The 72089-nt window shown below is 43.2% G+C and overlaps 5 protein-coding genes across 7 annotated transcripts; 4 read left to right on the top strand and 1 right to left on the bottom strand.

The window, feature by feature from the left end:
- Nucleotides 1-12710: 12710 nt before the first annotated feature.
- Nucleotides 12711-15695, top strand: LOC306925124 (SWI/SNF-related matrix-associated actin-dependent regulator of chromatin subfamily A member 5-like; the record flags this gene model as incomplete). The annotated part of the gene is made up of 1 exon (XM_079503806.1): nt 12711-15695. The coding sequence occupies one exon, from the start codon at nt 12711-12713 to the stop codon at nt 15693-15695; it is 2985 nt and encodes a 994-aa protein (XP_079359932.1).
- Nucleotides 15696-25625: 9930 nt separating this feature from the next.
- Nucleotides 25626-26300, top strand: LOC306925122 (ras-related protein Rab-5A-like; the record flags this gene model as incomplete). Its single annotated transcript, XM_079503800.1, has 1 exon — nt 25626-26300. One exon carries the CDS (start codon nt 25626-25628, stop codon nt 26298-26300), a length of 675 nt encoding a protein of 224 aa, XP_079359926.1.
- A 9991-nt stretch (nt 26301-36291) lies between these two features.
- stx12l (syntaxin 12, like) lies at nt 36292-47316 on the top strand. Its single transcript, XM_079503552.1, has 10 exons — nt 36292-36381; nt 38694-38838; nt 39917-39986; nt 40358-40457; nt 40992-41129; nt 41865-41908; nt 43248-43359; nt 45036-45108; nt 46280-46362; nt 47049-47316. Exons 2-10 carry the CDS (start codon nt 38739-38741, stop codon nt 47139-47141), a joined length of 813 nt encoding a protein of 270 aa, XP_079359678.1. The 5' UTR covers nt 36292-36381; nt 38694-38738; the 3' UTR covers nt 47142-47316.
- Nucleotides 47317-56365: 9049 nt separating this feature from the next.
- Nucleotides 56366-58413, bottom strand: popdc3 (popeye domain cAMP effector 3; the record flags this gene model as incomplete). The annotated part of the gene is made up of 3 exons (XM_079503799.1): nt 57870-58413; nt 57377-57485; nt 56366-56665 (listed from the first exon to the last, which is right to left on the bottom strand). The coding sequence occupies exons 1-3, from the start codon at nt 58382-58384 to the stop codon at nt 56366-56368; spliced, it is 924 nt and encodes a 307-aa protein (XP_079359925.1). The 5' UTR covers nt 58385-58413.
- A 1230-nt stretch (nt 58414-59643) lies between these two features.
- popdc1 (popeye domain cAMP effector 1) lies at nt 59644-71692 on the top strand. Of its 3 annotated transcripts, XM_079503361.1 has the most exons (9): nt 59644-59767; nt 60419-60737; nt 62532-62656; nt 64968-65155; nt 65503-65611; nt 65969-66136; nt 67944-68085; nt 70158-70205; nt 71493-71692. In XM_079503361.1, the coding sequence occupies exons 2-8, from the start codon at nt 60482-60484 to the stop codon at nt 70184-70186; spliced, it is 1017 nt and encodes a 338-aa protein (XP_079359487.1). In that variant the 5' UTR covers nt 59644-59767; nt 60419-60481; the 3' UTR covers nt 70187-70205; nt 71493-71692. The 3 variants fall into 3 exon arrangements, with proteins under 3 accessions (XP_079359487.1, XP_079359486.1, XP_079359485.1); XM_079503360.1 differs by lacking the exon at nt 70158-70205 and having other exon boundaries at nt 60460-60737; XM_079503359.1 differs by lacking the exon at nt 70158-70205.
- Nucleotides 71693-72089: the final 397 nt, after the last annotated feature.

Raw genomic sequence — 72089 nt, 5'->3', positions numbered from 1 at the left:
CTGTAGAATCCCCAGCGAAAGTGACAAACATGTTTATCACCTTCCATAAGTGTCTAATACTCCCCAGAGATGACAATTCATAAGACAGGATTTAATGTCAGACAAGGAACTGACAAGTTCCTCAATATTTGTCAACTCTTGGTGACCCTCTGTTCTGACCCGTTGTATGAACCTCTGTAACAAACTGTCCCCTTCTGTCTTCTTGTATGCTGACCAAGCACTTATGTACACCTGCACGAGGGTACATAAAGGGACACACATCTGTGTCCGGCCGCTCTTGCACTTCGGGGGGATTTTTGGTTTGCCACGTTGTTTTGTACTTTGTCCACGGACACTTCATTAAAACCTTCGGTTTTGTACTTCAGACTGAGAATCTTTCTTTCTTGTCAGTTCTCAGTTCTTATTACTTGATTTATTCCTTAGTGATTTTTCCACCACAAAAGCAAGACCCTTCTGGGCAGACCAAAATAACTGATCCTTGCCACAGGTCTCAACATACGTACAGGAGGAATGGGGCATTCTTGAGGGAGTGTCTCCTGAAATAAAATTAAAGAAAAATAAATAAGTAATAATAAAATCGATTAGTCTGATTAATCTTTGTTTTTTTTTGTGATTTTGCTTGACCAATGTTATGAATTAATCATAACCCAATGCATAAATCGCCTTCTCGGACCTTCTGACCTCGTCAGAACACACACATTCGCACAGGGACATGTGCAGGTGCTAACCTTTTAGTTTTCACCTTTAGGTTTCCAACACCTACACATTACCGTTATCTATAAGTAAACTGCTGACTAGATTGTTATCATGATGTCTGCAAACATACGTGGTGCTATACTGTTGGCGTTGTTTGCGTTTCTCTGTAAGTTTGTGGCTCTGTAGGCACGTTGAACAGGAAGTGTCTGAAGGAAGCCGCTTCACCACGGAGAGGCCTCTCTCTCTCCTATCTGCAAGGGGAGCCGCTCTTCTGCCACCACAAACACATGTAAACTCATATCTACATATCTATGAACTTGTTATGACGACCTGTTCTTGATCTGTTTGTGCACCTTGTGTGAGTTCCACATAAGTTCTCAGTAACTCCATGTGACTGCCACGGGAGGCATTCTTTCTCTGAACGTATAAATACTTCACTGGTTGTAATATACTTCAGAGCATATTGAACCCAGACACTTGTTTGGACATCCAGTCTGTTCCCGGTGTACCGCTCGTTCAATGCTGCTCCATCTAACTAATGATGGTGAGTGATGTTTCAGTTGAGTTGTGTGTATGCAGAAGAAGATGACACCAGACAGTATCACACGAGAAGTTATGAAGTTTGATACACACTATATACAGCAGTGATATTCAACTCGTGGGCCAAATCCGGTCCCAGCTGAGCTTTCAGAAATGTATTTTTCCACCATGTAGATGGGTAGCTTGGCAAAAGCTTTATTGCTACATTTCAGTTGCACATCAACATAAAAGTGTAAGAGTAAGAGTAAAAATATAGGCTTTCCAAGTCACAAACATGTTTTGCTCCTGAATTGAGATGAAGCAATGAGTTTGTTATCAAGACCAGAGGTACCTGCCATATACAAGAAACCTGGAAGAGGCCCCTGTACATTGCCTAACTAAGTGGCAAACATGTCTGCTCCTCTTCATGAGATTACACTCCCCAGAACAGGATGCCAGACGGAACTGATAAGTTCCTCATATTCTGTTAAATCACTTTATGCTTACAAAGCACTTATGACTCGATATAGGAGGATAAAAGGGGGACAGGCATCTCTGTTCAGATACTCAGGGTTCTTTGGTCTGTCACTTTGGTTTGTCTTTGGCACTTTGTCCGAGGACAGTTCATTAAAACCCTTCATTTGTAGTTTGTACTTTGTACTTGTGTGAAACTTTCTTTCTTGTCAGTTCTTATTCCTTAGTGAATTTTACACCACAAAAAGAACGTCACTTTATGTCATGATCATAATATTAATCATAATCAAGGTATAAGTTTGAAATTATTAAAAGGGAAGTTTAAAATAGGGCATTTTCTTTTTTTTTCTTTTTTAAATACATTTTTATTTCATTTTAAGATGAAAGGGACAGGTACAGGCATACAGGTACAGGCATACAGGTACAGGCATACAGGTACAGGCATACAGGTACAGGCATACAAAAAAATGCACATACAACTTAATTCAGATTCTTTGCCAACTACAGTAAGTGGCTTGCCCCCTTGCCTCATTTTTTAAATCCTACCCCCAGACCCCCGCACCAACCACCATTGACAAAAAAAGAGAAAAAATATAGTAATAATAATTATCATGATAATATATATATTGTAAATAAATAAAAAATAATCCCTCCCAACCCACCCCGTCATAGGCCCGAAAAGAAAAAGAAATTAGCAAAGATTTCAACAAAGACCAAAAAAAGAAAATGGGGATTATACAGATATAGTTAGTTATATATGTCATGCTAGTTATATAGTAGAAGTCCTAACTTGATAGAGAATAATTTGGTATTTTCTGTAAGTCTGAAAAAAGTCACGTCAAGGCAGTGTGATTTATAGCAGTTGTTCCCAATATAGCTTCCCCTCCATCCCCCTCTTTTACATCTGACAAAAGCCCCCCTCCACACGCACGCACGCACGCACGCACGCGCGCGCGCGCGCACACACACACACACACACACACACACACACACACACACACACACACACTGTGGAGTCTATATAACCATTTGGTCTTCTTGATTATGCTCATATCATATTCCATATTATACTCATAATCATTCATTCATTTTGTTTGGTTTTATTGTGTCTGTTATCACATGTATTGCAATCAAGTTGATTGTAATCAACTTGTGGAAGATGCTGCTTTATTTTATCTAGTCCGATTTGTCTGTCAGATATAAATGAATTAAATCAATAAACAGATTTACTAATTTTACAATTTACAATTTAGGCATTTAGCAGACGCTCTTAATCCAGAGCGATTTACAATAAGCAAAAACAAAAAGCATGGCAATACATCACATACATAAAAAGTAGTTTATCATGAAACATGCGTAAGCTAAGAGCGTAACAGTGGAATATCTATATAATGAAACTATACATATAAACTATACATACTATAAAGTGCTATACAGACTTGCATTTTATGTAGTCATAGTATGACTACATAAAATGCAAGTCTGTATAGAATGCTATCTAAGTCTACATAAAGTTCTAGTTACAAATATATTTAGGTTTATTCCACTGAGAATATATTTTAGCGTGAAGTGTTGGTTGTTGGTTCACAACAGTGTCCCGTCATCATGTCAGCTGTGGCGGTTCCCCATCTTGCTTTGTTTCCTTGGCAACCAGAGTCAAGGTGACACGTAGGCACAATGTTTATAATAACAAGACCGTGTGGCAGACTATCTTGAGGGGAAGAAATATGTTAAACACTGTCTAACACAGATTGGTGGTACGGGGAGTTCTGCAGCACCGAGTTCAGACTCGGCTGCTACAAGGACAAGAAATATAAAAATAGTCAAAAACTAAAACAATAGCTCTCAGGCAGGAGACCTGCTGGCGCATAGGCACAGGCACTTTGTACAAAGTACAAAATACGTTTATTAAAGGCTACAACTGTGTTCTCATACAGGATGCAGGTTCTCAACACCCCTCCGTGCTAAATACGCAATGGAGGAAGTAAGTACCAACTGTGCAACTGTTTGTTGCAGTCAGCTGGCCGAGGTAACGTAATGGGTTGATGACAGCTAAATGTAGGCATATTCCCGGAGGAACATGTGGTCAAGCAACTGCTCTGTAGATCTGTGTATAGCTACAGTAGTATGGTGACAGCTAAATTGAATTGATCCATTCTTTAGCTCTCCATATTAGGAGGATGTGGTACTGAATAGGCGGATAACCAAACCAATTGTGCATTTTATGACTAAAGCATGAAACTTTCAGAATATCATCTACACACCCAAAGGTTTGATTTCAGACGTGGAACCACTTTCTGACTGACCTCTGGTGACCTTGAGGGGTCATTGACCTCAGAATTGCATTTTTTGCACGTTTTGCTCCATTATTTTCCACTATAATAATTATTTATGTTTGTTAAATGGAAGTTTTGTTCTAATGAATGACAACTTAAACCCCAATAGTCTACATAAATGGTGAATCATGTCAACTTTTATGATATAAATGTTATGACATTGTTATAACATTAAAAACATCTAGGAGAGAGAGAGTAAGGCGGGTTAAGCTCATATATGGAAGGTATTGTGCATGTTATGACTAAAGCATGGCACTTTCTACAGTGTTTCTATATACCATGAAGTTTGTTTTTAGACGTGGAAACACTTCTGAATTTACATCTGGAAATTGTCAGAGGCTGTACACATTTCGGGCTGTCAAACCATGCTGTAAACTGCCCATGTTAAACCCAGAAATGTTTTTTCCTTTAAACTTTTATGATTAAAATGTCATCTATAGGCTGGCAGATGATGATTGTTTGCTAAAAGTTATATGTTGGACAATTTGAGTAATTAGCATAATGAGCAAATCAATTGCTTAATGAGCAAATTAACTGGAAATGGCTATCATTTTGCATCCATTGAACTGAGGTGACTTAAGAGTCAAAGTCTATGTTTGTGATATCCAGAAATGCATCTGTTATTATGGTGAAGTCATACACCCTTTCTTCATTAGCATAATTGGCATAAATTATGTAAAACATAGGTACAAATTAGGAATTAGCTATAGTGTTATTGCTTTTAGTCAACATATCAAGGTTGTTTTAGAGTCTACATCTATATTATGTTACATAAATTAATCTCTTGCCATAACTAAATTATGAAATTGTTCCTCATTTGCATAATTTGCATAAAGTATATAATAATTCGTCTTTCGGCCTATTTTATGACATGTCTAATCCAGTGGAGTGACGGGGCAGCAGTGGCTCATGAGGTAGATGATCGGACGTCTTGGAATCTGAAAGCACGGCATGATGCACACTCTGCATTGGAACATTGATGAACATGTCTGTGATAAAAGCAGGCATCGAGTGTTATCAGATGCTTGTGCTTGTGATACTGTCTCCTTACTCTCCTACCCTGTGAGAAAGTACCATGCCTAGTCTCTCAATACAGTTCCTGTTGGAACTTCTACAACCCATTCACAAGAAGGATGGCCATAGCTGAATGAGCCACCTGGGAAACAGATGGTCCCAGGTTAAATTCCAGGCCCCGGCAATGTGTCGAGGTATACATAAGCAAGACCCTTAATCCCCAACTACCCCTGACCTCAAAGGTCTGACGGCCTTGAGCAGCAATAACCTAATTGAAGCAGAAAACTGAATTTTCCAATATGGTTAATATAAGGTCTGATACACAAAGATGAAGACAAAGAAGTTGTAGAGGCTGAAGGGAATGAGGAGAGAGATGATGAAGATAGTGGAAAAAGACCATTGAGTGTGAGGTTGTGGTTCTAAGTGAACTCACTAGTGCTCATTATGGTAAATTTTTTGTCCACTCAGTCTGTGTCTCAGAGTAGGGCTGTGGACAGTTCAGAGACTTGCCTACCGGTGACATTGTCGGTAGGCAGGTTTTTCATTTTGAACATTTAAATGTTTTAATTTGATTTTGTATTAATGTGAGAACAATGACTTCTATAATAGCTAACTTTCCAAAAATATAGTCTTCAGTTTATATTAGCTTGGATTCTCCATCGATGTCACTGGTAGCAAGTGTTATGACAGAAATGGTACCATATTATCTCCCAACATCTCCTTAAATTCCTTCCACCTGGTATAGAAGGCTTAAGAGTATCCAACAGTTACTTCCCCCAAAACGTATGAACCCTGAAAGCTCGCCATGCTGCCTCCAAAACCAAAATCATGAGATGAATAGGGCATACAATAGCAGTGGCAGCCATTTTCGGGTTCCATCGTTCCAGACCCCATAGTTTTTTCCCCCATAGAGATTTCTACGAATATTTATATAAAAAAAACAATAAGCCTATAGAATCAAGCCATCCAGGACCGTACTGAATCATGACGTTAAAACATTTGATTCTGTGATTTATTTTTAAATATTTAATTATATAATATACAATAGCCTTTGTTTTTCACAGCATTTATGAATCCTGGATTGAAATCTCTATATGAATGGGGTCTGGATGGATGGAACCATAAAATAGCCACCACTGCTATGCCCTATAGCACCTTTGAATATACTGTAACGATATTCATTGGATATAAAAACCAAAAAAACTCATCAATCAAGTCTTTCTGTATTTTTTTCTTCCATAACTTCATTAAAAAAAGATTAAGACCAATACAATAATGTTAAAATAACGACAACTATCTCTTCTGTGGTTCTTTTTACTCTTCGCTGCCACAAGCTCCTGTGCAGCTTTCTTGGCTTTGACCATCTCCTTATACCTCTTCATACAGTCCTTTTTGTAGCTCTATGAAGAGCTGCATCTTTATTTTATTTTGCTAGCACTGTAGAAAGTGTCATGCTTTAGTCATAAAATGCACAATACCTTCCATATATGAGCTTAACCGCTCTCTATAGATGTTTTTAATGTTATTACAATGTCATAACATTTATATCATAAAAGTTGACATGATTCACCATCTCTGTAGACTATTGGGCTTTAAGTTGTCATTCATTAGAACAAAACTTCCATTTAACAAACATAAATAATTATTATAGTGGAAAATAATGGAGCAAAACGTGCAAAAATGCAATTCTGAGGTCAATGACCCCTCAAGGTCACCAGAGGTCAGTCAGAAAGTGGTTCCACGTCTGAAATCAAACCTTGGGGTGTGTAGATGATATTCTGAAAGTTTCATGCTTTAGTCATAAAATGCACAATACTTTCCATATATGAGCTTAACCGCCGCACTGTCCAGAACACACCTGTTTAAATCAGCGATATCCTGATTATTCATTGTGTCTCACATATATTTGGATAGATTTCATGTCCCAAAGTCTGCTAAGAATGACATTATCTTGTGGTTCCCAACTCCACAGGACTCCATTGCTGCCATGGTTCCTCGCCACATGCTTGTCACTGCCTACCCCCCTCCTCCTGGACATGTCCCTTCTTTAAAGTGCCTCTGTGGGGTTAAAGTTAGACGTTTCTGAGTCATGCTTTTGGGTTCAACCAACATAAATGGTACCACCCCAACTACTTGGGCACCTCACAAGGACACCAATCACTGATCCCTTGAGGTGTCCTAACTGCTAGGGCACCTCTCAGGGACACTATTCACAGAGCTGTAGCAGCCACCTGGCCAGGAATACAATTCCATTCACTATATTTAAAGGTATCCACCAAGAATACATTTAACTATGGAACGTCATATTTTTAGGGGACTTCTGCTTCCTATAAACCGGCCTAGGAACCACTCACCATCTTGGTTCACATATCCTTGAATGTCACATATCCATTTCTGTTGATGATTGTGTTGTATCTTAGCTACATTGAAAATTATGGCCTGCCCCTCAACTGTACTCCGTGTTGGAATAAAGGTTGTGATGATGATGATGATCTCCGAGTTCAAGTCAAGAGCACCAGACAGTACTCTTGACTCTTGAAGTGGGCGGTCGCATTACTTTTCTCTCTCCCTCCCTGTCTATTCTCACCTCTCTCCCTGCTTACGTGTCTCTCTACACTGCCTCTCGTCTAAATCTCTGACTAAAAATGGAGTTAATTAGCTGGTCATTAAGTGCTTTCGACAAGATTTTTTCGGACCGACATTCCGGTGCGGGGGAGCCGACATGCCCACCGGGATCTTTTCCTGCTGGTTATGTGAGAGACCCTTATCGCCTTAATTGGGGGATGTTATGTCTGACCGTGCTTTCCATAGAGGATGTGGAAGACCTATGGATAATTGGACTCGTGGTGGCAGGCTTGGTGCTATCAGGCCTAGGCGGGAGTCTGATCTACCGGAAAATTTCGAGGGGAGCAGTCGTCGACGACGTCGGAAGTGGGCCCAAGCTGCTCACCATGGTAACTGAACTGTGCAGGGTGACGGGAGGCCTCGCTGTGGCTATATCTGAGCTCAATCGAAAGCATGATTCCAACTTTGAAAAACTTTCTGAGAGACTCATTGGCCTCGAGCGAAGATTTGCCTGGAGCGTCTATCTGCGATACAAGGGATGTTACTACGGGCAAAACTCGAGAGAGATGATTCTGAATAAAATAAGAATCCCTTTCTCGCATCTGGAAAAAGGCTCATGGCGAATGCAGTGGAGATGATCACGCGCACCCCCCCCACCTCCCCCCCGCACACAGCATCTGAAAGTGCTCCCGTCTGGGAACCAAGGCCACGCAGTCTGTACAGCTTGCTGTGTTATTCCTCTCACTATCTGGACTTTGAGACAGCGCGACCTGGGATCCAAATCCGGGAGGACAGCTCAGGACACACAAACATAAACAATGAACTTAACGAACACTTCACACACACTCCTACACCACACGCCGCCCTCCCCCCCCCCTTGGATGATGCCCAAGCCCCACCCGCTGCTGCTCCGGCTGTGCTCCCTTTTTTTTTTTTCCTACGCGCACGCAGCCCTTCCAACTTGAAGAGCGGCGTGAGAGTAGTGCTTTTTGATCGGTGTACAGACCTACAACCCGCCCTGCCCCCCACCCAAGAACATTCTGTGCCCACACGATACAATGCAACTGTAATGTAATGTGATGTGATGTTTACACCCGTCCCCCCCTCCCTCTCTGTCAAAACACCCACCCCAACTCTGCCCCCCCCCCCCTATCCTTCTTTTTTTCTTCTTTTCTTATTTTTCTGATGTAAAGAGAAGCTAGTGGCGGCGCGACCCATGTTGCTGCGGCCCGTGTATTCATTCAGCACATCATAATTTCGTTGTACTTCATTGAACAATGACAATAAACCCCCATTCCATACAGTACAGTACAGTACAGTACAGTACAGTACAGTACAGTACAGTACAGTACAGTACAGTACAGTACAGTACAGTACAATAATAGTGTACAGTACAGTAGTCACTACTGTACTGTACACTACTGAGTAGTGCACAGTACAGTAATGGTGTATGGCGGCAGTGGCTCAGGGGTAGAGTGACCAGATAGGAACTGCAAGTTTCACAGTTCAAACCCGGGCTCCCCGAGAGTTAGTATCGAAGTGTCCTTGTTAGTGTCGAAGGGGCCTAATTCATACATTACTTTTCCCATAAGTTTTACATGGTATTGTGGTGGAAATTTCACTAAGGAATAAGTATTATTCCTTAGTGAAGTATTAAGTATATATAATATACAATAGTATATATAATATAGAACTGACAAGAAATAAATAAGAATAGAGTTGAAAGTATAAGAGTAAAAGTTTATTGGAATATCCGCGGACAGAGTACAAAACCAAAGTACAGAGTACAAAAGGGCAAACTTGTACAAAGTCAAAGTGGTTTCCCCAGATTCCGAGAGCGAGCACAGATGTCTCTTCTTATACCCTCTCGTAGATGTCTCCAAGTGCTTGGTCAGCAAAACTTAAAAACAACAAGGGGAAGTTGAATAGACACAGTTTGTTGCAGAAGTTCAAACAATGGGTCAGAAGGGTCATTGATAATTGAGGGATCTACTAGTTCCTTATCTGGCTTCCTGTCTTGTGAATCACCATCTCTGGGGAGCTATAGACACCCACAGTGTCAACATGTTGGTACTTTCACTGGGCCTTCTACGAGGGCCTCTCCGGGGCCTCTCCAGGTTTCCTGTTATGCACCCTGGCAACTGAAGACTAGATAATATCTCATCAAGAATGCACAAAACAAGTTTTCTGACTGGGGGGGGAAGCACCTGACAGAAAGAGATAATAGTAAAGCATATATTTTTACTTCACATTAGTGCAGTATCATCTAAATATGTCCGAAGGATGCCAAAAATAGAGATAAGTAGAAAAGAAAATAAGGGGGGTGCATGTGCACCCCTTTGAGTACTAAACCGTTTTCTGTAATGGTGGCCTCTAATTTGCACATTTAGGAGTACCAGCCAAGGTGCCTGGACCATTGAGCCATGGCCCAGACCCCTTGGTGTTTTTTTTGTCCTTGTATATTTTGCACATACTTGACCAGAAATTTTACCTCTGCATTTACCCAATCTTCAACTACTAACTACTTGGGAGCAATTAGGGGTTAACACTAGCATGACTGAAGTAAAATCAGACAGCATGTGCTTAAATTCATATTTAGAAAATGTTTCAGATATAAAATAATTCTGAGATGATAGAATGGTGATGGACGATGATGGCCATGGAAGGGGAACCTTCTCAGGGTCCAGGCGGGGACACACATCACCGCCACATGTTTCCACGGGGGAGTTTAGCTGCACTGACCTGGCTGAGACCTATAGCTTTTCCAAAAAACAAAGAAAACTGCAGCTTGCATCCTTTGTGTTGCACTACTGCCACCTTCTGGAATAACTCCTACAGTGTCAAGCAAGTTGTCTAGTATAGAGAGTATGCACATGCATCACTTTTCCAGCACGTGTGAAATCAGCCCTCAGCTGCTTCTGACAGATATACAAGGGGTTGGACCATGCATCCAGCAAGCCCAACCCACAGGTGTCAGCGGTGTGGCAGCGGTGGCCGAACGGATCTTGATACCGGAAGGTTCCTAGTTCGAATCAGCCGTCCGACACGTTAAAATTACCACCGCTGAAGTGCCCTTGAACAAGGCATTGAACCACTACGATGAAATGTGTTCTATGAGCAGGGCCTGGCTGGAAACAAGTTCTTGAGCTTAGCCCAGATACCCTGGGTAAATATAGATTTCATTTCATTTCATTTCATTTCATTTCATTTCGATTCATATGTTATCAGTGCATTATGTCGGGGCATGGAAAGTCGGGGGGACTAATATTTACTATTCTGTCCCTATCGGTACGCAACTCGCTGAGTCGGCTCTGGTGGCCGTCGCAACGCGCGGCTAGCTCGGGGCACTAGAGGCTCAAGGCCACCAGAGACGGCAGTACGCCTCCGTCATGATCACAAAACTTTTCTTCATCTGCAAAAATAAGTTGTTTACGGTTGACACAAAAATAATGGCGTAAGCAGGATTCAAACCCAGGAGGTATGGATTGAATGTCTATTGACTATATATTATAGGACCCCCTCTAAAACGAGATGCTGCATCTGAAGGGGTCATCCTCCCAATAAAAGTCTGACAAATTCTGACTAATGAGCCATGCTACGAGCTGGCTGCTGGAATGCTTTTCCAGACTTTCCTAGATTATAACAACGCATGGAAATGCTGCTGAGACGAAACCTGTCTGGGATTGTGTGGGCGAGGAATAGCGGTACAGTTATTTTCAACAAGGGGCCATTTCCAGATTATTTGAAACCCCTTTAACTGCTTACCGTGATGACTACCAGCAACTATGACCCTGCTGTTCTCACTAGATGAATGAAGAAATTGAAGGTACAGTTAGAGGCGATCTAATTTTCCCTGCCGAAAACCCTGTGTGCGTCCTTGAGTTGCATGCGTGCCCATGTGGATCTCCCCTAGAGCTAAACTGGCCCCTGAGTTTAAGTGTTATTTAGGACATTAGGACAATTCAAACGTCGAAAGTATAGCCGATCTACATGCTCAAAACGCTCGCCTCCGTCCTGCGATACATGTGTAGGCTATTTGCGTGCTTGCGTACGTGTCACTGTGTGCGATAGATATATTGGTATACAAGAGAGACAAGGACTGACAGATACAGAGATCCGGTTGTCCAGAGCCACAGATCCAACCGCTATATACCCGTACGTGTTCATGTGCATATGGGACCGACCAACTTCAAAGTCTTCTGATATCCAGGCAGGGGCGCTGACTTAGTGGGTGCTGGAGTGCTCAGGCACCCTCGGTAATGTCAAAGCACCCGTCCATTGAGCACCCAAAGAAGTCAGCGCCCCTGTATCCAGGTGTCCAGACAATATGCCCATATATGGGCATTCCAATTATACTGATGACATCAGGGATCTCCATATATGGGCATAAAAGGGACAAGGACTGACAGTAACAGATATCCCCATATATGGGTAGGTAGATAGACAGGGCCGGCCCGAACCTCTAGTTTATTACAAGATGTATTTATATCAGCGAGATGACGTATTATGTTGTCATTTACTGCTCTAAACATACACTAAAGTCCGTACACTTGGCTGACAAAAACTACCCTAAACAACATTAATAATCCATAGGCCAGGCGCCTCGTTTTTGGATATCTGTACTGACTGTACCATACAAAGGGACAATGTGATTTTTGTATTGCTACATGTCTGTATAGTTTATGAAATGATGTGATAGCAATGTCAAAATTGTCAAAAGTAATTATAAAATGTATAATTAGGCTCTAAACAAACATTAAAACTTGATAGACTTAGCGGCCACATGACCCCCCCAAAAAATGAAAATAAATAAATAAATAATAGATTGCAGTGGCTTTCAAGAATTAAAGCATAAACAAACAACAAGACACATCCCCCCCCCCCCCCACTATGACATATCTATGACGTATAACGCCACATTTGGGCAATGTTTCAGTGACATATGTGTGATGTCACTATGGTGGTGCAGCTATATAACATGTGTTTTGCAAGTGATGATTTTGTGTTTTTCATTAGAATCTATCCATCCAGGACCATCGACAGTGTCCCTTCAACGGAGCTGCACAGACCTCAGAAACGGTATTGGAAACGGTACATTTTGCCAAAATGTCGAAGAAATCTGAGGCTGGAAAGAAGTTAGTATCATCACGGACCATGGACGAAGCTGATGAAGAGAAGAGAGAGAACAGATTTGAATACCTGCTGAAACAAACTCAGCTGTTTGCACATTTCATCCAACCAGCAGCACAGAAGACCCCCACCTCTCCACTGAAGATTAAACCAGGACGCCCTCGCATCTCTGCTGGATGTAACCGTCAGCATCGCTCAGAGCAAGAGGGGGATGCAGAACTTCTAAAGGAGAGCATCAGCACCACTAACATATGCACACGCTTTGACGAGTCCCCTTCCTATGTCAAAGGGGGCACAATGAGAGACTACCAGGTCCGTGGTCTTAACTGGCTCATCTCCCTGTTTGAGAATGGACTCAATGGCATTCTCGCAGATGAAATGGGTTTGGGGAAGACCCTGCAGACGATCTCCCTGCTGGGCTACATGAAGCACTACAGAAACATCCCTGGACCCCACATGGTGCTGGTGCCCAAGTCCACCCTTAACAATTGGATGGAGGAGTTCAAGCGCTGGGTGCCATCTCTTCGTGCCATATGCCTCATCGGAGATAAAGATGAGAGGGCCACCCTGATTCGAGACAAGTTGCTGCCAGGGGAGTGGGACGTGTGCGTCACCTCCTATGAGATACTCATCATAGAGAAGGCCGTCTTGAAGAAGTTCAACTGGCAGTACCTGGTCATTGACGAGGCTCACAGGATCAAAAATGAGAAGTCAAAGCTGTCGGAAATTGTGCGCGAGTTCAAGACTACCAATCGTGTCTTGTTGACTGGAACACCCCTGCAGAACAACCTCCATGAGCTGTGGGCTCTGCTCAACTTCCTGCTGCCTGACGTCTTCAACTCCTCGGAGGACTTTGACTCCTGGTTTGACACAAACAACTGCCTGGGTGATACAACGCTGGTGGAGCGTCTTCACACTGTCCTGCGTCCCTTCTTGCTCCGCCGTATCAAAGCCGATGTAGAGAAATCTTTGCTTCCTAAGAAAGAGATTAAGATCTATGTTGGCCTGAGCAAGCTGCAGAGAGAGTGGTACACCAAGATTCTGATGAAAGACATAGACATCCTGAACTCTACAGGGAGGATGGACAAGATGCGTCTGCTGAACATTCTTATGCAGCTAAGGAAGTGCTCCAACCATCCCTACCTGTTTGATGGAGCCGAACCTGGACCCCCCTACACTACTGATCTCCACCTGGTGGCCAACAGCGGAAAGATGGCAGTGCTGGACAAGCTGCTTCCTAAGTTGAAGGAGCAGGGTTCTCGTGTGCTAATCTTCAGTCAAATGACAAGGATGTTGGATATACTGGAGGACTACTGCATATGGAGGAACTACGGCTACTGTCGTCTGGATGGACAGACTCCACACGAGGAGAGACAGGTCTCCATCAATGCATACAACGAGCCTAACAGCAGTAAGTTTATCTTCATGTTGAGTACCAGGGCTGGAGGCCTGGGTATTAACTTGGCCACTGCTGACATAGTCATCCTTTATGACTCCGACTGGAATCCACAAGTTGACCAACAGGCCATGGACAGAGCTCATAGGATCGGTCAGCAGAAGCAGGTGCGTGTTTTCCGCTTCATCACAGAGAATACTGTGGAGGAGAGGATCGTGGAGAGAGCTGAGATGAAACTCCGCCTCGACTCCATTGTCATCCAACAGGGAAAACTAGTGGGCCCCAGCACCAACAAGGCGGGAAAGGATGAGATGCTTTCCATCATTCGCCACGGGGCCACACACGTGTTTTCCTCTAAGGAGAGTGAGATCACAGATGATGACATTAGCATGATCCTGGACAGGTGTGAGAGGAAGACTTTGGAGATGAAGGAGGGCATGTCCAAGCTGGATGAGAGCTCTCTGAGCAACTTCATCATGGACACTGAGAAGAACTCCAATGTCTACAACTTTGAAGGAGAGGACTACAGGGACAAGACAAAGTTCATCCCTCACTGGATCGAGCTACCCAAGAGAGAGAGGAAAGCGGTGGACTCCTACAACTACAACGACACAAAAGCAACCAGGGTTATTCGTCCTCCCAAGCAGCCCAACCTCCAGGACTTCCAGTTCTTTCCTCCCCATCTCTTTCAGCTCCTTGAGAAAGAGAATCAATATTATAGGAAGTCCATTGGCTACAAGGTTCCTTGTGACCCAGAGATGCAAAACTCCGCCCAGCAACAAAAGGAGGAACAGGCCAAAATTGACATGGCTGAGGCCCTGACGGATGAGGAGCTAGAGGAGAAGGAGAAACTCCTCTCACAGGGTTTCACCATGTGGAACAGAAATGACTTCAATCAGTTCATTAGAGCCAATGAGAAGTGGGGGAGAGACGACATCGACAACATTGCCAGAGAGGTGAAGAGCAAAACGCACAAAGAAGTCAAGGAATATTATGATGTTTTTTGGGAGTGTTGCAATAAGCTGCAGGGCATTGATAAGATCATGGCTCAGATCGAGAGAGGAGAGGCCAAGATCCAGAAGAGGATAAGGACTAAGAAGGCTCTCGACTCCAAGATTGGTTGCTACAAGGCTCCATTCCACCAGCTACGTATCTCCTACGGCACCAAGAAGGGTAAGCACTACACAGAGGAGGAGGACCGCTTTCTCATATGCATGCTGCACAAGCTGGGCGTCAACAAAAACAAAGTGTATGACGAGCTGCGGCAGTCTGTCCGCAAATCATCACAGTTTCGCTTTGACTGGTTCCTCAAGTCCAAGACGGCCATGGAGCTCCATAGGCGATGCATGACCCTGATCAATCTTATAGAGAAAGAGAACATGGAGCTGACGGAGACCATGGAGCTGGAGGAGAGAGATAAGGTGGAGGAGACGAAGCAAGGCCCAAAGACTGGCTCGGCACAGAAACGGAAATCTGAGATGACCCCAGATGGCTGTGGAAGCAGCAAGAAGCTCAGCCCAAACACTGACTCTGCACAGAAACACAAATCTCAGGGGACGTCGTGAAAGGGGTCTGCATGGTGCTAGTGGCATACCTACTGGGGAGGAAATAACGTGGCAGCCAGCTCCTGTTCTATAGATTTTGATGTAGCATGTAGCCTGATTGCTGACTTGTTCCGCACAATTATATATCCTAATAATATTTAACTAATACTTTTAGTAATTTGAGGATGGAAAAAGTACCATGTATGGTGCAGGAATTTGAGGACGGAACTGCCGTGATTGCTGTGATTGGCTGAAAGGTGTGCCATTCTGCGCTGTGATTGACTGAGCATCACATAACGGGTATGCCACAGGGGACACCCGTTATATATATTTAGTGGCAGATGTTCCTTGCTCAAAATTTGAGGACTGATTCGACACCAAAATGTGTAAGTAGATCATTGTATCTATCTATTTATTTATTTTATTTATTACTGACAGAAGAAAGATAGAGGATGGACCCTCCTTCACCTGCGTGAAATGTACTCACAATGCACTAAACCAAATTCACCTCATTCAACATTTTCAGCAGGAAAAAAAAAGAATATCGTTATATCCCCACACGGATATGGACAAGTATATCATCTCAGACATGAAGTCCATAGCACATGAAATGAATACATGATAATGTAAGAGACATACAACGAGGGAAAAACAAATAAGTACAATAGTGCAATAAAAGTGCTATAGTGCCATCCAGAGTAATATAGTAAGAGAGTGGCGACACTAGCGTTGACTCCCATTGTAACAATGGAATGCGGAAGTGCTCATTCTGTCTCAATGGGATAGTTCCATGACTTTGGAGATGAAGGAGGGCATGTCCAAGCTGGATGAGAGCTCTCTGAGCAACTTCATCATGGACACTGAGAAGAACTCCAATGTCTACAACTTTGAAGGAGAGGACTACAGGGACAAGACAAAGTTCATCCCTCACTGGATCGAGCTACCCAAGAGAGAGAGGAAAGCGGTGGACTCCTACAACTACAACGACACAAAAGCAACCAGGGTTATTCGTCCTCCCAAGCAGCCCAACCTCCAGGACTTCCAGTTCTTTCCTCCCCATCTCTTTCAGCTCCTTGAGAAAGAGAATCAATATTATAGGAAGTCCATTGGCTACAAGGTTCCTTGTGACCCAGAGATGCAAAACTCCGCCCAGCAACAAAAGGAGGAACAGGCCAAAATTGACATGGCTGAGGCCCTGACGGATGAGGAGCTAGAGGAGAAGGAGAAACTCCTCTCACAGGGTTTCACCATGTGGAACAGAAATGACTTCAATCAGTTCATTAGAGCCAATGAGAAGTGGGGGAGAGACGACATCGACAACATTGCCAGAGAGGTGAAGAGCAAAACGCACAAAGAAGTCAAGGAATATTATGATGTTTTTTGGGAGTGTTGCAATAAGCTGCAGGGCATTGATAAGATCATGGCTCAGATCGAGAGAGGAGAGGCCAAGATCCAGAAGAGGATAAGGACTAAGAAGGCTCTCGACTCCAAGATTGGTTGCTACAAGGCTCCATTCCACCAGCTACGTATCTCCTACGGCACCAAGAAGGGTAAGCACTACACAGAGGAGGAGGACCGCTTTCTCATATGCATGCTGCACAAGCTGGGCGTCAACAAAAACAAAGTGTATGACGAGCTGCGGCAGTCTGTCCGCAAATCATCACAGTTTCGCTTTGACTGGTTCCTCAAGTCCAAGACGGCCATGGAGCTCCATAGGCGATGCATGACCCTGATCAATCTTATAGAGAAAGAGAACATGGAGCTGACGGAGACCATGGAGCTGGAGGAGAGAGATAAGGTGGAGGAGACGAAGCAAGGCCCAAAGACTGGCTCGGCACAGAAACGGAAATCTGAGATGACCCCAGATGGCTGTGGAAGCAGCAAGAAGCTCAGCCCAAACACTGACTCTGCACAGAAACACAAATCTCAGGGGACGTCGTGAAAGGGGTCTGCATGGTGCTAGTGGCATACCTACTGGGGAGGAAATAACGTGGCAGCCAGCTCCTGTTCTATAGATTTTGATGTAGCATGTAGCCTGATTGCTGACTTGTTCCGCACAATTATATATCCTAATAATATTTAACTAATACTTTTAGTAATTTGAGGATGGAAAAAGTACCATGTATGGTGCAGGAATTTGAGGACGGAACTGCCGTGATTGCTGTGATTGGCTGAAAGGTGTGCCATTCTGCGCTGTGATTGACTGAGCATCACATAACGGGTATGCCACAGGGGACACCCGTTATATATATTTAGTGGCAGATGTTCCTTGCTCAAAATTTGAGGACTGATTCGACACCAAAATGTGTAAGTAGATCATTGTATCTATCTATTTATTTATTTTATTTATTACTGACAGAAGAAAGATAGAGGATGGACCCTCCTTCACCTGCGTGAAATGTACTCACAATGCACTAAACCAAATTCACCTCATTCAACATTTTCAGCAGGAAAAAAAAAGAATATCGTTATATCCCCACACGGATATGGACAAGTATATCATCTCAGACATGAAGTCCATAGCACATGAAATGAATACATGATAATGTAAGAGACATACAACGAGGGAAAAACAAATAAGTACAATAGTGCAATAAAAGTGCTATAGTGCCATCCAGAGTAATATAGTAAGAGAGTGGCGACACTAGCGTTGACTCCCATTGTAACAATGGAATGCGGAAGTGCTCATTCTGTCTCAATGGGATAGTTCCAGCCATAGGAGCAATGTTTGGAACTATAGCCCATAGGCACCCGCTTTGCGGCGAGATCAAAGCGTGTCGCTACTCTCCTACTCTACACTCTGGTGCATCCTACCTAATCAGCAGCAGGCTGCTGAGCCAGTGCTCACGCAGCCTGGACATGACCCGGTAACAGCTCTTCATTGGGGTTGTTGGTGCCACTATGATGCTGTTGTTAGACACATCCAGGTGCTGCATTAAATTGTATCCTCACAGGTTGGCACACCAACAGAAGTAATTTAAAGTGAACAACAACTGACTGGCACTATATGCCACCTAGGAACACAAAGTAATCTCATGGAATCGTTACCACTCTTAGCTGTTCATGCTTTTCATTCTGTAAGAGGACCCTAGATGGGCTGTATACAGGGGGGGTGACATATGCTCTGAACAGTGCACATTTTACATTTACAGAACACATAGAAAATGTCCTTAAAAGCATATTGGCCTGAGCATATATTTTGTGTCACTGTCATCCCTGAGATCCTCTGACAGGATATTTGTTCAAGATTTGTTAGTAGTTCCTTTTCTTCTTTTTTCTTCTTTTTTTGCATGGCTCAAGTCTGCCGTGTTAGTCACTCCTGAGTCCTACACTCATTGCAGCTCTGCTGTTTTCATGTGTGTGTGTGTGTGTGTGTGTGTGTGCGTGCATGTGTGCGTGCGTGCGTGCGTGCGTGCGTGCGTGGGAGTCAATTTCCTTGGCGCATACCCACATACAAACATCATGGATCATGTGCATAAAAGGGACACAGGTAGACAAACAAAAACAGACATCTCCATATATGGCCACAAAAGAGTCATGGTGACTCATATTGGTCGGATTGGCAGTGCGACGTAGGTGTGAGGGCCACGTGGCGAGCTCTAGATGTGAGGAGCACGGACTCTAGTGTTAAATATTCCATACAATCCAGGGTATCCATAGTTCAGGTAGGCACGGAAGGCAGGAGGTGTTCTGTTCACTGTTTGTCTCACTCCCCCAACAGTTCAACTCACCTTCATTCCCATTTGCTAACAAGCTTACTCAATCTCATGGTTCATTTAGGTGGTCTATTTAAGATCTCTGTTCATACTTTATGTTCAGCATTGGACACAGCATACCTGCTGCTGTTTGTTTTCAAACTCCCTCCACCTCCCCAGCCTCCTCTGCCTTAAGGAGGAATGAGGATGGTATGTTACTTACTGTATATCTGTAAAAGTGTCTTAATCAATATTTACATCTTTGTTTCTGTGGATTGTATGTTCTGTGGATCTACATATGCTCTTGAAGAGTGCATAACTGTATCTTATGCTCTGCTTCTGGGGGGTTTGTGATCTCAGATTTTGTGTCATAGCATGCTTGCGCAGGAAATCTGTGATATCACAGGAGCACATTCACACCGCCAAACTGAATGTTGCAATAAATGGGAAATGGTTCATTTAATTTAAGCTGAAGTATCTAACTGAAATATAAAATGTTATAGAATCTGGTTTCTTGGGCACCATGTTCATCTGTGCCATTGTGAACTAATGGCATACAAATCAAGTTACAGACAAATAAATGGAACTCAAGAAAGGGAAAGACAAAGGAAACTAGAAAAAGTGCCCTTCTGGGCACAGGTCTCCACCAGGAGGATAGGAGTGTGTGTGATGTTTGGAAAAATGTTTAGGAGTAATATAAACATGTTTATTTGGGTTTTGTGTGTGTGTGTGTGTGTGTGTGTGTGTGTGTGTGTGTGTGTGTGTGTGTGTGTGTGTGTGTGTGTGTGTGTGTGTGTGTGTGTGTGTGTGTGTGTGTGTGTGTGTGACGCGACTTGGCCTGTTGTAGCGCCACCATGAGGCTGATTTGAAAACTGTCAAGTGGCATTTCTTCCTCAGCCTAGTAGTGGGAATATGCATGCACAGTTTCACCGCAATCGGACGCTGCGTTGAGGAGTTGTGGCGATTTGTACAAAACGGGTACAAAACGGGCTACTCCTGAAAACTTTAGAAGCCAATCGTAGCCAATCAGGATGGATAATTATGAGAAATCAAACAAATCACATGATCACATGACTATGGAGAGCATGTGTACCGATTTGCGTGAAATTTGGATAACATCTGAAGGAGTAATATTAGAAAATGTGTTTTACATATGTCGGCCTCCTGGTGGCGCTATAAAGAGCAGATGTGGCCTCTAGGGAGTGTGCATACATGGTTTTACACAGATCGGTGCAGTTATAGGTAAAAACACAAATCGGCCAGGTATAGCGCCACCATGAGGCTGAGTTGAAAATATTCAAGTGGCATTTCTTCCTCGGCCTAGTGGGAATGTGCGTGCAAATGTTCATGATTTGCAGCATTTTGTTTGAAACGGAGCACTCCTGCGAACTTTGGAAGCCAATCGTAGCCAATCAGGATGGAGTCTGAAAAATCTGAAAGACCCGTTTCGTTGAATGGCTCTAGAGAGACTGTGTACCAATTTGCGTAATGTTTGGACAAAATCTGTAGGTGTACTGTCAAAACATTTGTTTTGCACAAAGCGGCCTCCTGGTGGCGCTATAACAGGCCAATGTGAAAACGTTGGAGCAGAGGTTCAGCTCTGGCATCCAGGGAGTGTGTGTTCAGAGTGTGGCTGCGATCAAGCCAACGGTGCCAGAGATTAGCTGTTCACAGACGGACACACGGACGGACGGACACACGGACAGACGGACCGAGTGCAAAACATACTCTCTCCCCATGCCTTCGGCCTGGTGGAGACAAAAATGAGTCAAGTGTCTAGAAGGGTTGATTTATAGAAATGTGGCTATATTCTGCCATTTATTCTGCTATTTATTATGCCAGCATGCTAGTAACAAAAACATTCTCACATCATGCATGGGAGTGCAGGGAAAGAACACACCATGCATGGGAGTGCAGGGAAAGAACACATCATGCATGGGAGTGCAGGGAAAGAACACATCATGCATGGGAGTGCAGGGAAAGAACACATCATGCATGGGAGTGCAGGGAAAGAACACATCATGCATGGGAGTGCAGGGAAAGAACACATCATGCATGGGAGTGCAGGGAAAGAACACGTCATGCATGGGAGTGCAGGGAAAGAACACGTCATGCATGGGAGTGCAGGGAAAGAACACGTCATGCATGGGAGTTCAGGGAAAGAACACATCATGCATGGGAGTGGCAGGGAAAGAACACATCATGCATGGGAGTGGCAGGGAAAGAACACATCATGCATGGGAGTGCAGGGAAAGAACACATCATGCATGGGAGTGGCAGGGAAAGAACACATCATGCATGGGAGTGCAGGGAAAGAACACATCATGCATGGGAGTGCAGGGAAAGAACACATCATGCATGGGAGTGCAGGGAAAGAACACATCATGCATGGGAGTGCAGGGAAAGAACATCATGCATGGGAGTGCAGGGAAAGAACACATCATGCATGGGAGTGCAGGGAAAGAACATCATGCATGGGAGTGCAGGGAAAGAACACATCATGCATGGGAGTGCAGGGAAAGAACATCATGCATGGGAGTGCAGGGAAAGAACACATCATGCATGGGAGTGCAGGGAAAGAACACATCATGCATGGGAGTGCAGGGAAAGAACATGTCACACACGACTGGAATGGAGTTGTGTAACTGCAGGAATACCTAGAATCATATCTTTTTGAGTGGTGTAAACCACTCCTACGACTGGCTTTTTTGAGTGGTGTAAACCACTCCTACGACTGGCTTTGTTAGTCTGTCTGTGCAAAAAAATGAGCATGGTTGCTATGGTCACCCAGTTCACACGGGTGTGATTTCATTACGTCAGACATTACGTCAGACCACAGCTGATCAGTCTATATAAGACCTTACACCACTCAGTTCACACGGGTGTGATTTTTAGTTTACGTGTCTGTCTGTCTGTCTGTCTGTCTGTCTGTCTGTGCTCAAAAAATGAGCATGGTTGCTACGGTCACCCAGTTCACCCGGGTGTGATTTCATTACGTCAGACATTACGTCAGACCACAGCTGATCAGGCTATATAAGACCTTACACCACTCAGTTCACACGGGTGTGATTTTTTACTATACTCTCAATATGATTTGGTTGGGAGAGTTTGGAGATCTCTATATACAGTATAGGGCCCTATTAAGCAAGACGAAAAACCCATGCGGTAATACAGATTTCGCCCTCGCTCTGCGCCTTTTCGTATTATGGAAGCCGTGGTGAGCGCTCACTCATATGGAATACCACGTTCCTGCATAATTTAGCATTGGGGGAGTGTCCATATGTTAATTATTTTCGCTTTGCGCTAATTTGCTATTAAGCCCCTTGACCTAAAAACACTCAGCGCATACCGATTCCGCCTGGGTCTGACCACGTCTTAAAAGCAAAAAGCACTGTTTGATTTTACACTTGAGCGGCTCTGGAGTGCTGCTGGAGTGTTGCCATGTCTGTTTGCTGTTTATTATAATCGGCTTCTTTTTCTGCAAAGTTGCTTGTAAATATTGGTAGTTGTGGTTGCTTTTCTTGTTTCTAAAGTGCTTATTTGGGCTTTTCTCCTAATGTTGTTTAAACCAGTGATCCTCACACAGCGACATTCCCATGTCAAGGACCCCCAGATGAATGCATTTGCCCAACTAAGCCAGTGACCCCCATGACAGATTTGTGTTTTTAAATGTTTCAATAACATTTTTCAAAAATATTCTTATTGTCACTTTTTTCAAAGATTACTTTTGAAAATAGCAGATCTACCAGCTCACAATGCATCACATTCATTCATTAAAACAATGAACTCTGACTGCAGGGGGATATATATTTATAATGATCATTATAACAATGTGCAAGAAAATATGTAAAAAGAAGGAAGAACTTTATTCATTATTTATTTGTGGACAATCAAAATATGCTGGAAATTTTAATGTGGTGTCATTAAAATTAATCTTGATATGGCAGACTCACTATCAATAAAAACATGGCACTTCATTTAAAATAGGTTGCAGACCCCTGTTATATGCGATTCTTTAGGGAGTATGTTTATAGACCTATTTACTTGTTTCTATGAGACATGGCAACAGCAGGAGACGAGCTTTCTGGCTCAAACGTTCAAACGTTGAGATTGTTAAGGGTCATATATCGCTCATTTCTCAACCTTTTAAAAAAATTAAAACATCTCCATAATCACTGGGAAGTTAGCTTTCATATGCTGTATCACACCCGACTCAATTCTTCTTCAATAAAATGCTACGAGCGAAGACCATAACATTGGGGCCGCAGCAATACGCATGGCGCACGTATGGCATTTCAACTCATTCCTTCTCGTGACTAAAATAAAATAAACGTTATTTTACTGGTGTTTTTCAATAGAAACAAATAAAGAGCGTGTGTGCAACAGTCAGTGCATATACGTGCATGCACTATAGGCTATGTTTCCTCCTTGTCGGGATGGTGAGCTGAGCTCTTCACAGCCCGTTTGTCTTTCATATTATTCTTATAATATTTGATATTATAAAAACTCATGGTTCTCTCATTTCTCAACCGTTTTTTAAAATGTAAAAATCCCCATATTCCTTAGGAATCTTGCTTTCATTCGCTGTATGGTACATGGTTCTATTTTTATCGAATTAAACAATATCAAACGAACTTGTATGTTCGGGGGTTAGACGATTCTGGGAACATTACGCATGGATTGCCAATTTGCCAGCCAATGCTGCGTATCTACTCGCAGTTCCATTCCGATCTGAAAGGTATAGGTAGGTGCCATTTCAAAGTCTTAGTTATTCATTTATGAATCAAATCAACTAGAATAAAGATTTTTACAGCTGTTTTTCATGCTTAGAACAGAAACAAACTAAGTGATGATGTGCGTATATCTCCCTCCCTTAGCATATGGCTGCGCCGCTGTAATGACTTTCCAATGAAAACTGCAAGTTACTTAACAAAATAGAGACATAGGCCTACAAGCTATGCACATCATGGCTGTGACAGCTTGTGGATCTGTTCTTTTGAGGCATAAAGGTGACAGCATGCAGTGCAATATGAATAATTAACCCAAATGTGACAAAGTCATGTCATGTCTATGGTGCCAGTCTGCAGAAATGTAATACCACTTGCCGAAAAGGGCGCATTCCATGAGGACATCAGCTGGTGTCGTAAAGAGAATAGTACGGACATGTTCATTGGGTAAGCCTCAAAACTCCCTGAAACACTCCCATGACTAATTCAAGGCCGTTTTGCTCACACCACGGGGTGTCGAAAGCGCTTCTCACCTGGCCCATAATTGTAATATGACATTGCACCCGCCCCCACGTCTTAAAAACTGTAAAATGATATGTAATTAGATTCCACTTGCTTAATAGGGTATAAAAGACGCATGGCTTTATAGGTATAATATGTTACCCGACAAGTTGCTCAGTGTGCGAGAAAATGCAACATTAGCATAATAGTTAAAGACATGCAGTGTAGTTGTGTACCTGTGTAGTTTACAATTTAGGCATTTAGCAGACACTCTTAATCCAGAGTAATTTACAGTAAGCAAGGAAAGCGCAAGGTAATACATCAATCAATCAATGTAAATCAAGAACCTATGAGCAGTGCAAACAGTATAATAGACACCCGTACACACAAAGTCACATGTTGGAGCGGTTAGCACTGCTCAAAAATAGCAATAATGGTTAGAACACAACCATGTTAGATATTCGTCTATAACAACGTGGCTCCAGGTGGATCTCTGACTTCATGTGGCCATGACTCCAACTTGGGGCAGTATTATGCGTGTCTTAAGTACCAGGTCTTATTACTTAACTTAAGACCTGGAGGCGTGGTCAATGCTGTTTGGCCACTCAGAATAGCCAAATGGCATTGATCACGCCTCCAGGTCTTAAATTAAGTAATAAGACCTGGTACTTAAGACACGCATAATACTGCCCTCAAGACTCCATAACGTGCTATTCACTATTCACGTGCTATTCACTGCTATTCACTTCCTCTTATAGATGGTTGACTCTGAAAGAGGCTAGCGAGTCATGGTATATGTTCGGATATTTGTAGCTTTGTCGTCTAAATAGGGTGCTTTCGTTGATGTCTTGTATTATATCTTTCGGTGACATATGTTGTGACGTCACTGTGGCGGTCCAGATATGTAGCGACAGGTGACTCAGTGTGAGGGAGAATAACTGAGCACAGTTATATAATGTCTTGATAAGTACAACTGCTCTCATAACGTAACCGGTGCATATACAACCAATGCGGTATTGTTGACTGTGATGTCAGCCACCGCCAATCTGGGAAGAGCCACGAGGCCCAACGGGTCCAGAGCCATGAGGCCCAACGGGTCCAGCGCCGGGCGCAACATCTGCCAGTATAAGCTGGTGCTCCTAGGCGAGTCAGCAGTGGGCAAGTCAAGCCTTGTTGCCCGTTTCGTCAACCACATGTTCACCGAGTTCCAGGACAGCACAGTGGGAGCAGCCTTCATGACCCAGAATGTGCATCTAGGCGACACTACGGTGAAGTTTGACATCTGGGACACTGCGGGACAGGAGCGTTACCACAGCTTGGCGCCCATGTACTACAGAGGGGCCCAAGCCGCCCTTGTGGTGTACGACATCACATGCGCGGAGTCCTTTGCGCGGGCCAAGAGCTGGGTGAAGGAGCTGAAGAGTAAAGGTAGCCCCAACGTGGTCATCGCCTTGTCAGGCAACAAGGCCGATCTCGAAGGCAGCAGAGTGGTGGACTTCCAGGATGCCCAGTCGTATGCAGACAACAACACCTTGGTGTTCATGGAGACGTCGGCCAAGACATCTAAAAACGTGAACGAGATCTTCATGGCCATCGCGAACAGACTGCCTAAGAGCCAGCCACAGGATAAAAGCGGACGGAACCGGGGCGTGGACTTGACAGCTGGCCAGCCATCCAATTCCCATTGCTGTATTATGAACTAAAACTGAACACCCGTCATCCTTTCGCCTCCACGTAACACAGTCTCTCGGTGAGACCGTACGTAAACAAATTCCGCCAATGTCCGAAACATCCCTAATGTGACGTTTCACATGTGCCACTAGTAGCTCTTTTGAAGTGCAGTTTGACTTAGAATATGTCCTCTGCATTTAACCCATCCTAAGACGCATTGAGTAGCCACCATGCAGTGCTTGGGGACCAACAATGCCAGTAGCCCTTAGTGTCAAGGGATGTGACAGGAGCACCAACATGCAGGTCTTTTTGGTGTGGGAGGAAACCAGTGGAAGAAACTCGATGCAAACGCCGGGAGAACATGCAAAGTTCTCCCCATATACTTCACAACTGACCTCGTTAACATTTTGCCCTCACCACTCCTGCTATACCCGTTGTGATGCCCCTGTTACTCCCTGCGACCTGCCAGTTATATTATACTTATTGCCTGTGTTGGGACTAACGTGACAATCACTTTGAGTTTGCAGTCGGGTCATTCTGATTATTAGGTCACTTTTTTCCTATATCGTTTCCCATTGTATGGTTGCTGGAAAAGGAACAAGCTTTTTTTTCTTCTGTTATTTGGGGTCATTTATTAGTGACAAAAGGAGCTGCAATTTGTCACTTCATAAGTAGAGCTGTAGCCTACATTGATTCTTGGAGTCAGGCATAATACAAAAATCACACCCGTGTGAAGTGGTGTAAGGTCTTATATAGACTGATCAGCTGTTCATATGTAGCCTACATTGATTCTTGTCGTTGACTCTTATGGAGTCAGGCATAATACAAAAATCACACCCGTGTGAACTGAGTGGTGCAAGGTCTTATATAGCCTGATCAGCTGTGGTCTGACGTAATGTCAGTGACCATAGTAACCATGCTCATTTTTTTGGGTCCCACGTACAGGTACACACATACATAGACACATAGATACAGACAAAGCTGGTTATTGGAGTGGTTTGCACCACTCAAAAATCACACCTAAACCTAAACCTAAACCTAAAACCTAAACCTAAACATACATCATCACATTCATTGGCGTTCTCACTTTTCACTTTTATCCTCAAGTCCAATCCGGCTAATCACTTGTGGAGTCTGTTTTCTGTCCTCACTTTTTATCCTCAATACGTACAGTACATTGCTCAGCCAATCAAATCATCGCCATTCCGTGCTCAGCCAATCAAATCATCGCTATGGGGTGCTCAGCCAATCAAATCATCGCCATGGGGTATACACAAACAGACAAAGCTGGGCATAGGATGGGCTAGCACCCCTAACAAACTAAATTGGATTATTACTTACGCAAGCAGAGCGTGCAAGTGCTGTGGTCGGCTGCGTATGTAGTATGTATGTAGGGCTTGTAGGCCTGTCCTCGGTGGTCCCTAATTGGCTGTTAATGGTGACGATAGGTTTCAAGTTGGGAGGGCAGTACTTGCACGCTCTGCTTGCGCACATGTAGGCCATTTATGGCCTACTTGTGTGCATGGCGCAAGTTGGCAGCGAGTGTATGTGTGCAGGAACAATGTATACAACTGTTTAGCTGGCCTGCTGGTGCATCATAAAATATACGGTTTGAATGCTAGTCATCCCTATGTTCCCGGGTTCTATGTTCTGCCCTACCTTCATATCAACATTTGCTTTCCTGATTAACTTAATTGCAGCCTAAAACATTTCAATGCAACCCCATTATCTAGTGTACTCTTACCATATGTAATAACTAAATGAACAAAGAACGCAAGATGTGGTCTAATAACAGCATGGCTTCACGTCGTCGTCTTCTTGTGGCTGACTATGATGACATCTATGACGTATGACGCAAACCTGACACTCCGCTCCTGAGTTGTGTATCAGTCGCCACAGTATGTATAGCATTTGAGCTGTCCTGAGACCAGCATTCAAATGCTGACCTGAGAGCAGCAATTAACATGGTTGTATGTATAGCATTTGAGCTGCCCTGAGACCAGCATTCAAATTCTGACCTGAGAGCAGCAATTAACATGGTTGTATGTATAGCATTTGAGCTGCCCTGAGACCAGCATTCAAATGCTGCCCTGAGAGCAGCAATTAACATGGTTGTATGTATAACATTTAAGCTGCCCTGAGACCAGCATTCAAAAGCTGCCCACAGGGCAGCAATTTACCATGGTTGTATGTATAGCATTTGAGCTGCCCTTAGACCAGCATTCAAATGCTGCCCTGAGAGCAGCAATTAACATGGTTGTATGTATAGCATTTGAGCTGCCCTGAGACCAGCATTCAAATGCTGACCTGAGAGCAGCAATTAACATGGTTGTATGTATAACATTTAAGCTGCCCTGAGACCAGCATTCAAAAGCTGCCCACAGGGCAGCAATTTACCATGGTTGTGTGACCGGTGTCAAAATAGGTTCCTTTTTTAAATTTTCTGTTCCTTAATTTGTTTTGCATATGACATACCCAAAGTACGTGCAGACTTTGGGTTGTGTGGTGTGTACATGCATTGCATTTGTATTGCAATTATTGGCACCATTCAGGTGAATGATTTTGCTTTGCCCTCATGATTGGACGATATACGGTGACATCACAATATGTATGTTCCAGCCAATGAGGAGCCTGGGGTGGCAATCCTGTGGAGAGTGTTGCATAATGTCTGATGACACCTCTCTCCCTCTGCCACTTACAGTATATTTGCTCATTTCAACATCTAAAACATCTGAAATTATTATTTGGATTATTATTTATTTATTTATTTATTTGACAGGGACAAAGCTCATTAATCAACATGTCAGTTTTCACCTCAATGTAAATGGGCCAGAGTTAGCCAGCACCCAACACTATGTCCATACAAAACACATTACAATACAGATAAAAGAAAGACAGAGTGTGTAGTGTACCAGCACAAGTAACAGCACCATGCGTTGATGCCATGTGTGCATATGTGCCAGCACCCAACACTATGATATACAAAACACATTACAATACAGATAAAAGAAAGACAGAGTGTGTAGTGTACCAGCACAAGTAACAGCACCATGCGTTGATGCCATGTGTGCATATGTGCCAGCACCCAACACTATGTCCATACAAAACAAATTACAATACAGATAAAAGAAAGACAGTGTGTGGTGTGCCAGCACACATAACAGCACCATGCGTTGATGCCATGTGTGCATATGTGCCAGCAGCACCCAACACTATGTCCATACAAAACACATTACAATACAGATAAAAGAAAGACAGAGTGTGTAGTGTGCCAGCACACATAACAGCACCATGCGTTGATGCCATGTGTGCATATGTGCCAGCACCCAACACTATGTCCATACAAAACACATTACAATACAGATAAAAGAAAGACAGAGTGTGTAGTGTGCCAGCACACATAACAGCACCATGCGTTGATGCCATGTGTGCATATGTGCCAGCACCCAACACTATGTCCATACAAAACACATTACAATACAGATAAAAGAAAGACAGAGTGTGTAGTGTGCCAGCACACATAACAGCACCATGCGTTGATGCCATGTGTGCATATGTGCCAGCACCCAACACTATGTCCATACAAAACACATTACAATACAGATAAAAGAAAGACAGAGTGTGTAGTGTGCCAGCACACATAACAGCACCATGCGTTGATGCCATGTGTGCATATGTGCCAGCACCCAACACTATGTCCATACAAAACACATTACAATACAGATAAAAGAAAGACAGAGTGTGTAGTGTGCCAGCACACATAACAGCACCATGCGTTGATGCCATGTGTGCATATGTGCCAGCACCCAACACATAACAGCACCATGCGTTGATGCCATGTGTGCATATGTGCCAGCACCCAACACATAACATAACAATATTATTGTTATGTACAAAAATCCGGGCTTTTCCCTCCTACTATGGCGCTATTAAAAAGCATAGGATGGGCCCGGACGGTTAGCTCAACCGTCAGGGCACCTGGGCTGCCAAGCCAGCCGGACGGCGTGCCGTGGGCTCGGCTCCCGTGTCGGCGCGTGACGGCCGTGTCACTCCCCATCTCTCTCCCCCTTTCCTGTCTAGTTACTTTACCCTATCAATAAAGGCAAAAAACGCCAAAAGAAATATATATTAAAAAAAAAAAGCATAGGATGTTGTGAGATATGACTCACTCTGCCATTTATCCTGAAAGCCCCGAAGAACAAACTGTTCCTTACATTAAATACCTATTATTTTAAATGGGCCACTTCACCCATTTTCAACCTATCTCACATACAGTAGCTGTGGACAGTTCAGAAACATGATCATTCTAATTTCGTTGTCAGATTCTTGCTTTTTCAGTTCCCGGCCATCATCGTCATCATCAATCGTCATACATCACTGCAGACCATATATAGCACGTGCGCTGGGCAGGTCATTCAGTACGGGCAGGAGAATAAAACTAGAGATCGGTTAAGGAGACCTGATCATGAACAACCTTGAACCTGCTTTGCAGCATGACATGTAGATGCACAGTATGCCAATGTGGTCGTCACCGCTGTCCCCAAATGCCTACAACAATTAGTTTTCAGAATTCCCAGGAAGGTTCCAAGACCAAATACCAGGAGGATTTTATGGGCGGGTCTACGGACTCTCGGAAGGCCTTTAAACCCATGACCAACCTGAAGGCCTCAGACGAACGCTTTGATGGCGTGACCAGCAACCAGCTGTCTTATGTCGCCCATCAACCGGAGCCTCGCTACCTGAGACCCCCAGAGGTGTACAAGCCCCCCAGTGTTCCCGTCCAGGGCGTCACTTCATACAGCCATGACTACACAGCCCCTGAAATTAAGCCTACCATGAGCTTTAAGCCAGCTAACCATGGTGGGGTGGAAGGTGAGAAAATGGCCGGCGATACCACATATAGCACAACATTTTGTGACTCCAAGCTTCCCTCGAGCAGGTTTGAAGGTACAACCAAATACCAGGAGGATTTTGAACCCAGACCTATGGAACTTCGCAAAGGTTTCAAACCCATCACCAACCTGAAGGCCTCAGGCGGTTCCTTTGATGGTGTTACCAGCAACCAGCTGTCTTATGTCGCCCATCAACCGGAGCCACGCTACCTGAGACCCCCAGAGGTGTACAAGCCCCCCAGTGTTCCCGTCCAGGGCGTCACTTCATACAGCCATGACTACACAGCCCCTGAAATTAAGCCTACCATGAGCTTTAAGCCAGCTAACCAGGGTGGGGTGGAAGGTGAGAAAATGGCCGGCGATACCACATATAGCACAACATTTTGTGACTCCAAGCTTCCCTCGAGCAGGTTTGCAGGTACAACCAAATACCAGGAGGATTTTGAACCCAGACCTATGGAACTTCGCAAAGCTTTTAAACCCATCAACAACCTGAAGGCCTCAGGCGGTTCCTTTGATGGCGTGACCAGCAACCAGTTGGCGTTCGTTACCCCTCAAATGGAGCCACGCTACTTGAGGCCTCCAGACGTGTACAAGGCCAACAGTGAGCCCCTCCAGGGCGTCACTTCATACAACCATGACTACAAATCCCATGAAATGAAGCCTAGCATGAGCTTTAAGCCAGCTAACCGGGGTGGGGTGGAAGGTGAGAAAATGACCGGCGATACCACATATAGCACAACATTTTCTGAACATAGGATGAGTGTGTGTCCTGCCAGCTCTGACCCACCCCCAGGCTATGGGTTTGATGGCAGTCAGAGTAAGGGACACAAGTACTTGAGGAAGCTTTAGGCCTTTTGCAGTCGCTCAGTATTGATTTGTTTCACATTTACAATATTTAGTTTAAAAGTTTTGTTATATGTTATACTTTGCAGTGTTCAATCACCACAGAAGATCCGATTGGACCGTGGCGAAAAAAACAGCAATGAAGCAGTGCGCTTTCTGTTTTGAGTTACATTTTTTATCAACTGGGGGCATCCAGGGCACTTATTTTATTTTATTGATTATTTTTAATTTATTAATTAATTTATTATTTTTCATTTATTTATTTATTTGTTCATTCATCTTTTTTATAAATGTTGTATTAATGTATTTATATAGGTGCAGGACAACCATTGTTATTTTTATTTAGTTAAATGTTTTGGTACTGAACGATGTATTTTTATTTTCTTTTTTTATTTCAAATTTATTTTCCCAACACTTGGCAACAGTGTTCAGTTCAGACACTGCAGTCCAGACAGCTCCAGTACTGTGGTTTTATTTAGTTGTTTAGGTGTTTTTGTAGGTGCTAGCCCCTCCTATGCCCAGCTTTCCGGGTTTGTGTGAACACAAACATTGGCTTGTGAAAGTGAGGGAAGAAAAGTGAAGACGCCAAAAGTGATTGGCCGGAATTACATTTGTGATGATTTGATTGGCTGAGCACGGAATGTGATGTATGATGTTGTACTGTATGATGATAAGACTCACTTAACACAAATGTGATTTGATTTGTGTCTGTCCGTGTCTGTCCGGAATGTGATGTATGATCATGTATGATAGGAGCGCTGCTCACTTCACACGAGTGTGAGTTTTGAGGGGCGCTAGCCCCTCCTATATCCAGCTTTTAGTGTATGTTCACAAACTTTGTCCTACACAAACATTAAATTCCCATTGACAATGAATGGAGAATTTGTGTCTGAGCAATAGCAAGACATAGGGCTGTATTTTGTGTGTCATAAGTAATAGGTCTTATTACTTAATACAGCCCATATAGTGTCTATTTTACGTCATGATGATGTACGATGATAAGAGCGCCCCTCACTTCATACGGGTGTGATTTTTTTCTACTTTACAAAACGCTACCTAGCTGTAAAACAAAGTAGCTGTCTATGGTGCTGAATATGGTTATGCAGATTAAAACATTTCTGAAAGGATTTCAGATTTTCATGTTCAATGCGTAACCTTGTAGTAGTGGAACTTTGATCTACGTACTAAGGGTAACCTGGTTTGAACCCTTCCCTAATCTGAGACTGTCTAGAACCTGTGAAGTTATGTGATTGTTTTAGGGCGTGGCAGTCCATCACTATTGTCTTGTAGGTGCAACAACAGCATTGAGTGATACTGTAACCAGTGATATTTAGTTTCTGTCCTAGAACACAATTATGGTTAATGTCATTGTACAGAGTTCCTCAGTTTAGTTAGTAGAAATTATCCTATGTGAGAGGTGCTCAGTTTTGTTAGTAGAAATTTAGTAGTAGCTTTTTATGTGAGAGGTGCTGGTGAGTATGTGAATGTATTGGAGTTGAACAGTTGTTCTGTGTGTCTTTCAGACTTTCATTCCCTCGCTCCACTCTGGATTCTGGTTGTACCAGGGTCTTGAGGTACTGACTTGTACCGAAGTACTGCATGGGTGAGGAGTCTGCTGCCTTGTACCAGTGTCCCTAGAATCCTGAGCACCCCCTTGCTGCTTGACAGAGTCCTGTGGCTGTGTTCTGGTGTGTGTGTGTGTGTGTGTGTGTGTGTGTGTGTGTGTGTGTGTGTGTGTGTGTGTGTGTGTGTGTGTGTGTGTGTGTGTGTGTGTGTGTGTGTGTGTGTGTGTGTGTGTGTGTGTGTGTGTGTGTGTGTGTGTCATGGTCCCCTATACACAAAACTGGCAGTCGGGTGGGCTCGAGTTGGAAGGCATGTGTGGGTCAAGAAAGCACCTTTTTTATCATTCAGGATTTTCAAGTCTATAACCTACTATTTGCATCTTGTACATCTTATATCTTGGAAATATTTGTCAGCATCTATTAGTAATATTATTGGCTGATTGAGGGATGGACACTCAATGACTAATGAATGTGTTTTGAATATGTTGTGGAAATCTCACGCATCTTTACCCTTATACCCCAGTGGAGTATGCAAATAAGCCATGGAGGATACGGTTATTGATTTCAGAACTATTAGCTTATACGCCTTTTATGGAAAGTGATTCATAATTTTATGTTCTGTCAAGCTCCTGTAATGCAGAACTTATTTGAATGAACAAAAGGTTATTTGTAATCAATCTGAATGGTAAAGTAGACCATGTTAATAACATGGACATGGTTTTGGAGGTGGCCTCCCTCTAGTGGAGATAGACCCCCCTGTAGTAGGACACCTACTGTTTGACAAGCAGAGCTGTGACTCCTTGTTTAAGCAGTGGTTCTCAAAATGGGGTCCGGGGACCCCAGGGGACCTTGAAGGAGTTCCAGGTGGTCCCCAGATAAATGATAGTTTGGAACCAAATGGACCCTGATGGGTCTGTAACAAATGGAACCAAATGGACCCTAAGGGGGTCCCATTTGTATACACTCACAGAGTTAAATTAACAGAGTTAATTATCTCTGGGTGGCTGGCATCTCCCTTAGAGATAGGGTGAGAAGTTCAGTCACACAAGAGAGACTCGGAGTAGAACCGCTGCTCCTTCGCCTGGAAAGGAGTCAGCTGAGGTGGTTCGGGCATCTGGTTAGGATGCCTCTCGGGCGCCTCCCTAGGGAGGTCCTCGACGCACGTCCCACTGGGAGGAGACCCCGGGGCAGACCAAGGCGCAGTTGGAGGAAACACATCGACTCACTGGCCTTGGAACGTCTCGGAATCCCCCAGGAGGAAGTCACTAATGTTGCTCTGGAGAGGGAAGTCTGGAGCACTCTGGTGGAGCTGTTGCCCCCGCGACCCGACTACGGATAAGCGGTTGAAGATGGATGGATGGATGGATGGAATTATCTCTGGGATCCCAGAGATAGAAATGCCATTAAATGGGGGGTCCGTAGTCCGTAGCCTAATGCATGTCAAACTGGGGGTCCTTGAAATTACAATGATGGTTGCATGCGAATAACTGCTAGAGCCGTAAAATTCTTCTCTTATGGGGTCCCTGGCATATGTTTTCAAATGGGGGTCCAATAATAATATAATAATAATAATTCATAATGATAATGGGGTCTGATAATAATTGCATATCAAACGGGGGGTCCTTCCTTCCTTGACATTAAAGAGGTTGAGTAACACACTGGCCTAGTTTGTCTAATGCTGCATGTGCTCATGACCTGTAGTCATGTGACTAGCAGCACGCCGCAGCATTTACAGGCTACATCGTTATTAGAGGCAGTATGAAAGTCATGGGATAGGCACATGGATCTACTACCCTGTCCACCGCTCACATATACAGGGGTCTGCAACGTTGTTCAGCCCAAGGACCCCTTAGCTGCGGCGAGAGACAGATGAAGCAGGGTTGTGTTGCAGATTAACCTCTTTTTGTATAGATTTCATATAGATATAGCGTCTTGTTTGACAACACATCAATGTTGTGTTTAACTTTGATTCAAGTAAAATTGACATATACTCTGTGGTCTGCTCTTTTTTCCCTCTACACCATACGTCTTTGCCAAAACTATAGCAGATCTACAAGCTCACAACGCCTTGCAGTGTGAGGCGTTGTGAGCTTGTAGATCTGCTAGTTTTGAATAAGGTTCTCCTTAAGATAGGGATGCGAGGGTTGTACAGTATATACAGTATATATATATATATATATATATATATATATATATATATATATATATATATCACAGATTTGGTGACTCAGCCCTGTAGTAACTCTGGTGGCCCCCTAGGGGTCCTGGGCCCCAGGTGAAGACCCCTGGGCTATTACAATTATAATAAATCATGCATCTTTGAGTTTAATAACAATTTAAATCACAGTCACATCGATAGGCTATGTGACCGTTTTAATAAGAGGATTCTTATTATTTTTGGAACTGTAGCCTATTTTATGTTGGGATGATGATAGTGATGATGAATAGTTTGTAGAATGGTATATATGCCTATTGCCTACATTTAAATGAAAGTATAGGCCTACAGGCAAATACAAAATCTGCAAAGAGGATAAAACCAGAAAACCAGAACTAGGACAACAACAACAACAACTGAGGATTATTGATTATTATTGATAGTATTAATGTGAGCTTGTAGATCGATCGGCTATTTTGGGCGAGTGACACCGTCCTAGGACGAAGCATAAATCGGGCTTATCCATGCAGGCGCACGTCGGATTAGTGTTTTGAGCGTGTGACGGTGACGTCGCGCATGTGGGGCTGGGTCTGGTCTACGTTCGAACAAATCTAATAAACGACATTTATATTGGGAGCGCCACAATATCATCGACAAAGTAAGGCTTTTTACAAGTGAATTCGCATGAGTTTATTTTAATGACGATGAATGTAGAACGTGCTTCAATCCTTGCCATATGTCGTCTTGTAGAAAGACAGAAATAGGCTGGCGCGAGTCATCAACGCTGAAACTGTCAGTGATGTAAAAACGAATGCACAACATTCACAATGGATATTGTTTGTTTGTATTGGTTGTTGTGGTGTAGGGTATAGGCTACTATTGTTATACTATTTTTCTAGCTATAGGCCTACAGTGTGTATGTTTTGCATGATGAACGATGGAGCGCTTCATCGGACAACAGTCGACTCGACACTAAAAGGATCTGCTCCGTCGCACTTCGCCGTCTCCTCTTTACTGTTTTAAGTGAGGGTGTATTTTAGAGTGCGTGTTTGTTTGTTCTTTGAGCCATTTCTGTTCCAGCCATGATGCAAATGCAATGTAGCCTGCTGTGAGTGACAGCCTGCTGTGAGTTTCCACTCACCAGATATTCCATAATAGAATCTAGGCTATCATCACTATATCAGTCCATGATTATCTGACTGCGTGGCTCGCATTGTCAGCCGAGCCGGTTGCCGTGATTTCTGTATTAATGCGATGTTATCATGTTTGTTATGTGATTTGTGTGCTTTTGAGAAGGCCGTTATGCGTTATGTTATGATAGTTAGTGCTATCATAGTTAGTGCTATAGTGCCAACAGGTCCTGGTAGCATGTGTCCTACTTTCCCCCTGGATATTATGCTATAGAATTACAAGGCCTATATACAATTAGTCAGCGTCAAGCATGGGTATTTAATTTAAATGAATGGCCACATGACGATTATATGGCATGTGGACACTCGAGTCTAGATCTAGACTATAGAACATATAGCTCTCAACATGTGGTCCCTGATGACAGTGATGTGACAATTTAACGACTTAATTGGTTCAAAGGCCCTTTTAATACCTGAAAAGTAAAGAAAGAAAGAAAGAAAGAAAGAAGAGAGAGAGAGAGAGAGAGAGAGAGAGAGAGAGAGAGAGAGAGAGAGAAGAAAGAAAGAAAGAGAGAGAGAGAGAGAGAGAGAGAGAGAGAGAGAGAGAGAGAGAGAGAGAGAGAGAGAGAGAGAGAGAGAGAGAGAGAGAGAGAGAGAGAGAGAAAGAAAGAAAGAAAGAAAGAAGACAAGTAGCCTAATCAACACACGTCCTACTATAAAAACCGGCTGATCTACAAGCTCACCTTTTTTCAACTCCTGCAATTCAAAGTGCTTGTCAGGGTGTTGGTCCGCAGTTCACATGTTTATTTTGTGGAGGGGAGCAATTAACCTGAAATCTAGAGCCCATGTGATCTAGAATTAGGATTTGGTTTAATGTGTGTTTGACTTTCAAATGTGAAAAGGTGACAGATCCTGTCATTTAACATGGTCACATGCACAGAACAAAACGATAAAATATTGATTTAGCTTAATTTGTGAATAAGGGCTTATTCACATTTTGTGGTGAATTTGTAATTTGTGTTATCCATTAACCCAATCATTCTCAAACTTTGTTTTGAGTGGTGTAAACCACTCCAACAACTGGCTTTGTTAGTCAACGTGTCCACGTGTCCACGTGTTTGTTCGTACCAAAACAATGAGCATGGTTGCTATGGTCACTCAGTTCACACGGGTGTGATTTCATTACGTCAGACATTACGTCAGACCACAGCTGATCAGGCTATATAAGACCTTACACCACTCAGTTCACACGGGGGTGTTTTTTTTTGAAGAATCCCCAAATTAATATCTATTTGGTTGCGGACCTTCTTTGACAATACTTTGTGCCAGTGACCCTGCAGGCAGAACTATAAGATGTGTGTTGTGACACACAATGTTTCCAAGCTTGTTTGAAAATAGCAATATCTACAAGCTCACAGCACGTCGCAATGTGTTATACGCGTATAGCGAGCCCATTCTGGGCGGGAACCCCTTTTGGTGTTAGCATTATGTTATGCCTTAGCTATTGAAAAATAGCAGATCTACAAGCTCATAGCGCGCCACCGAGTGGCGCGCTACGAGCTTGTAGGTCTGCTATTTTTGAAAAATTGAAGAACGACTGACATAGAAACATAGCTTTTTCAGAAAACTGTCAGGATGTAGAAGACATTTTTAGAATCTGATCTCAGGTCAAAATGGGTTAAATGGTTCAACTGATTTAGCTGGAGATCCCCTGGACCCCCTCAAGGACACCCAGAGGGTCCCCACTTTGAGAACTACTGCATTAAACCTGTATTTTATCAACAGTGTTGTTATAGTAACGTTGTGCCTGTGTGTGTTTGTTTGTTTGTTTGTTTGTTAGTTTGTCTTAATTGTCCAGGTGAGTGTCTGAACATCTACAGCCAGGATGTCGTATGGCAGAGTGGAAGGATACCGCTCGTTACCGCGAGACTTCAGCAACCTCATTCAGACATGCAGCAGCAACATCCAGAAGATCACCCAGAACAGTAAGTGTTCATGTTGAATTATATTGACGTCTCCAAAGAGCACATTTAAAGAGTTTCTGTTCTGAGCGGGCAGTAATGCGAGAAATACTGCCTTTCAGTCACATCAGTGAATGAAAGGCAACAGCCCAGCTTTAATAATCATAAATCACTTTATGTATCGTTTTTTGAGTGGTGTAAACCACTCCTACGACTGGCTTTGTTAGTTTACGTGTCTGTCTGTCTGTCTGTCTGTCTGTTCGTAAAAAATGAGCATGGTTGCTACGGTCACCCAGTTCACACGGGTGTGATTTCATTACGTCAGACATTACGTCAGACCACAGCTGATCAGTCTATATAAGACCTTACACCACTCAGTTCACACGGGTGTGATTTTTTAGTAATAGTATAACATAAACATTAGAGACTTTAGTTGTCACTGTACAATACTTTAACAAACAGGAAGGTAGGAGCTTACACCAGTAGTGGGGAGGTGCTGACCGCAGGAGATAAAACTATGACTGAGAAAGGAGAGAGGCCGCACAGCCTTCTTCAGGGAATGAACTGTACAATACAAAAAACAGTTATCATGTTGAACACATACCTAAAATTGCTGTAATAGGCGCCGCCCTCATTGAAAACAATGTATTTAAAACTCCAGCTTGTCACTTGAGCGCTGCATGGATCACGTGATGTTTTCTGCAGGTGGCACTCTCTCTACACATCTCTAATTAAGATAGGTGGCGAGAAGGTATATATTGGAGATTTGATGAAGCAAATTGTTGAATAACTTTTTTCAGCACCTTGGACAGCAAACAGGGGGATCCCTAATTAGTTGGATTGAGTCTGGAGCAGTTGTGCAGACAAATAGACCTGGTTTCCAGTTTTCTGGTTAGATCTCCATTTCCCCATATATTTTAATAAATGTAAAAGTTATAGGAAATAATTCCCCTTATAACTACAAAGAAAATACACTTTTCCGTCTACTGGCCAGGTTGCCGACATTGGCTATCACTATTTAAAAACTATTACACAAATGGACTTGAAGCCTTGGGATGCTCAGTTTCCCGGTGATTGAACGTCTCTGTGCTTTTTCCCGCAGCTGGCCAGATCAAAACCATGCTGCAACAAATGGGGACAAGACAGGAAACCCCAGAGCTACAGGAGAAACTGTAAGTATGGACTTTTGGCATTAGTTCTCCTGATGCCACTGAATCTATGGAATTCAAAGATGTCACCATCCAACATTATTAGTTCTGTTAGCCTACATGATGTCATTATTGTGTGACACCAAACAATATTGGAACTAATATTCCCCTTTAGGCTATAGTGGATACGATGTTGGCTTTCCACCGCGAGAGATCCCGGCCGTTACACAATGACCCAGGCATTTGTTTTCATCTGAAGACTTACTCCTAATTTCCACTTAGTTGCGTGCCAACAATAGCTGTATCTACAAGCTCACAACACACGTCAACTGGCTATTTCCGGTGCGAAACACTGGCACGCAAATAAGTATAAATCTGTCTTTATTATTCTACAGCCAACAGGTACAGCACTACACCAACCAACTGGCTAAAGAGACTAATAACCACCTGAAAGAGCTCGGCTCCCAACCTTTACCGCACTCTCCCTCAGAACAAGTGAGTCTGTTTTCTCTCAGTTCTCCGTCCATCTTATGTGGTCCATTCAATATATTACCACATATTTAGATTTAAAATCATTGGACATGTAAATGTATTCTGTGTGCAATACGGTACAAGATGTTGCAAATATGTTTGATCGTAAAATACTAGCACTGTACATGCCTCAGTTTTATGATTTTTTTTATTTATCTTTTATTTATTTTTGCTTAGGAAATGGTTGTGTACATCTACTCTGAATATGCTATATGCCTGGTGATCATTACAACAAAGCTGTTGGTCACCAAGACAGACATATTGTTAGTTAACTACTTTTTTCTAAAAGTGCACCTGCTCATAGAAGTAACTATTATAATATAATACTGTAATATAATGCAATGCATTACCTACTGTATCAAGTGTTCAAGGGTTTTTTATGGTCCGGGAGGAAAGTGCATCTGGTGCACCATGTTGTAGTGGACCGTACTTACACTGTTCCATATACTGTAATAATAGTATATCTACAGAGCCATAAGCTGTTCTCTTCTCCTGCAGAGACAGCAGAAAATACAGAAGGAGCGTTTGATGAATGACTTCTCCGCGGCCCTCAACAACTTCCAGGCGGTGCAGCGACGAGCGGCCGAGAAGGAGAAGGAGTGTGTGGCCAGAGCCCGTGCTGGGACCCGCCTCATGGTGACACCACCCTGCTTTGTTATTTGGCCAGTGCTGCAACCATCCATTGTTTTTGTGGCACTTTTTCTATCGATTGCTAGCGCGTTTATATAACTATATTGATTAGCTAGTCAAATTAACCTTTGCCGTCAGACTTCAATATAGTCCATCATTGGACATGGACAAATAACCGAATGTACTTTGTCCGTGTATGTGTTTGTGTATATAGTATAGAGCGTCGCAGTCCCGCCCCCTTTCATGACGACGCCAGGCCCAGGAAATGATTCCCAATGCATTATTTCCCATAGACATTTCAAAAAAGTATTTAAGTATAAATCTGTCTAATATAAGTTGTCTAATATAAGTTGACAAAGCCAACTCGAGTCGTGACAACTCATGACAACACAAACAATATTTTGGATCAAACAAATAATTACAAAGAAGAAAAACAACCAAAAAAGTGTTGTAACCTGACGTTTTTTTCTTCTTTCTAATTATTTGTTCGGCCCAAAAAATTGTGTTTGTTGTCATGATTTGTCACGACAAGAGTTGGCTTTGTTCACGGCGTAAACGTCTTTAAATAAATGAGGAATCTATGAGGAAAATTAACGGAGAATAATTTCCTGGGCCCTGGTAGGGGGCGGGACTGCGACGCTCTATAGTTCTATAGTCACAAGCACTATAAATAATGACTAATAATTGATGATGGAAATCATTAGTATGGTCTGATTTAATCTTCTTTGTTCAAATCTGTAGGGAGATGGTGGCAATGTGGATGAGCAACTGGTGACATTTGAAAAGTAAGTTTGTGGCGACTGACTAGTTGGCCCAATAGCGATAGCCACGGCGGTGGATGGATGCTACAATCCATACCTTTAGTTAACCCATTTAGGCCTGACGTCGAAATTTAAAAAAAATCTCCTAAATCCTCCAGTTTTCTGAAATAAATATTTTCACGATTTTTCAAAAATAGCAGACCTACAAGCTCGTAGCGCGCCACTCGGTGGCGCGCTATGAGCTTGTAGATCTTCCCGCCCAAAATGGGTTAATGTAACTTTCCTCTTCTACGCCGGATTCGAACTTGGTTTCCTGCTGAAGTGCTGAAATCTTTACCATTGAGCTAACAGAGCTGGCCTGCTTGCGTAGGGGATGAATTGAACCTGGATCACCAGAACATCATTTGTGTCAGATCCTGTGTCTAGTAGGTGAGGCATGACCTTTGACACGATCTAAATGTCTCTATAGAAGAGCAGGAAGACTAAATACAACCAACCACCCCAATTGTATAAGCGGCATTGCCATAACATACATACCATACCGATTGGACAAAAAAAATGAATTAAAAAGGTTGATGAGGTTCAGCACAATGTAAGTGTTCCTGTGCACATCTACAAGCTCACAATGCGACACGTTGTGAGCTTGTAGATCTGCTATTTTCAAATAGCCGCGATAAAGAGGTAAAACTAGGCCTAGTTGCTTCTTATAGGCTTGTTTTCATAGACCTGGTCTGTTATGTATCTTGCAATATCTGGCAACACACTGATTACCTGCACTACACATGCATCATACTGAGTAGGAGGTGAACAGATAAATGAATGAAGCAGCAGAAAAGAATAGGGTGACTTAATTTATGTAACTTTATGTCACTGTGTTAGGCTATTTACGGTGAGAACCGTTACATCTCCCACGGAACAAACACTGCCCTGTGTCTGTTTATTACTTGATTGTGTGACAGCATGTTGGTGTGGGACATACTAATTATATCTCCACAATGTAGAAAAAGAAACCAAAATAGTCCACCCAAATTGGCTCCAGCAGTGTTCCTTGCCGTGTACATGCACATTAGCTCTTTTGGTACAAGGACTTGATTTCTTACATGTGTCCCGATTCCTTGTGCAGCCCTCCATCTCTCTGGAGATGCTGCACACTTTATAGCTTATAGATTCATGCTCACCAAATAAACCCTGTACTTGGTTAACTGGAGTCCCCCAGGATCTATAATAGATCCTCAGATTCTTTCCCATCTACGTCTCTTCGTCAACTTGCTTGTATCGGCTATTTCCGCTGGACGTTAGCCCCACGACAGGGACGTTAGGGTTAAAGTGGTTAATGTGAATATGTGATAATTTTATTTTGCAGAGAGGATGATGACTGGGCTCAAGACCAGACTCAGGATGAAGCTGAGGTCAGCATCACAGAGGAGGATCTGGAGGTTATCAAGGAACGGGAGACAAACATCAGACAGCTGGAGGTATAGTACTGTAGGGCTGGGCAATAGATCCATATTACTGCATATAGAGTTATAATACAGTATATCGGGGGACGGACTGCACTGAGCTATTCATTTCAATGAAAGTTGCTCAGTGGCGTTTGAAGCACCCGGAAGTACGTCTACTTCCTGGTTGGCCTCAATATCGAGGCCAACAGAGAGCCAATAGCTATAGCGTTTCAGATTATAGAGGCATGCACAGTAGGGTTTCAAATGGTAGACGCACGTGCAGTAGTGGTTTATGCAGAAGTGAGTTGCTATCTCACTATTTGACTACCAGCTTCACTGTTCGTGGTTCTCTTGGTACACAATCCCACCCGATACCATAGACGGTATCACTGAGGCCAGTGCCAGTGAAATGCGTGAAATAAGCAGAGAATTTCCGCGCAAGGCTCGCTCCAGGCTGTGTAGCACCGACCGGACGACTATTATTCTTAGTGCGACCTCGAATTAACGTTTTATTAAGCTCCCAACATGGTACTTTATCCCATTCTGAGCACTAAAATCCACTAATGACTATTATTTGACTAAGTCATTATTGTGACTGCAGTTCGCATTTACTATGAAAACGTGCATTTCCCAGTCCGTCTGTCTGTGTCACCCCACACCTCCATATGGTCATGCCTCGTGACATCATCAGGGATGGATCTCCCTGATGTGGACATCCTAGATGTCATCAATATTGGCCAGCAACTCTACATCTGACCTCAAACCCTTAGATCTCCATATATGGAGCTGACCTGTTCTGACATTCCATCTGTTGATCCTTCAACATTAATATATTAATATTGAGGTATTTGATCAAACATTTGAAATATTTGGAAATATTTTGTCAATATCGTCCAGGCCTTTTTTGGAGGTACACGTGAACAGTATAATAACTGCATATTAGAGCAGTGGTTCTGAAACTTCCATTTGGTTCCATGTGTCCAGTTGTACACCTCTATAGAGTGTCGCTGTCCCGCCCCCTCGAGAGACCCGGAAAATAAATCCCCGTTCATTTTCCTCATAGACTTTTCAGAAAGTATTTATTTAAAGACGTTTACGCCGCGGACAAAGCCAACTCTTGTCGTGACAAATCATGACAACAAACAAATTTTTTCGGGCCAAACAAGAAAGTAGAAAAAAAACTGATCTTTGTAATTATTTGTTTGGTCCAAAATAGTGTGTCACGACAAAAGTTGGCTTCGTACGACGCTTAAAAGGTCTTTAAATAAATACGTTTTGAAATGTCTATGGGAAAAATGCATTGGGATTCATTTCCTGGGCCTGGCGTTGTCATGAAAGGGGGCGGGACTGCGACGCTCTATTGAGGGTATGTGCATGCATAAAGTGAATTAAATGGCAGATCGAGTGGCAAAGTGAGTGACAAAGTTAATTTAATGTTGTTTAAAGTCATTTAATGCAATCAAATAGGACTTTTCTGTTTGGATGTATGGGCTGTCAAGGCCAGAAAGTCGTTTTTGGACACTCAGTAGGCGTTCCCGCATAACTTCCGGGTATGATGATGATGTCACACGCATACCCTCAATTGAAACCCCTTCAAGGAACCCAGAGGGTCCCTGCACCACACTTTGAGAAGCATTGTTTTAGAGGAAGGAATGCCACTCATGCCGTCACTGTCAATCAATCGTTTACTCTCTTTTTGTCAATTTCAGTCGGACATTATGGATGTGAACCAAATCTTCAAAGACTTGGCGGTGATGATCCATGACCAGGGAGAGATGATCGGTAAGTAGTGCTTTCGTTTCCTCTTCCACATACTCTACTTGGCTGATTTATCATATTTTTCCAAATAGCCCGGGCTGCAAAATCGATTGCAAAATGCAGCCTGCAGCGGGCCATTATTTGGCTACAGTTCCTGTCGGGCATGTTTTTATGTTACATTTGACTCAGTAAGGCCAAGGGCTCTTATACGGTAGCTTAGCTGCATGCCGGGGTCGCTCACATGTGATGTTGCACAACCATGTTTAAGTCTCCCTTTACTGCCATTTATAACAAAGTGATTATTTTGTGTGCATGTGTGTGTGCGTGTGTTAGGTATTTTATCAAGATTCAAGGTGCTGTGTGCATATGTACTTCTAAATGTTATCCATCTGTGCATGTGCTCACTGCCCAGTAGCCTGCGTGTGCATGTGCTCACTGCCCAGTAGCCTGCGTGTGCATGTGCTCACTGCCCAGTAGCCTGCGTGTGCATGTGCTCACTGCCCAGTAGCCTGCGTGTGTGTGTGCGTGTGCGTGTGCATGTGCTCACTGCCCAGTAGCCTGCGTGTGTATAAATATGTTATATACCGTTGCTGTCGAGCAGAAAAAAAATCTCCATATTCTAACTTTTTGTGGGTTTCTTTAAGCCCTACTTCATCTTACTACAGTGTCACTCAAAAGTATCAAAAGCATCCCCGTGTCCACTAGGGTAGATACCCTCACAAAAACATGCAGTAATCCTGGTCTCTAAAAAATATCAACTGCCTCCCCCTGGCCAGCCGGGGCGCCTGATGGAGGGGAAAGGAACTGGTTGGAATAACGTGTTCCTTCCACGCGCTACGTCCAACCAGGGAAACTCCCCCCTGTCACGTGTAAAGGAGCAACTTGGACACTCAGGCATGAGGGAAGCATGAGTTCAAGTCCGTTGCTCTCCCCATGTCCCCCATATATGGGGACTAGGTTGGCGGAGGGTGTGTAGAGAGCCTAGGATCACATTAGATAATTGACACAGGGGTGAAAAAATGGGTTACAAAATCGTGGGATAAAAACGTATAAAAAAAAATAAAAAAAGTATCAAAAGCAGCAGATCTACAAGCTCGAAACGAGTCGTGTAGATCTGCTACATGCTGGCATCATGCATTCTAGTGGAGTTATACCATTCAATCGTATGAACCCATGACCGGTATCTGTCCCACAGACAGCATCGAGGCGAACGTGGAGAGCGCTGAGGTCCATGTGGACAGAGGCTCTGCCCATCTTCAAAGGGCAGCATACTACAAGGTACATCACCACCACCTGGCTAATGATCCATTTGTCATTATCGATTGAATCCAAACAACCACGCATTGGTGTTGGTGCACGTCGTAGACGCTGTTTTTATCCACTAAAACCCTATACATTTAGTTGGTCCCAACAGTCTACTACAGCCCCTATGTTTTCCCTCTACACAAAATAGCTTTGCTGAAAATGGCAGATCTGCAAGCTCACAATGCTCACAACAATTTGTTTTGTGACCTGTTGTGATCTTGTAGAACTGCTATTAAAATAGAATCATAGGGACGCTAGGGTCAGCAGACCAGTCATGCTGTTGATCAATACAGGGAGTCGGTTTGTAGGCCAGGACAGAAGTTACCCTCGCCATGGATCTTCCATGGAATCGTTGCATTCGATTTTGGATCAATTATGAAAATAAGCTCTTCAGCAAACAAAGGCACATGATATTAACACGTTTTGTTAAACAAGAACATTTCCACAAAAGACAGAGGCAATTAATAGAAGAATAGTGTCAGTTTATGTTGCAGAATAAAACATGAAACTCTCTTTACTTTCCGCATTAATGGAAAAGTCTATGAGAACAAAAAAAGCATTGGCGGAGGAACCCATCGCAAATGTACTTCTGAGATTTAGACTGCAATCCGATGCGCTCATAATGATTAAGCACGACTTCTGTTTGTATCTTCTTGCAGAGGAAGTCTCGTAAAAGGATGTGCATCCTGGCCATGGTGATGACACTGGTCCTCACCATCCTGGTCATTATCATCTGGCAGGCCATCAAATGAGACCAGCAGTAGGCCTACACTGGAGGCATCTGGAGTGGCACACACATTCTCATCAAATGAGACCAGCAGTAGGCCTACACTGGAGGCATCTGGACTCTGGAGTGCACACATTCTCAGTGTTAAGGCCAGTCCATAGCAATGCAACTCCTTGCAACTGCAACTTATTGCAACTCCTTGCGACCATTATCCCCAAATGGTACCAGTCTGGTACCATTTGTCAGCTGGTCAGTTTTGGTTTGGTTCAAGGAGTAGCAATGGTGTGGTGGACTGGCCTCTATAGTTTAACCCATTAAGACCTGACGTCGATTCTAAAAATGGTGTTTAAAATCAGTGCAGGTTCTCAAACTTTTGATAATTATATTTGGCCGCATCTGAAAAGCTTGCCAAAAGATTCTTCAAAAATGTTCAAAATAGCAGATGTACACTGTACATGCTCACAGAGCGCGGCAAAAGTGGCGCAGTGAACTTGAAAAGAAGCACTGTTCTAAACCACTGTTATAAATCCTAGTTTCTGAAGAACATGTTGCTATAGGCCTATATATATATAAATAGCTCAAATAAAAAAAACGGATGCTTTCCCGGTTTTAATGGGTTAAAGGTACTGTGAGTTATGTTTTTTGGTTAAAACAAAACGTTTAATGTTAAAGCTTAAAAGGTTAAAGCATACACAGAATACAGTGAATATGGAAGTGATGGAACAACATTTGAATTGGAATACTATACATTTAAAGCTGATGAAAAGGGGTCTCTCTTCTGATTGGATGAAATCGGTATCCCACCTGAAAATATATGTATTTTCTGTTGAGCTTGGAGAGGCTGAGAACTCCTGTTTCTGAACAAACACTGTTCTGAACATAGCAATGATTGCGATCAGAGTTAAGAGCTTTAACCTTTTAACAACAACAACAAAGTTTTGTTTTAGCCAAAACAATATCACTAACTCTGACAGTGTACAAATGGAACCAAATAGACCCGCAATTTTTACGCTCAGAGTTAAACTAGCATTCAGGATTATGCGGTGCACACAATCTAAAATGGCTTCCAGTGTCTGTGTGTGTGTGTGTGTGTGTGTGTGTGTGTGTGTGTGTGTGTGTGTGTGTGTGTGTGTGTGTGTGTGTGTGTGTGTGTGTGTGTGGTGTGTGTGGAGTTGTACTGTTGATTGCTGACTTTGCAGTCCTCTTGATGTAAAGACTGATCATTTAACACTTTTAACCACTGAAACCCCAGCATCGTATTGTGGGGGAAGCTTTCACTACAGAGCTTGTCGATCAGCTACTTTCAGCGAAAGCTTCCCCCACAATAACAGAAAACAGAAAGAATACTAGTGTAGAGCCCTGAGGGACTCCGCGCGGTTCAACCATATGGGGTTTAAATGGTTAAAAGAGCAGACACTACTCAGCCTCGTCTACTGAATATTTCATTGTTAATCGGTACTGCTGCTGTTGTATCATTGGTTCACAGCATCGATCCTGTATAGGCTCTCTCATTGTCAGTGGTGTGACGTCATGCTTGACAAAGTATAATCTCAAGAGATAGTGTATGCATTCTTCAGTTCTCTCTCTCTCTGTGTGTGTGTGTGTGTGTGTGTGTGTGTGTGTGTGTGTGTGTGTGTGTGTGTGTGTGTGTGTGTGTGTGTGTGTGTGTGTGTGTGTGTGTGTGTGTGTGTGTGTGTGTGTGTTAGGGCATTCACTTCTAGTCATTTTTACTAGTCGACTAGTTGTTTAACTACCTATTATGTAAAACATTAAATAAATTTAAAAAATAAACTTTTTTTGTTTTTGTTTTTTTTGAAAATAAATATTTGTACATTGAAAAACTGTACATGGTGACTATAACTATAATCTACCTGATCTTGAGGCCTACAAAATCGGGAAGAAACTAGTCAACTAGTACCAACAAGGTCGACTAGTGGATTTACTAGTCGACTTACTAGTCGATTTACTAGTCGACTAGTAAACTAGTTGCTTAATGCCCTAGACTGTGTGTGTGTGTGTGTGTGTGTGTGTGTGTGTGTGTGTGTGTGTGTGTGTGTGTGTGTGTGTGTCTTCTAGAATAGATCCTCTTCACATCTGTATAGTGTATACCTGTATATTTCTCATTCTAACATCATGTATGAAAAGCAAATAACCCTTATCACTATATGTTACACTGCGTTTTACCAAATGCAATGATGCACAGTTTTGTATACATGCCTCTAAGAAGGCTGAATGGTTGGACCATGAATTCTCTTTAGCCCCAAAGGAGTGTGAATGTCTTACCGTCCAGTTATGGTGTAGTTTCACTACAAAAGACGATGTCTGGTCGTAAATGGCACCATGTCTGTCTCCAGTTCAATTTGTTATATAGATGCACATTATGCACACAAAATAAATAAACATCAACCTGGTGTTCTTTTGGTGTTATGTCTCCATTTGTCCAATAGAGGGCATGCTAACCATGACCACAGAACAGACAACAGCTGCAGTGATTCTCAGTTCTCACTTCTTTGATCCCACTCTTGTACTGAATTCAGTGAATTGATATCACTACCTTGTGGTCACGGACAGCTCGGACACACACTACTGGAGCAGTGGTTCTCAACATGCGCTCTGTGGACATGGCACGGATCCTTGAGGGAGGTTCCACCACGTCCTCAGAAAAACAAGTGAAAACTTAACCAAGTAAGTAGAGGAGACAAACAAAAAATTGCCCAGATAATGCAATGCAAATATTAGTGTTGCACAATTGATCCCCATGTGGTATAAATTACAGTATGTTCCTATTCTATAATCTTGCAATAATGGAAGCCAACATTCTCACGATAATAAAAATCTAAATATATAAAAAAAATAAAATCTTGTTGATCATTAATATGTTTAGAGATGTCCCGATCAGGAAGACAAAACTGTAAACACAAACATTGAAGTGAGGACCCAAATTGTTATTGGCCAGAATGAGATGATGTATGATGACTTCTTACTATACAGTAGGTAGGCTATGCACCAATGCATGTGCCTAAATAAGAAACTTTTATTTTTAAGGACCACTTCACCACTTTTAAATCTATGTTCAATTATATTATAATTGGTCCTCACTAATGATCATGATAAGAAAGCCATGTGGTAGGCCTATACAATCTTGTGGTATAGGCCTACAATCTTTCACTGGTTATCTCTTCTCTCTACCTATAGTACAGTATAGTCGGTTAATGAGTTCTGAACCGAATCATATCTTCTTAGATTGGGGTCCCAGAGATTAAATCTAACGGGGCCTGTGTGGCCAAATCATGCAAATCAAATTGGGTTCCGTGAAATGAAAAAGACTGAGAAAAATTGCTGCACCTGAACTTTAGCCTACTGCATTCAGACTCTAGGGCTAAGTTATACTTCATCAATAGACTGTGTCGCTCACCAAAGACGGCAGATCAGATTAATACAATTTGGCTTTAGTTTCTCTCACGCCTAATAGTCTCGAAGCCCATCATTGTGGACTTGAATTTTCTCCTGTCCTGTGGCGTGTCTTTGAGATGTTCAGAAAAGCTCTTGGTTAATGTCAAGTTGAAAAGGCAAGAAGGAGGTTTCGAGGAGAAGCAAGAAGTGTGGTTTTAAATAATGAAAAAACAATTAGGAGAAGTTATCGAACAGTATGGTCAGTGCCGTTGTCTGGGCAACATGAGGTTTTGGCGTTGGTGGAGGCACACAGAGGGTCCTCAAGGACCACCGTGACTCATGTCTTGGCATTGGTAAGTGCCCGTGGTCCTCCCAGCAGACAGGCTATGGTCCTCTGCATGATTACGCTGATTAGTGAAGGGCTGTCGTTCATCACGATCAAGAAGTGCCCCCTACGTCTGACAATGGGTCCCTGGCCTGAGGGGCTGGAGAAGGTAAAGAAACAGTTTCAAAGCATTACGGTCTAGTGTGATGTGAATATTGCCGTCATTGGAGTTGTCACATTTCTTTTCATTTAACCCCACATCGCACCTATTGAACACTCATCATCCCGTGCATAACATTCTTTTTTCTTATTTTCTTTTTTTTACAGAGATTGAACAGATAATATTTTTTCTTTTCTCTCCTCTGTGGCGTGGCCTTTTGAGCAGAGAAAGGTTCTGTTCAGCGAAGTGAATAGATGTCTCTTAGGGTATACTGTAAGCCGCAGCGAAGGAAAAGGTCAGATCAAAATCCTCTGTTCCCGCGTCTCTTATGCAGGGAGAATAAAATGAGATGGTCTGCTTTTCATATTCCTTTTTTTGGGACTGACGTCGGGTCCCTTCATTCCCACGCCGCTTTCATTTCCTGTCCTCGTTTATGGACTCGGACACAAACCCATCTGCGCTGATCTGTCCAGTTGATGGATATACTGGCTGATAGGAGGACAATGTTGGCATCAACTCCATGAGGGGAGCGGGCAGCAGCATGGCTCCCTACTCTATAGGGGATCAAGCAAATAAGGGCACTCTGCCTTTCAGTTTAATCTGCATTTGGATTGTTTTCAAGTTTCATGAGAATGACCGAGGGAGTGATGCAGGCAAGGCTGCATGGGGAGATTTATTTATTGCTCCCCAAAATCGTGTTTCATAGAGCGTACTATAAGCCATCTCTTTCCCCCTATTATTTGGAATGTAGAAGCCATCTCCTTCTCTCAGAATCCAATCTTTTTCTCTATAATGTTATATAGAGATTAGAATCATCTCTTTCTCTATGGATATTGTCTTATAAATATGCCATATCTTTCTTTATAGCCTGTGTATATTCATATACAGAGGACCCTATTTGGCATTGTGGTATCATCAAAGAATCACTTTCATTTTACGCCTGGATGGTGTACTCTGTACTGTACCACCTTCATGCTTTCTGCACCCCATGATCTGATTGCAGAGTCATGTCTGCCACCCTGCATCTACCTCAGCAGCAGGTTCTGTCGCACCGCATCTGTTGACCTGGAAGCAGGGTTTTTTGGGCTGTCTCCCAGGGCTACCTGTCCTGGAGCATAGCTCATTGGTATGCCAGCTTGGAGTGAAAACATATCACTAGGGGAGAGAAGCGCGGTCAATCACAGCCAGTGTGGAAAGAATCTCCATCCTCCTCCTGTCATCAAACAACGGAATTATGCGGGTCGTCATCCCAACTCTCGAAGCCAGAGTAGAGCAGGAGGTTGGAAGAATAACAAGCCTGTCTATTGCAATTGATAGCCTACAGTGTTTGTTCTTGTTGCGTGCGCGTGTGCGAGTGTATGCATGTAACTTTTCACGGGTGCTGAGGTTGGTGTTTTATCAGAACATAATTTATTTATCCCGATCCAGTGATATCCGAAAATAGCAGGGCAATGACAGATAACAGGGAGGGGTACATTGTGTGAGAGATTATGTTTTATCTCCTGGGAGGTTGGGGTTAGCGAGGTGGAGTGCATCCTTCACTGCATGTTCTTGCAGGAACCAATCTCACACAGCCCAATTATCCCCCATGTCCTCACCAACAGGCTCACGCTAATTGTCACACACACACACACACACACACACACACACACACACACACACACACACACACACACACACACACACACACACACACACACACACACACACACACACACACACACACACACACACACACACACACACACACACACACACACACATGCTTGCCCACCAACTTGGAATAATATCTCCACCCACCCACAGACATACCAACACCCCCCCACTCACGCAGGGACTCTCCGGGGTGGGGGTCTATTAATAGATGGTGGTGTTGGGTGTCTGGTAGTCTTGATGTAGCTGGCCAACATGGGCTAGCACCGAACTTACATCACGTCCTCTTCTGTTTACAAGCTGTCTATTTAGATATGTGCGTGTACACACACGAATGCACACACACACACACACACGCCTTCATCTCTGTGTTGTGTGTGTTTGCATTTGTTTATTTGTTGACATCTGCACTGAGAGTTTACTAAATTGTGTTTTATTGCTTGTCAGAACTAACTTTCTTGTTAACTATGTTATTCCCATAGGCCTTTTAAACATGTAGGCATATGCTTTATTTTACTTGACTTATTTTACGCTGTCTTGATGCTATCAGCACTTTGTAGCTCATGTTACGTGCTTGGATTGCGGATATCATGTGTTTTTTGTTTTGTCATTCTCTATTGGAAAGCACTTGATCAACACCTTTTTTTTTTAATGTACTATATAAATATTAGATGACTTGACTAGCTGGGGTGGTGATTCTTCCTCAGCATTCCTCTACGTTTGCCATTGTTTGAGACAACGGGGCCATCAGTAGTTAGACTGCCACTGCTCTCTGCCAGTGTGACAGCCAGGATTTGGCTCAGAATCAATGTCTGATGCAAAGTACAAAATGGACCCAGGGGTTCCTCTGCACTTCAGTAGCTGTCCCAGATATACCGTAGATATTCACTAAAACCTCTGTTTTACCCAACCTGCAGCTCATAAAAGACACCTTGACTGGCCAGGCAAGTACAGGTAGTTGCACCCCATGGGGTCTGGTTGCTGCTATTTTAGTCTTGAAGATCACTAACCCTATAGCCCAGGGGTGGGCAGCATTTTCTTCCAGGGGGCCATACTGACTTCGATATAGGGCCATACTGTACATCGGAGAATTGGATTTAAACTAGAAACACATAGTGTTGAATTATGTTAAAACTGCACGAATTTGGTTAGCCTGGAAACCAGACAAATCTGCCAGTGCAATTTTTTTTTATATAAATAAACTTGGTAGACAGACGACAGGGCCAATTATTTTTTTTCAGACTCAAGGCATTAACTTTAGAATACATATGAATATGGAATGCAGGTATATGTACTCAAGGTACATTACTAATAATGAATTGGAGTGGAGTCAAATTAATTTCCCTCTGAACCATTAATGTAGTTGTGTTAAACGTAGATTCAGGAGTGGACACCACCCACTGCTCAACCCAAATCACTCCCATCCCTATCTCCTCGTCAAGTTCACCCGTGTCTCCACGGCAGCGCAGCCAATCACGTAACATTCCCCACAGCATAAATACACACCTCATATCATTACTTACCTGTTTGATACCACCTCGCGCTGTCAAATTCCCCCCCCCTCCTCCCCAACTAACCCCCTCCATCCTCAGCATTGCCCTGCTAACACTTCTCTCTCTCTCCTTCTCCTAGGAGCCCCCGGGGGGGCAGCGTCCGAGCAGAGGCGACCGACCGCTCCCGGGTGAGCAGGTCGGTCGTCAAGCTCTCGAGACTACGTCCCCATCCTCAGTCTCGCCCTCCCCGGGCTCCTCATCATTACACCCACATCTCATTTGTGCAAATAAATACTACTAATCTTGAACAGTGGTGTGGTTTCTTACTAGTGAAATGCTGCCTTAGGCCTGAGGCCGATTCTAAAAACGCCTCTAAATCCTGACTTAAGGTTTCTGAAAAACTTCAAATATTTATATAGCAGCATCAAAATGATTTTTTTTTTAAATACTGTACATACTGTACAGAACCCAAAAAATGGGTTCCCGGCCTGAGGGGGTAAAACACCAAAAGGGGTTCCCGCCCAGAATGGGTTAAGGTGGATTTTTGGGGGGTCATTTTGTTTTTCTTTGAGGACTTTGAGAGCTGGATGGAGATGGTCAAAGGGCTGTGTTGCCGATGTGTGCTCTAGTCTAGTCCTCCAACAACAATGGTTCTCAAACTTTTTCCATGACATGCACTGCAAAATTAACATGTATTTGGCCGTGGACCCCCCATCTGAACCAGGGACCAATGTATTTGGCCGTGGACCCCCCCCATCTGAACCAGGGACCAATGTATTTGGCCGTGGACCCCCCATCTGAACCAGGGACCAACAACATTTGTGTTGTTGGAAATGTTTCAAAACATTTAGCAGATCTGCACAAAAATTGGAAAATGGTCCAGTACCTGTATTTCAGCCTTTCTTGAATGTTTTTAAACGTATTGCACACACACGTCATTGTTGTTTTACAACAACCACAAGAACAAGAACAAAGGTAATGCACTTCTTTTCACAGATTCAGCACCTTGGACAGCAGACTGGTTACTCAGGTTATTTGTATGGTCATTCATTTTGGGGAAGAAAAAACACACACCAACACACCACACACCAAAAATAATCTTTATTTTCAAAAATATTTACAATAAGCCTATATTGTATGCAATATAGGCTTCAAATACACACCACCGCCCAAAATAAATGATTACAACCCGAACCACAATGTCAATGTAGCCTACTACAGCACAAGCCTTGTGTGACATGACTGCAAACACTAGGTCGCTTTTTTTCTCATAGATTCAGCCCTACAACACAAACACAAATGGAACCAAATGAACCGCAAGGGTTGTATGGTAGACTAGAGTATGTTAATATGAAATAACTAGCCTAGTACAGTGGTCTGGTGGAGCATGGAGGGGGTGGGGTGTTCATCCTACTCTCCCAAATACACACCCTGTTGTCAGGTAGGAAATCTAATTGGCCTACTGGTTACCAAGTAGCTAGTGCTGCCTGAAGCTCATATGCGCAATAACTCTCCTGGCCAAGCAGGGATTCTTGAAGCGCGGTATAAGCTGGGTCTCCCAGGGAGACTGAAACATTTACAGCAAGCCTAGGCCAGTGGTTCTCAAAGTGGGGTCCGGCAACCCCCAGGGGTTCCTGATGGGGTTTCAGGGGGGCCCAGCTAAATATATTAATATAGCATCAAAATCAGTTCGGCTATTTGAAATGTGAAAATAGCCATTTTAACAACACCAATCTTTCAGATATTATTTTCATTTCGGGTCCATGTCCAAATACTTATGCATTTTGATATAAAGATGTTTGAGAACAACTGGCCTATTAGGCGACAGATTTGAAGCTTTTCACAAAATGTAAACATTCAACGGTACAGTCCTCCAAAGCAGTGGTTCTCAATCTGTAGGTCGAGACCCCCAGGACTTTTTTAAAGGACTTTTAAGACCTTTGTAATACCTCAAAAACAAAGAAAATGAAAAAGACCATCAAAAGTAATTAACAAACTGTATACTATAAGAACTGGCCAAACATTGGCCAAATTATCAAATAATATAAGAGCAACAAATTGTGAAATCGAGTCACACAAAATTGAATACCCAGTTCAAATATGATAATATTTGGGGGGGGGGGGGGGGGGGGGGGGGGGGGTTGAGAACCACTGCTCCAAGGCATCGACCGGCTCTCTCTCCTCCTCTCAGGCGGTCCTTCCACCCTGCTGCGTCATCGACGCCTTCAGGAAGCTGTCTCGGTCCTTCCAGCCTGCTGCGTCATCGACGCCTTCAGGGAGCTGTCTCTGCGCTCCAACTCGGGCCCCGGGGTATGACAGTAGCTGGGCAGCCGGAGGTCACAGCGGCGTCCGGAGCCGCGGCCGCCGAACGCCTTGTCGTTCAGGGAGTAGAGCTTCTCGGCGATGTCGTTGCGCACCACCAGGGCGAACACCTTGGCGATGTAGCGATGCTTGGCGAAGAGCAGGTACAGCTTCTTCCTCCTCCACGCCACGTACCTGCAGCGGTCCTCTGCGCGCAGTGTCACCTGTTTGACCACAAAATATGAATAATAATAAGCATGAGGGGTTAACAAATCAACAGGATGTATATGTTAAACCTAAGCTGCAATCTGGAACTTATTTTAAGTGTTATTTCAACCTATATGCATGGCATTATATACTGTAGCCTACATTCACCTATAAACTAATTAGCCTACTAATACCTATACCTCATCCGTTGGAGGGGTAGGCTAATCGGAAGAGTAGGCACCCATATTCATATTATTATTTTTTTGAGGGGCGCAAGCCCCTCATATAGTTTGGTGTATGTGCAGACACAAACCTTGTCCTACACAAACATTAAATGCCATTGACAATGAATGGACAATTTTGAGTGTTTGTGTAAACACATACATTGCGTAACACGGACGTTGAAGACAAAAGTGAGGACGCAACTTGTGATTGGCCGGAATGATGATGTATGATGATAAGAGCACCACTCACTTCACATGGGATGTGATTTTTTTTCTTCACATTTTGGAAAAGTAGCCAATTTCACATTGTAGTGCCCAGACTTCTCAGGTGCCCACTCTTCCTGTATCAGTTGAAGGTGGTCTCGTAGCAGCAGGTGTTGAGACACCACTTTTTGGTATCTCATGTGGAGAGACCCAAGTTAGAGTCTAATACATACATTATTGCCTACATTACGAATTGCCGCTTTTAAAGTGTCCAGTTTGTCATAAGCAAGCTTATATTACCTGAAATACACCTTCCTCTGATGGCCTGAGGGAATCCCACTCCGGTGAGTCCAGAAACTGGTATGGATAAATGTAATGCAGAAACTCTCCGTTGACTGTCACTATAATTCTGCAGAAAGAGAGAGAGAGAGAGGAGGGGAGAGAGAGATAGAGAGATCATGAAAGGATGCTGGCGCACTAAACCGGAAAAATGTGGCTGCAGCCAGGACCCCATATAAGATACATGTGTTCAAAATTGTGAAATGATATATATATATTTGTTCACAACTCATTGTGAGTTTGTACATCTGCCATTTATTTATTTGTAATAGCTGCAGCATAAATTGGGGTCAAAGTCGTAAAACTGATGTTGATGCTATATTAAACACAAATAGCTCTGTCCCCCATCCAGACCATAGAGTATATATATAAGATCCAGACCCCACTTTGAGAACCGATGCACTAACTAAACAAGGGTATAGTCAACTCTAATTTGTGGGGGAATTGCCTATACCTGCCAGACAGCAGCACTGACAGCTTGTCAATGACCGTTTTGCCCTCCATGGCGAAGCAGTGGTCCTTCTCCAGGGTGTGGATGTCGCCCTCGCAGCAGGTGACGATCTTCCCGAAGTGGGACAGCGACACGCCGAGCCTCTTGAACAGGCAGCAGTACAGCTCCGTGAAGTCCCTGTCGAACGTGACGCTCCGCAGCCGGTACGAGACGTGCACGACCTGCGCGGCGCACACGCCGAACAGGGCGAAGTTCCACAGGAACGTGTCCGTGGTGCACGCGTCCGACCATGCCCAGACGCTGGCGCAGAAGAAGCCGAGCGTCAGGAAGGTGAACAGGTAGATGAGGCCGTAGAAGCCGCTGCCGCCCATGAAGCCCAGCACCAGTAGGATGTGCGCCAGGTGGAACACGGAGCCCTCGGCGCCGTCCCTCCACGCCGTGCACAGCGGGTGCACGACGGGCGGCTCCGCGCTGCTGATGTTCATGCTCTCGAAGTCGGGGACTTCCAATCCTTCCATAGCGAAGGCGAATAGCCTACTAGGCTACTTAACTATACTGTCTGTCTACTTCTTGATCCTAAAGCTAGAACGGGACTGCTCCGTGTCTGTTCCTCTCTCAAACTGAAGAGGGTAGGTTATATTATAGTTGCACCGTCAAAAGAAAGAAAGAAAGAAAGGAGAGAGGGGGGAAAGTCAACCTCAATCCACCTTCCTTCAATAGACAGACTGGTGAAAATGTCACCGCCCGCAGCTTGATTCTTAAAATATGACCCGCATGTGTCACCAATTCACGCGAGCAGCAGCAGCGAATGCAGCGATCCCCTTCATGGTCCTGCAGTCCTACAAGTTACAACTTTCATCATGACTGTGTTTGTGCCGTCAAACCTTTCTCGAATCATCTCGCCACACATTTTTAGGCACAGCTAGGGTCACGGACATAAAAAAAGACGGTTTTGTTTGTCGCAGACTTGCGCCCAGGGAGAGCAAATGGCCAGCCGAGGCGCGCGCGCGCGTGTGTGGACACTGACTGGACAGTGGACTAAAATTAATGTGACAGACTCTAGCTAAGCTATAGGTAGACTATTGTTGACTATCTCAATAACATACTCTGTAGCCTAATCTAATTCAGATAGCTGAATTAAAAATGCTTTGAAAAGAAATGTGAAACATTTTGAATATTTTAAAAACATTTCAACAACACACGCCAAATAGGCAAGGCTACATAGGCTATTAATTTGGGGGTCCGTCCGGGGTTGTTGTAAAACAAGTTAACATAATGATAATAACGCACGAGTTGTCGTGTGTGCAATTTAAGTCACTTTTCAAGATACCGGTAGGCTGAAAAACAGCTGGTTGGTAATGGACACCGTGACACCATTCCGAAATATTCCCCAGTGTCTGTGTTGTGAGTGAGTCTGTGAGAACTGAGAGAACCATATGGGTGAGAAGTTTCCGACACAACTTAGGCTACACTAGTAAAATCCCCAGTGTTCATTTAACTCCAGAGGGTCGACAAAGTGGAACCAAAACCAAAGTTATTTACAAACAACCTCGCGTCACCAGACTTTCCTCAGTCAACTCAGTACAGTCATAATATATCTATGAGTACAGTAGCCTAGTTTACGGAGTTGTTTTTTACTACCCCCTGCTGGAGTGCTTAGGCATTGCAGATGCGGGGCTTCTCGTGGCCCCCTCGACTCTTGCCCATTTTAGTCAATGCCTGTCAGCTCACTGGAATGCGCGTCTCACACTGTGCAGCCCTCCTGCTCGCACAGACACGAGCGTGCATTTAGACCGGACGCTACGAGCTCATCTCCATTCTCTTTATTGAAGTCTACTCAAGTCGTTCCCCGGCCGTTTGCCGCAAGGATTTATATTATCGCCTGCTCTGCTGCTGAAACGGTAAGTTTACATAGCTCCATTTTCTCTCGGTATATATAGTTTGATGGAAGTTAGAAAGTTATTGGGTCTCTCGAATAAATACCACTACTCCTGTAGGCCTAATATACCACCGCTATTTGTTTTAACAAGCAAACCCCACTCTCTCTGCTGTCAAAATTGATCTACTACTGCAACAACAACCCAACCGAAGACCAGCATTTGTAGGCAGAAGACGAAGACAACAAATGTATTTCATTGCTCAGGCCTAACTATGGTTGAATTGCTTTAGCAAATATTTTTATTAGGCTAAATTAAATTAACATAGTCCCATAGGTTTCCACGTGCAAGCCATATACGTGTGACACACACACACACACACACACACACACACACACACACACACACACACACACACACACACACACACACACACACACACACATATATATATATATATATATATATATATATATATATATATTGAGGCTATCACAATTTCAAACAACATTCAGTTGCAAAAATAAACATACATTTTACGAGTTAGGCCTATACAATTGCAAGCCCAAAATGGTCTTGAAATAGCAATTCAATTATAATTAGCATATGAGCCACATTCTATTTAAAAAAATAAGTAGCTAAATAATTAGGGCAAAGCTGTTTCTCTTCATGCAGGCACGCAGAGAAACGCTGTCCTTCCATCTTGTCTGTTGAAGGTGACACTGCCACAGTGACAGGATGTCTGTTTCCCCGGAGATCTCCACCATGTTCTTCAGCACCCTGGCTCCACTGCGCTCCGCCATGTCAGCGGTACCTGGTGGTGGTGGAGGAGGCCTGGGGGGTCTGGATCCCATGAACGTCACCTCCTGCGAGGACTGGGAGGAGGCCCACCACCTCCTCTTCCACCTGGGGAACCTGTCCCTGTTGCTGGCTCTGATCATCCCCACCACCGTGGCCCTGCACATGATCCTGCTGCGCCTCCTTCTGTTGACAGGTCAGTCCACACTGCCACCTGCTGATGGCATTCCACTACTGATTGGGAATTAAAGGACGGCCGATATTAGTGGCCGCCGGTTACTATGGAATGCTAAATTTATCACTGCAGCCACTTGATGTGCCACTGAGCCCCATAGCGCTCAACCTACTTCAACAAGCCAATGACATTGGCAAGCCTATATTGAAGGTCCTTGTTACTATTAGGACGACTAGGACTGTTATACTATTACAGAATCCTTTACTTCAAGGACTTTTCTTTTATTAATTATTAAGGGACCAAGCCCAAAGCGACTTCTTGGTATTTGTCTGTTTATTTCTTCCTCTTCTTCTCCTTCCGCCAAAAATAGCAGTTCTGGCTTAACCGTGCAGTCGTTTTTTGAAACTTGGCAATGTGGTAGAGGGCTATGCCAAGTTTTGTGAAGACACAAAGCCCACAGCAATTGGCCTAAGGGTGGCGCTATAGCACTCAATTGAAAATGCAAACTTTGAACAGGCATAGCTCATGAACCGTTTGACTGTCAGCAATAAATCGTCGATACACATGCGTCTCCTCATGCCAAACAACTTTCGTGTTCAGAACCTGACCTCCGATTAGAAAATATCTCTAGAAAAATATATAGATACCGTACATGAAAACATTTGTCTGTCAGGTCATAGACCTTGCATAGTACAAAGAGTTGGGGAAAAAACATGCGATGGGCAGCCAGTGGAGTGAACGTAAGGTTCGTGGCCAGGGTGGGTGTGATGTGCACACATTTGCGCACTCATTCATGAAGCCTCTGCACTGTCTGCAGGCTCGTTGCTTATTGCCTTCCTGCTTGGTCCTGTCTTAGACATACGAGCACAGTGATAGAGTTGAGAATACACGCACGCACGCACGCACGCGCGCACGCACGCACGCACGCACGCACGCACGCACGCACGCACGCACGCACGCACGCACGCATACAGCCTTTAGAGCTGGGCCTATACATCAATGCTAGCATTTATTGTCCTTTAATTGAATATTGACATGATATGGAGATAATGTGATATTGTAAATACCGTAATAAACAATTCGTATAAATAGGTTGTTACTTGTTACAAACCAATTATAACAAACGTATGACACATTTTCTAAACAATGCAGATGCTGCGGTTAGTTGTTCACATACTGTGTAGGGCGTAGGCCTATGTTTTGAGTATTTAGATTTGTTTTGTCTCAAACATAATGTTCAGAACTTCAGAATGTCATTGAGATTGCTTGTTGTTTAGACAGAAGCTAAGTTTGATGGTATCCTAGTTTCTATGATGCACTAAATAGTTTTCATTGCGCTCCACTTACGGTACACTTTGCCCTGTTGTTTGTTGACTAGAGTTCATACCATTTATTCTGACCTCACACTTGTAAGTCGCTCTGTATAAGCACCTCTAAAATGCTTAAATGTAAATTGAAAATGCATTTCAGACATCACAGTACAGTACAGTACAGTACAGTACAGTACAGTACAGTACAGTACAGTACAGTACAGTACAGTACAGTACAGTACAGTACAGTACAGTACAGTACAGTACAGTACAGTACAGTTGATCGTGTCAAAGGTCAAGGACACAAATTTTGAGCTGAAGGTCAGGGCAGGCCCAATTGGTAAAAAATGTCAGTTCTTGCAAATACAGAGTAGAAGGGGTAAGTTACACAGTGCAGATTAAATGAACAAGCAGGATGTTACTGTGACTGTATGTACATTATATCCAAGTACTGCATAGTTGGAATCAGTCATCCTGTCTCAAAGCCTCTCCTTTGCTCTGACAGGGTGCACTCTGTTTATCGCCTGGGCGGCACTGTACAGATGCAACCTGGATGTGATGGTGTGGAACGTCGTTTTCCTGGTGGTCAACTTCATGCACCTCTTCTTCCTCGTGTACAAGCGCAGACCAGTGAGTTGTGCATTTTAATTATGTTATTGCTAAAGTACGAGCATATCCGTATCCCCTCTAGGTACGTTGTCTGCTAAGTACGAACATGTTCGTACCTAAAGCTTTACACCAAATATGAAACGGTTTAGCCGAAAATCTACTTTTAACATTTGCCCGGTTGCTAGACAGTAGACAACGCCTTTGTCACCCCCAGCACCAGGATTTTCGCGCACGGCCCCCATAGAGCTCCAGTCAAAGTAGAATATTCTATGCCTCGTATCTCTGAAACTACGAGTGCTGTCCGTGGTTTTGAACATCCATCCGAGGTTCGGATATTATTTGTAATTTTGTATCGCATCGCTCTCGACATGTTAACGTTTCTGGCGAAAGGTAAACAGCTAATATTAGCCGATCCTTACAATGGCGGTCTCCATGCCGGGAAAGCGGAAATGAAACTGCCCAAATATGGGGAATATGCCCTGGCAGGGTTTAACTACCTTCAGCAGACAAAGAGTAAATGTGCATGGATGGATATGGCTATTCATTCCACAGAGCTTGTATCTTCCTTGTGTACTAATCAAACCCAGACCAGTTGAGCGGTGCATTTGGATGCATGGGCAGGCTCTCATTCCGCAGAGTCGGTTTTGTATTCATAGTAGTAGCCAAGCGTATCGCCTAATTGGAAGGCTCACCTTTGAGGGAGGTAGGGGGATGTTATTTTACATCTCATTCTTTTTTCATGCCCGTCTGTGGAAGTAAGTAGCACACTGCCCCGGTGTCGGTCCTTGAATGGTCGGTACCTGAATGAGATGCACAGATCTTTCAGTATGGCTTCCATGGCTGTTGCTAGGGGAATCTCAGTAGGTAATGGGTGTTACCTAGGGCTGACAGAATGAGAGCAAAGCATTTCATGAGATATAGGAGGCCCTTTACGAAATACGTAGTACCATTTACTCTACATAGTACATATAGTGCTCTGTTGCATATTTACTAACACACCGAATGTGCACTGACGACAAGTACACATGTAGGTTACCACCACCACATTCTTCACAACTGTCCACAATTCATTCAAGTAATAAAAAGGTCTGAAAGAATCTCTTAACCACATAACCACTTCTAAAGCCATACTTTGTTGGCCACGGTTCCCCCAGGGGTCTAAACTGCCTACTTGGTCTCCTCCTTTTTTCCTTCAGCACCAAAACTTAAATTTTTTGTCTTTTATTTACCTAGGGAAATTTGCTGAGCAGAGCACAGATGCTCATTTTCAGCACTGCCATCATAGACAAACAAAGACACACCAAGCGGGGCTGGTAGTGGTAGCAGGGGAGGTACTCAATCTGAGTGCTAATGGATAAAAATGATGGAACATGTGTGCATCTGTTATACTGACCTGATGAAGATCCTGTGTGATCGAAACATTGTCTGATAATGAAGTAATTCCTTTACCTGAAGCTGGTGTGCAGGCCCTACCTCCTTCCATGTTATGCCTTATTGGCACATCACCCACCGTCGATGTGCGTGTAAATAGGTATATACTCTGAAGACATAATACGTTAAAACCTGGTAGGTGCCTGGTATAACAACAGTCTTATACTGTTGATGGTCACTGAACAGCTCAGCTCCACTGGAGTAGCCTGGGGTTCAGTGCATTGCTCAAGGGAACTTCAGCTGTGTTGGGGGAGAGATACAGTAAGGGGAATTTACGGTCTGGGGAATTGAACCGGGAACAAGCACGCTTCTCTAACCTTTAGGCCACTGCTGCCTCATATATGCTGTTTTCTGCAAATGTTTGCGTATTCTTAGCGAACAGGTGGACACCTGTTATGACATGCATCCTAACTTCCCTATTCTGGGGCGAACATTTGTCAGTTACAAGCTCAGAGTGAGCTTGTAGATCGGCTATTTCCTTGAAGAGATTTGCTGTAAACTCTACACCAAATCTCTCTACACTGTGTAGAGGAAATAAATATCTGAGCAAGTGCAGAGCCAACCACAGTCAACCAAGTGTTAGTTATTTAGTATAGAGGGTTTAAGTGGTTAAGCTTGAATTATACTTTGTTGTTCAACGGTATAAAGATAACCAAAAATAGACTATCTGGCTCATTATGAGAGTCCCTCAAGGGTCTATACTTCCCCTCTTTTGTTTTTCTTTCCCAGAATGTTTGCTTATTTTAATGAATGTTTGGCTATTGTGCAATTCCCACAATAGGGATACTAGGGACAGTGTGGTTAATACTGTAGTAGGTCTAATCTATGTGAGAATTTATGCCTATAATGACATGCCCAAAAACAGGGGCGGCAGGGTTAATGTCCTCTGTTTGTCTGTCAGATTAAGATCGACAGGGAGCTGAGGTCGGTGTACAAGCGAATGTTTGAACCCCTCCACGTGCGAGAGGCCCTGTTCCAGAGGCTCACGGGCCAGTTTTGCACCATCCAGACCCTGAAGAAAGGTCAGGTGTACGCAGCCGAAGACAAGACCTCAGTGGATGAGCGGCTGAGCATTCTCCTCAAAGGGAAGTACGTATAGATCTGAGTCTCTGAATTCAGTGGTTGTACGTCAGTCAGAGCTCATCCCCTCACCTTCCTGTTTGAGCTAAACGCCATTCCATGGGAAATCATGTTCAGGCGGCATTAGTGTCGCCTGAACATTAGTGTCGCCTGAACACACACGCGCGCGCGTGTGTGTGTGTGTGTGCGCGTGTGTCTGTCTGTCTGTCTAAAAATCCCATAGACTGGGCTGCTGTCTGATGTAATCTTCAAAAGCCAAAAAAGTGTTTTCAAACGAGGGGATCTATGATCTATGGCCTAATCTGGAAGTCCTTGAAATTCAAAGGCTGACATAATAATAATGTGTTGTGTTACAGGATGAAGGTGTCATACAGAGGCCATTTCCTTCACAACATCTATACCAACGCCTTCATCGACTCCCCAGAGTTCAGATCAACCGAGATGCACCGAGGAGAGAAGTTTCAGGTAACAGAAGGGTCGGATCGCATGAAAACAACAATCAGATCATGATAATGATCATTATTTTTTATTGCACCTTGTGCCAAAAGCATAAAAAACAAGTACATAATGAGCAGAAAACTAAAGGACACTCGGTATAAGAGCAGGGGAACACATTAAAAAGCTATCCTATTAATCATTGAGATAAGCGTCGTTAAGCGAGGCAAAATAACAAGCAAGTGTTGTTTTTATTTTCTGCCCTTATGATGCCCGGGCTGTGTTGTTTTCATATTCTCGTTATTGCAAAGGTGTTGCTTTTGCTTTACTTTTTTTTTTCCCCTTTTTTTTCGTCTTGACAACAACACTGTCACGGCTGATTGACAGGTGACCATCATGGCAGAGGAGAACTGCAAGTTCCTGTGTTGGTCCCGGGAGAGGCTAACCTACTTCCTGGAGTCAGACACGTTCCTGAACGAGGTGTTTAGGTATCTGATTGGCAAAGACATCACCAACAAACTGTACTCTCTCAACGACCCCACACTCAGCGACAAGGTAGGTTCAGCTTTGTGTTTGAGTAAATGCGAATATTTAACCCATTTTGACCTGAGATCAGATTCTAAAAATGTCTTCTACATCCTGACAGTTTTCTGAAAAAGCTATGTTTCTGTGTCAGTCGTTCTTCGATTTTTCAAAAATAGCAGACCTACAAGCTCGTAGCGCGCCACTCGGTGGCTCGGTAGCTAAAGCATAACATAATGCTAACACCAAAAGGGGTTCCCGCCCAGAATGGGTTAAAGCTCTATTATGTATTTATATTTTAGTGAATAACATTTTATCTTCCAATCTGTAGAGTATGTAATACCATATAGCTCATACAAAATTCTGGGTGGTTGCTTTTGGTCTCCCTGCTCTTCCATCGAGACATTTTGATCCTGTGATGATGCATAGAGTAATAATAGGATAGAGACCGAACCGGAGCGTTAGCCCCCCCCCCCCCCCCCCCCCCCCCCCCCCCCCCCCCCCCCCGCTATTCATTTCAATAGAGGTTGCTCAGTGGCGTTTTGAAGCACCAGGAAGACTGCCGGAAGTACAATTATAACTCAATGGCTCGAGCGAGCGGAAGTTTAGCCTATAGCCTAGCCCCGGACTTACGCACGTGACGTCATGAACGTATACGTCCACCTCCATGAAAGTGCTGCAATTCCACATTTCGCCAGTAGGTAGTGTGGCAGCTTCAATGTTAGATAGCCTTACTTGGGGCTTGGTGTGATGTTGGACACGACCTTTGACACAATCCTGTTTCTGGTTTTGACAAAGAATGTCAGCACTTGCTCAGCAGAAAATAGTAAACACAAGACAAAATTAATTATAATATTAAGAATAGGCAACAGGACTTTTGGAATGTCTGGCAGCCCCACATGGATTACTTTGCAACTATACCCATACCGGTGTAGTTTGTTAGCAAATCTGAACTTGTACTTGAACTGTGATACGTTGAGTCCTTTTCCCCTTCCTCTCCCCCTCCTTTCTCTCTTGTCTCTTTTTTATTTTTCTTAATTATTATTATTATTATTTTTTTCTCTTCCTCCTTTTTTGATAATAATTCTTAATAATTATTATTATCATTATGAATTATTAGTTTATTTCTCATCTATATTAGTTATAGATTATTTGTTTGATTATTTTGTATGACGTGTTTGGCAGCAAGGAAAAAAAAAGAGGTGCATATTGTAAACTGAAAGGTAAAGCATTTGTTTTGTTCATGACTGTATGGCACTCTGAATAAAAAGATTATTAAAAAAAAAATAGTAAAGTTACTGTACATAGTGGAGCTTTAGTAATTATACCCCCACAATTTTTTTTTATCAAGTATCAAGTATTTTCTTCGTTTTAAGATTCGGAATGTTACACAAACAAAATGTCTCCATGTATTCAACTCATCACGGGGTGAGTAAATAATCAAAACAGAAGTACTTGTTTGGGTTAAGTACTCCTTAGTTATACCCTGAGAGCATCTGGCCATTAGTAAATTAAGGAGATGAACAAAATTGGCACGGCATTTAAAAAATAAAATCTGTCTAAACTGATCATGGATTACTGTCGTGATGAGCAAAATTATGATATAACGATGATTGATGATTATGGTGTAAGAAAATAGAAACATGCATCCATTAATGGACCCCTAAAAAATCAACCTTAACTGGTTAATTTGTGTCAATTCACATCAAAATAATTCATATTCTTTTGATAGTTTATTGATCAAATAAAATAAAGAATAAAATATAATAAAGAACAGCGTTACACTGTGTACACTGAGAATTTGTACTGTATGATATTCATGATGATGGCTACACTGCAGGCGGTGAAGAAGATGGACCGTCAGCCCAGCCTGTGCTCACAGCTGTCCATGATGCAGATGAGGAACAGCATGGGGAGCACCAGCGACACCGATGACGTCCTGAACCAGATCCTGCGTGGAGGCTCGGCCGGCTCCTCGCTCCGTAAGTGCCGTTGTGATCGGCTCGATGACAATCTCATTTTACACTTGCAGCCAATCTACAAGCTCACAACTGTCACGCTGTGACGTGTTGTGAGCTTGTAGATCTGCTATTTTCAGAGCGCAACACAGAGCGCAACCAAACATAAAATGACTTGGCTTTTAGTTCTACTGGATCTCTTGTCCACTAGTCCCTCCTTAACATTTTATTCTAGTTTTTATTCGTTGACAAAATTGTCAATGTATTTAGTCTTAGTTTTAGTCAGTATAGCTTTGTATTTATTTCAGTTTTATTTTGTTTGTGTCAGTGAAAATAGGTAGTCGACGAACATTTTTTTGTCAGCAAAATTAACACTGCTCCTGCAGCATACAAAAACATTTGATCTAGGAAAGATGAACCTTCCTGTTACCATTCTGCTACACTACACAGTAATCAATAATTAATTTGGTCTGAAAGTATACGAATATTTGGTTCTATTCGTACACTCTCAGACTTACAGTTAAATTAACAATAATGATTCTGTATGACCTCGAACAGTGGGCCAAACCGAAGCAGTGCTACTTTGTGAAATAGCTGCTCATCTGTTCTATTCATACTGTCATGAGAATTGCTGCCTGACCTTTTCAAAGCAATTTCTAGTTATTTTAGAAATGTCCCTTTCAAAAGTTCGCCTCATCATGTTCCTGTACCACCAAATGAATTCCAACACCCATCCAAGCTTTTGTGTACAATGTCTGAATACATTTAAGGAATGCATATAAGGTGTAAATGTGGTTTAGCTGAGAGAAGTTTACCTAGAGAAGTATTCCTACATGCTGACTTAGCTTCCCAGCTTTTGTGTCTTTAACATTTAGCTTTCATGCATATTCTAACCTGATGTCGATTGATTTGCATATTTAATTTCACAACATATCCCGGGTAATTTCTCATTGTCTTTACTCCAAAACATTAGAATAATTCAACCCCCCATCACAATCTTTCTTTACAATCATGGGCGTACTTACACAGATGCCCAAGATGTGCAGTACATTAAAATCAGACTCCTTTGAGTGTTTCACTCCCTTGTTTGCCCATCGATCCCTCCTCTCTCCAGTGTGCGATAACCACTACATTTCAGTACTTCAGAAATCCACAGCCCTGTGTGGAAACAATTGTGGCTCCTCTTAGCATATTGAATATCATGCAAAGCATAATATATTACAAGTAAGACGCGTAAACGCGGGAAGCGAACAAAGCTGCATGTTGTGGCAGTCTGTGTCACACACACACACACACACACACACACACACACACACACACACACACACACACACACACACACACACACACACACACACACACACAGAGCCGGACTTACCGTTGGGCTAGGGTGGGCTGAAGCCCGGGGGCCCCCGACTAGGGGGGCCCCAAAAAAAAAAAAAAAAAAAAATATTTTTTTTTTTTTTTTTTTTTGAATTATAAAATTGTAAAGTGAAATCCAATTCAAGTGAAATGTGTGTATTGTTATTGTATTTAGTTGTATTATGGTTAAACCATTGAGAGCTTCTGCCTGCCTGCCTCTCTTTTTAGGGGCCTGGGTACCCCAAAATGAAAACAAAATAGCCCAAATTTTTTTCGGCCTCGCGGCTGCGCCGCTCGGCCAAATCGCGGGACGCGCGGCTTTGCCGCGCGCCCCAAGGGGGGCCCTCAAATTTGCTCCAGCCCGGGGGCCCTCAGCAAGGTAAATCCGGCTCTGCACACACACACACACACACACAGAGACCTCTGTATCGTTCCAATTTCAGTTGCCCTCTGGAGGCGGGCGGGTGGTGTTACAGCGTGACACAGACACACAGACAGTTTTGGCCAGCTTCTATAGTTAGTGCTCACTTTGTTCGCAATCACTTCGTTCGCAATAAAAGATAATACTTGTAAATGTATGAACAGCATTGTGGTGCCCCATTTCGGTTGGTCCACGGGAGCAAAATGAGTTGTTTCCTAATGGGGTATACATTATCATTTTTTATTTTTTCCCGTATAGTTTGTGTCATCAAAGCCTTTTCACTGACACTGTTCCTCCTATATCCCTCCTCCAGCTATGACTCAGCTCACTCCCTCAGATTGAGCCATTCCCTGACAGGGGTGTAAGACCATTTATATTTTATCTCACTCCTACCTCGCCTCACACCTCAACACTCCATACCCCCTCCCCACATTATCCCCATAAAATGGACCCTTCCCACCGCCTCTCCCCTCACTACTGTATGCTACCTTCAAACTAGCTCAACGTAGAGCTTTTAACCCCCTAAAAACTCTCTCTCTTCTCCCTGCTCTAAACTGAGTGCTCTTCCTGTAACCTGGTGTGCCATTTTAACATTTAAATTAAGTGCATCCTTTATTATGGCTGTTCATGCAGCACTCATTCAAACGCGTGCTCTCTATCTATCTATACACTAGTTCAGAGCTCCATGTCACGTGTAGAGTGGAATGTGCATTTTAATGAGAAACTTTAAAGTGAAATACTTGGGACCGCTTTTACTCACAATGTGTCATACATATTGATCTAGACCACTTTCCGTGGGGTATTGCTGTTGAAGAGGCCTTTTAGATCAGACTAATGGCTCCATTTATGTCTGGTGAAGTGGCTGTCTGGTGCTGCTGCATTTTGTTGGCGGTGGGATTGCAGGAGCTATCAGTGAAAATTGCCTATCTGGAAACAGGACAAGCACTCAGAGAGCATTATTTTTTCTTTCTACCATAGTATTCTTTTCCCTCATGTCTATACACCCCTCCGTAATCACATAGAATGCACCCTGGAATCAATGTGTGAACTATTCTTGTGTCTTTCATATACCATTGTAATAACCAGACTGGACAGTAACAGTTAGTACACTTACTTGATCATCTGTCCTTAAAGCCCAGTCCACATCTACAGAACTAGTTGCAACTTGCAACCAGTTGCAAGAAATTGCAGCGGTCTGGACTGACCAGTTTCCGACTGGTGCCATTTGGGGATAATGGTGTCAAGGAGTTGCGTTGCAAATCATTTGTGTGAATTGGGCTTTACTTGAGTATTTGTAAAAATACTATTCACTCAAGTATTTTTTTCAAAGCATGCACTTTTAAATACTTAAGTATTTTTTTTTTCTTAAAGCAAGTACTCCAACAAGTACAAATACAACTTTCACTTGTAGTATAGTAATATTTAAGCAGGAATATCTATACTTTTACTCGAGTGCATGGGTCCACCACTCGTAATAATAATAATAATAATAATGAGGTTTTGTCTGTTTGTGTTCTACTTTCTGACCTGTGACTTTTCCTCTTGTCTTGGAACCTGAATGGTGCATTTCTTTCTGTACATCCATGAATGTTAACCGGCTTTCAGAGAGTGGTTTAGAGCTGAGCACCACGTGTCTTCTCCTTTCTAGAAAAGTCCCCAAGCACAAAGGCCTCCTCGATGATGAAGCCCATAGAGGAAGGTTTGGAGGATGATGTTTTTGAAGAAGACGAGTCTTCTTCTCCCTCAAATTCCAGAAAAAATACCCAGATATCAGCAGTGGACATGGATGAAGAGTAAGACGTGAAAGAATGAAACCAGATTAACAGACAACATTACAAGGAAGGGGGGGGGGGGGGGGGAACAAAAATGTCTTCACCCCTTGACCCTTGTAATCCTAGATAGTTACCAAACCGGGGTTACGTTTGTAAAAGAAAAAAAAACAATTTTACCACTGTAGGCGGCCTGATGTAAGATGAAGTATAAGCTAAAATAGCCAATGCACTGTACAAGCTAACAACAGAGTTTTCAAAATCTTGGAAAAATAGCACACCCTCCAGGCCAGGGATGTGGTCAACATACATTTTGAACTTGTTAAATTGTGATATTACCAAAACATAAATCAAAAGTATACATTTTCCAAAAAGAAAAGCATATATTTAATACAGCCTGAGGAGAAGAAGGGACATTTGCAGTACACACTGTGGGCCCTATTATGCGTGTCTTAAGTACCAGGTCTTATGACTTA

The sequence above is a fragment of the Electrona antarctica genome (genome assembly GCF_951216825.1).
Source record: "Electrona antarctica genome assembly, chromosome: 6".
In the NCBI taxonomy this organism is placed as follows: Eukaryota; Metazoa; Chordata; class Actinopteri; order Myctophiformes; family Myctophidae; genus Electrona; species Electrona antarctica.
Note: the sequence above shows the minus strand (reverse complement) of the source record. Positions and strands in the feature narration are given on the sequence as shown.

What these genes read in the sequence shown, in the direction of transcription:
- stx12l (XM_079503552.1), top strand. Translation starts at nt 38,739, where the DNA reads ATGTCGTATGGCAGAGTGGAAGGATACCGCTCGTTACCGCGAGACTTC. An exon ending in CCAGAGCTACAGGAGAAACT is followed by an intron (nt 39,987 to 40,357) that starts GTAAGTATGGAC and finishes ATTATTCTACAG; the next exon opens with CCAACAGGTACAGCACTACA. An exon ending in GTGCTGGGACCCGCCTCATG is followed by an intron (nt 41,130 to 41,864) that starts GTGACACCACCC and finishes TCAAATCTGTAG; the next exon opens with GGAGATGGTGGCAATGTGGA.
- popdc1 (XM_079503360.1), top strand. Translation starts at nt 60,482, where the DNA reads ATGTCTGTTTCCCCGGAGATCTCCACCATGTTCTTCAGCACCCTGGCT. An exon ending in GCGCCTCCTTCTGTTGACAG is followed by an intron (nt 60,738 to 62,531) that starts GTCAGTCCACAC and finishes TTGCTCTGACAG; the next exon opens with GGTGCACTCTGTTTATCGCC. An exon ending in TCGTGTACAAGCGCAGACCA is followed by an intron (nt 62,657 to 64,967) that starts GTGAGTTGTGCA and finishes TTTGTCTGTCAG; the next exon opens with ATTAAGATCGACAGGGAGCT.